General features: G+C 52.5%; 1 protein-coding gene and 1 long non-coding RNA gene across 3 annotated transcripts; both read left to right on the plus strand.

The window, feature by feature from the left end:
* Positions 1–317: 317 nt before the first annotated feature.
* Positions 318–31,594, plus strand: LOC133236323 (uncharacterized). 2 transcript variants are annotated; one of them, XR_009732838.1, is made up of 4 exons: positions 318–597; positions 14,646–14,724; positions 26,976–30,309; positions 31,119–31,594. It is a non-coding gene; the product is annotated as an uncharacterized LOC133236323 (long non-coding RNA). The 2 variants fall into 2 exon arrangements; XR_009732837.1 differs by lacking the exon at positions 31,119–31,594 and having other exon boundaries at positions 319–597; positions 26,976–30,802.
* Positions 31,595–31,879: 285 nt separating this feature from the next.
* VEGFA (vascular endothelial growth factor A) lies at positions 31,880–47,577 on the plus strand (the record flags this gene model as incomplete). Its single annotated transcript, XM_061398288.1, has 8 exons — positions 31,880–32,563; positions 35,562–35,610; positions 38,783–38,979; positions 39,790–39,866; positions 40,213–40,242; positions 42,132–42,203; positions 43,319–43,450; positions 45,606–47,577. Coding segments are annotated over 8 exons (1,263 nt in total), but the record flags the coding sequence as incomplete, so codon positions are not given.
* Positions 47,578–70,213: the final 22,636 nt, after the last annotated feature.

Raw genomic sequence — 70,213 nt, forward strand, 5'->3', positions numbered from 1 at the left:
GGCTCCCCTCCCCCACCCAGGCCAGGATGAAAGCCCCCCTCCCTAACCCCGGCAGTCCCTGGTCCTCATTAAAGACTCTAATCCTCCAGCCCTGCTGCAGATTCAGAGGCCTCCATCCCCAGGTCTGAAGGGAAGGGGACAAGCAGTGATTTCTCTTCCCTTCACCCACCCCCACCAACCAGGCTGGGCTTGGGCACCTGACCCGGCGGTCAATGGGCATCTGAGGGCCACCAGCATCCCGGGGATGGAGCTTCTGGGAAGTGGAGGACAGAGAAGATGGGCCTCTGAGGGGAGGAGTCCTGGGAAGAGAGGGAAAGAGGAGGAGGTGGTGGCACTGCTCTGACCAAGTGGGAGAGTCCCTGGCAAGAGATACTTCTCCCTTCCCCTCGCCCCTTGCCTCCCGGAGATCCCCCACTGAGGAGAGCCTGGAGGGCGGGCACAGGCACCAGTCAGCACCTTTGCTGGTGCAGAGCCAGGTTGGGGTCCCTGGGGCCTCGGTTTCCTCGGCTCTCCAACGGGGCTGGTCCCTTCCTCTCTTGCTTTCCCTCCGATCCAGCCTCAGGGCAGAGGGGAAGGCCAAGGAACACACTTTGGCAGGTAAGCAGAGCAAGGGCTGGAGGAGGCCGGGGCCAGCCTTTGCAATTGGCTCCTGGTTTGGATGGCCTGGTGCCGGCCTGCGTGGTTTCTAACGGCCCAGAGCTTCCTGGAGATGTGTGGGGCAATCTTGTTCCTTCCCTTTCACCTCCATTCCTTCAGGGATCTGCTGAGATCAGCTTTCTGGGGCTCTTCTTTCTATGCTGCCTAAAAAGGGTTTGGTTGGAAGGTCCAGGATTCTCTGTGCCCACTCATCATGCTCTGCCCCGCCATGTCTGAGGGGCCTCCCTAGCTGGGGGTGCTGGGCTGAGGGCTGCTGGGAGCTCTGGGGAGAAAAATCAGCCTGTCCTCAGGCAGCCCCCAGGCTGATGAGTCGAGACGAAAGCCCAGAAAGCAGACTTGGAAACCAAGAAACAGTGCTGATTCTCATTCGCTCTTGACTGAAAAGGGCAGGTGGTCAGTTATGTAGACCATGGACGTAATCAACTATATTTCATCAAAAGCAAGACAAACAAATTACGCACCGTTAAGAAGAAAAGAACACTGCTAATTAAACTCTGACACAGTGCCTTCTTGTTATTGATTGCAGGGCAATCCTGATTTCAGAGATGTTAAAATGTGAAAAATGTGTGTCAGAGAACCAAAAGAAATTTAAAAACATTTCTCTTGGACGCACATTTTTTCCTGCATCTAGTTGTGTTTACTTGCAAGGGTTGTTCCAAGGTTTACGAGGTCAGACACATAAAGCAACTGGCATGCAGTAAATGATCACTAAATGTTAATTATTATTGCTGTTATATGTACGCGAATTTTATATGTACATGGAAATCCTTTTTGCTAATTTTGTACTGTTGTAGAGGCTGATGTCTCTGAGTACAGGAGCCAGGAGAGTTGAGGAGGCCACCTGGAGGAGGCACTAACCCATGGGTGGAATTTGCAGGGTATTTATATAATCTCCACTGAGGCATTAGAAGGGGGCACTTGCCAGTCTCTCAGAAAAGCGCCACCCCTATCAATCAATCAGTGAATCAATCAGTGAATCAGTGCCTTCATTAAGACATTTATTGAGCACCTGCGCAATGACGGTCACGCTGCTAAGTCCCCCTCCTCCAGCAGCCCCCAGGAGGCCGGCCTGGCCCCTGCCTCTTAGAAGCATCCAGGCCTCAGTTATTCGAACTGGCACATCAAAGGCGGATTGGCCCTGATCCGTCATCAGGGGCTTTTTTTCCATGGATCAGCCCAGCTCCGCCCCCTCTCTCACCCGAAGCGGGTGGGGTGGGGGAATCTTCATTTCTCAGGCACTTCTAGGCCTTTGTAAAGGCTCTTCTCTCTGCCAGGACAGTCTCAGCCCTATTCTGTGTAAAGCCTCACTCTTTCTCCTTTGTCACAAAGAGGTTTGTTTCAAGCCCCTTCTTCGGGAAGCCTTCTCTGAGAATGCCTGACCCCTGGCTCAGCTTCCTTGCCCTGTTTCTTACTAGACTTAGGACAGAGTTGAACCCTCCTGGGGTCCCGGCTTCTCTTTTGCTTCTGTTTCCCAGCTCAGGTGGTTCGATGCCAGCTGTGCAAGGGCAGGGCACCTACTGCCCAAGTTCTCATCTCCCAAACCCGTGCGGGTGCTCACTGGTCCGCTCAGCCCACTGGGCTATGACAGCCTCCCCTGCCACCCTCCACATGTTTCCCACATCCTCAATCCCAGCCTTTTCCCGTGCCCCGCATCTGATTGGAGTCACCCCCTTGAGCAGGAATGGCTGCGTGATGAGCTCTTGCGGGGGGACCCTTATCTCTCCCCAGCCACAGAACACTGGCTAAGCTCTCTCCCCACCCGCTCTCCTACCCAAGCCGGCCCTTGGTTGTTTATCGTGCAAGTGTGGACCCCAGGGGCTGAGGCCTTTCCCACACCCAGGACTGAGCTGTCCCGTCCCCAGCTTTCCAAGAACGGACTCTGTAGAGTGCACACGTTGTGAAATGATCCTGCTGGGCCCTCCAAGGGATGAGGCCATTTATGGGCTGAGTGGGCTGCTGCTGGCTGCCAAGGGTCAGGCCTGGGACCTGCATGTGCCGGGAGCCAGTACTCAGGCCATGCAGCCTTGAGGGGTGGTGGGGGGGGTGGGGCCCGCCTCCTCCCTGCTAGCAGCCTTTAGGAGCTGGGAAGCAAGGCTCCAGGCAGCCATCCTGGCCTTCTCTCCCCTACTGAGGCTTCACCAGAGAAGACGGAGGGAAGGAAATAGACCTTCCAGGCTGAGGGGCAAGACCGGAAATATAATCTGTGGATCCAGTGAAAAGGAAAACACAGGTCCTTTGTTAGACACGGAGCACTGAGCTGAGCAGGAGGGCCCGACACACATCCTGCTGGAGGTGCCCTCGGGGTCCTGGGGCTGAGCTCCACCTCGTGTTGAGGAGGCGTCCGTGGCCTGAGAGGGGCAGAGCCTTGGCTGCTGCCCTCTGGAATGGAGCCTGGGACCCTGCTCCCTGTCCAAAGCCCGTTCTCAGGACCTCGGAAAGTCTTCTCTGTGTCCTGGGCCCTCCCGCTCCTCTTGTCGTCCTTGCTCGTTTCTGAGCCTCTGGAAATGTTTTCTGTCCCCCAGAATCTCTTCCTCCAGGAAGCCTTCCTTTGCTATTTAGACCAGTTTTTACCTGCTGATCTTTTCTGTGCTTCTTACCCTTCCTCAAAAGGCTCACTCACAGAGCTTTGCCCTTGAACTTCTGAGTCTTTATTTGTTTGTTGGTATATGTTAGTGAGAGCACAGCCTCCTCCCTAGAGTCTTGCGGGGAGTCTCCCTCATCGAACTTTGGGCTTCCTGAGGACAAGCATGACCTCTCTTCAGACTGGGGGGCCCCCCCAGAGTTGGAAGCCTCTCCTGGGGCTTCTTCCCTCAGGCTTGCTTCTGTACCCCAGAGGCTCTCCATACATTGCCCTCAAGAGGGGACTGTGCCCCATGAGATGGCCTGCTGTGTGTGCCTTGCAGGGGGTCTTCCTTCTCATCCTCCACCACCTTCGCTGTCCTTCCCTGACCAGGGGCAGCAGATTCTGTGAGTGGGGCCGGGTGGGGGAAATGGAGTCGGGGTTAAAGGGGGGGACTCTTTCTCCCTCCACCCTCCTCCTAGCAGGGCCCCAGAGGACAGTAGGCCATACAACGTCCTTCCTGTGGCCTCCCGCTTGGGTGTGCGGGAGGAGGGCTGGTCTTGAGTTGGGATCAGTGTCGGGAGCAGCCGCTCCGCGGAGGCAGGTCGCTTGGAGGCAGGGTTTGTGGCATTCGGCCGCAGGAGAAGGGAGGGAATGTGAGGAATATCCTGACTCAGCACTCGCCCCCCTTTGTCCGCCTCCCCCCCACCCTTCCCCCCCAGCCCGGGATAGGCGTTGGGGGAGGACTGATTTGATTGCTGAGAACATGCAGATGGTGGAGGCCTATCTTCCCCTCCCACCCTCATTCCCATTCTGAGCCCCCCTGAGCTGTGTTTGGAGAGGTGACTGGGGACAGAGTGAAGTCAGGAACACTGCCGCCCCCCCAAAGATACTGGGGAGGCAAAGAGGGCAGCTGAGGGAGGGGGACGTGGAGAGGGGTGCCTTTTGACATTGCCATTGCTGTGAATGTCAGTGACATGCCAAGGAATGTCCCATACATGGAGAGGTTTACTCCTCTGTGGGGACAAGCTGGGGGACAGGATGAGGGGAGGGCTTGGCTAGGGAGTAATGTGGGGGAGGGGCATTAAGAGTGAGCAGACAGTGGCCAGAGCCTGGGGGGCCAGCCAAGTGGGAGATGGAAGCTGCTTTAGTGGATTCTAGATCTTTCCATAACTTGATTATAGGCTTCATTAAGGCAGGGACCATCTCATAACATCTCTTAATCATCTGACAACCCCTCCTCAGGGCTGGACGCATAGTAGGCATTCTGCCCAAGCTTCATCTTGATCATGCTTACATGATTTTTAAAGTGGTCTCGTAATATCGGGTCCCCCAAATTAAACTCACACCCATAATCCTGGCTATTTACATTTCTCCCTGTGCCTTCCAGCGTCTTTATAGGTAAAAACTTACGTAAGGCTGACTTATGTAAACTCAGCCTGACTCAAGCTTTTCCAGCAGCTTTGGCAAGAGAGTGCTGGCTGATGGGGTGTAAACGCATGTGTCACGCTCTCTGCTCCTTCGTTCTGAAATAACCCTTGTTCACAGGCAAGGGGAGCTGTGACACCCTCACTGGGCAGGTTTCTGTCCTCCCCTGTGTTTACATTGCTGCCAGGCAGATACCTGCTTCGTTTATCTTCTGACTTGACGGGATTCTGACTTACATAAAAACGGACTTATGTAAGATTTGCCAGAACGGATGGAATACTAATGTGATCGGGGATTGCATGTGTTCGTTGACTTTGTGTGCAGATCCCCAGCCATCTTGAGCTGGAAAACCCAAATTTAACACCAAAAACCCCTTCAAAACACCCCAGAACTCTCGAGGACAGTTGTTGTAAGATGGGTATCCGCCATTTGAGGAAATCTGTGAAGGCAACAATCTATGATGAAGTTAGGAACAATTTGAAATGAAATCGCCTATCACTAATCTCCATAGTGGGCTTCCCTGGTGGCTCAGCAGTAAAGAATCTGTCTGCCAATGCAGGAGACGTGGGTTTGATCCCGGGTCAGGACGATCCCTTGGAGAAGGAAACAGCAACCCACTCTGGTATTCTTGCCTGGGAAATCCCATGGACAGAGGAGCCTAGCAGGCTACAATCCATGGGGTCGCGAGAGTCAGACACAACTTCAAGACTAAACCACCGCCACCATCTCCATAGTATCTACACAAGTTGGAAAGAATAATAGCAAATGTATTCAGGAATCGTATTCACTTCACTAGGTGAGCAGCAATGTTCATTGCAGCATTATTATTTAAAGTGAAAGAGCTAGGATCCACTGGGGGACGTTGTCTATAATCCGGGTAGATGATGCCACTATCTAACTGCACTGTGCAGAACGGTGGGGGCACTGTGGGTGAAAAATGGGAAGGGAAGACATTAGAACATCAGAATGTTCGCTTGTGAAAATCCAGTGGTCCTTGACAGGAGGAGGGGGAAGGGTGGGTGGCAGGAAGGAGCCAAATTGATGGTCTCATATCTAGGTGCTGGAATTCCATTCCGAGAGCAAATAAGTTAGTGTCTGGCCTTGAGATCTGCATGAGGGTGGTGGGGAGAGGAGGCAGGCAACAGGTAGAGCACGCAGACTCCCATGGGCGATGCTAAGCAGAAGCTTCTTATCCTTAGAGAGAAGATGCTTCTCTGGGTGCGATGTGAGAGAGAACTGGGAGGCTCTTCCCTTGTGCGAGTTGAGATCCTTCTTACAGTGGTTCCTGGTCCATCCTTTCTTTGTTTCTCTCTGGTTTAATTGCCCACTGAGCCCAGGGCAGCTGAGTCTAGATCTTCAAACTACAGTTCCAGGGACCCTAATTCCCAACCTCCAAATCTGGACCTGAGGTCTGACAAGTCCCAGAAGAGCTGTGGGGAGATACAATAATCAGGACCTCCAGGAAACAAGAGCCTGAGCAGAGAAGCTGGGGGCCCACTCTCCCCTCCCCTACTCACTGTGTCCTCCTGCCTCCCCCGCCTCAGGGAGCAGAGAGCCATCAGCCCAAGGCGTCCCTGGGTCTCCGTAGCGTCCTCCAGCTGGGTGCTTCTCCCAGAGCAACGTGCTGAGAAAGCACTTGTGAGGTTGGGGGCAGGGGTGGGGGCGGAGGTCAGGGTGCTTTTTAATTTCTCCTTAGCAATGACAGCTGTAGAACTCAAGCAATTAAGGAGGAAGACTCCTCCAGGATGCCAGAGGCCACCCCACCCCCCAAGCTGCGCACATCTTCCTCCCTTCCTCCTTTTCCATTACACCCCTCATCCTCCCCGGTCCTTCATCCTCCTGGGTCACCCTCACCCATCCCCACCCCCACCCTGTACATGCGCACATACATAGAGGCTTCCCCTCTCTAGGTCCGGGAAGCTGTGGACTGCAACTATGGGGAGGCAAGGACTGCACAGGGAACCATTTCTGTGGGCTTTAATAACGGGAACAGGACAGCTGGAGCAGGGAGAGTTTGATGGATCAGAAGATGACTTCTCCATCACTCACTCCTGGGGTGTGTTGGACTTAAACTGTCTTTGGAGTTGGTAATGAGGTTGGGTGCATGAAAATGACCAAGGTCATAGCAGCCTTTCCTGCACCTCTTGACTGAGTGACCAGCCCTCCAACCCAGTGTGACCTTTGGGGGTATTGGAGAAGGATCTCAGGTGGAGAGGATGGGAGGAGCTTTTCTTTTATTTGGTTAAGATCTCCGGACACTTGACATCTCACAGATTTCCTCTCCATCTTCTCATTGGGAACTTCTCCCAGCAGCCTGCTCTGGATCCTGCCCCTTTCCTAGACTCTAGTTCTATTCCCAGCTGTTGGGGGGAGGGTATGCGTGTTCAATACTTTTATTGACATCAGTCCTGCTGCACGGGCGAGGCTGTGTTTTTGGATGTGGTAGCAAAGCTCTATATCCCAGTCCAAAAGTCTCACTCCACCCACCAGCTGATAGTTGAAAGAAAGTGAAAGTGAAATTGATGTCGCTTAGTCGTGTCCGACTCTTTGTGATCCCATGGACTGTAGTCTACCAGGCTTCTCTGTCCATGACATTTGCTTATTTTAAGGGGCTATCTCTATGTCAAATTGCATACACCCTTGGGAAGGGAACCCCCTTATTGTGAACAAAAGATGTGACAGCTGATAATAGATAAAGGAACAACTGGGGTGGAGTTGCATGCTAGCCAGGATTCCAAGGCGCAGGGAGGGTTTGGGGATATAAGTTTATAGAGAAGGTAGACACACTTCATAGCTTTCCTCTGCTTCTGATTAAGTCTTTAGACTGTGGGAGAATGATAACCCAAACTGGTCTTCTCTGACCTAGAAGAAAAGGAAGCCTCCAAATGCTCATGGTCATGACCATTATCATCAATAGCCTCGTACAGACATGGCATATCAATGATCCTACAAAGAAACTTATCACATGGCTCTTGCCCTCAAGATGCTCACAGCTTGGTGTGGGGTACCCAGCTTACCTGAGTGACCAATGAAGAGCCTCTGAAAGTCTTATAGAAAAGGCTTACATTGCCAAGTGTTATCTTAGGGTTATTAGTCAGGTGGCAGGCCAAGGAGGATTTGAAGCAGGGAAGAGGGAATGGTTAAGTTCTCGGGGAGCCCTTGCCCTAAGGCAGGGGAGAGCAGAAGAGGCCTTAGTTATGCAGATAGTGGCGAGAACATCAAGTCTGGGACTTACAGAGGGGCATTTTGGAAAATGAATCTCCAGGACTCCAACTACAGTGTAGATGGGAGAGGCAGGAATTGAGTGTGAGTCTGAGGTTCAGGGCCTGGATACCTGGGTGATGGTGGTATTGCTGGCAGCAGAAGGGAAGGTGTGGAGGAGCTGTGTTTGGATGGAAGGTGAGTTCTGTTTTAGCCTGTTGCATTTGAGGATGTCATTTCCTGTGCTGCTAAGTCGCTTTAGTCGTGTCTGACTCTGTGCAACCCCAGAGACGACAGCCCACCAGGCTCCCCGGTCCCTGGGATTCTCCAGGCAAGAACACTGGAGTGGGTTGCCATTTCCTTCTCCAATGCATGAAAGTGAAAAGTGAAAGTGAAGTCGCTCAGTCGTGTCCAACTCCTAGCAACCCCATGAACTGCAGCCCACCAGGCCCCTCCGTCCATGGGATTTTCCAGGCCAAGAGTACTGGAGTGGGGTGCCATCGCCTTCTCCTGTCATTTCCCATAGGAGAGGACAAAACATACATACATAAAGTGCAACTTCTTCTTAAAGAACTTGCACATATATCAATCAGTCCTTCACTGTGGTAAATAAAAGAACCTAGACATTTTCCCCCCAAACTTGCCTTTGATCAAAATGTTTTAGCTATTTGTGGAATACTGCCTGGATGTCCACATGGCATCTGGCCCAGTCTTGTGGAGGGGCGTTGGGTTTACGTAGACTGTTGGGCTTATGCCTTCAGGGAGCTTACTATCTAACTGGGGTGACATAAAACTCATAAAAAGATTACCTGTACCTATGGCTTCTCCTCATACTGAGTGTATTTTTTGTCTATTGCTCTTTAATAAGCAACCACCGATTTAGTCTTAATACCTTAAAGCAACATCCAATTATTAGCTCACAGCTCTGTAAGTCAGGAGTCCAGCATGGCTGGCTGGGTTCTTTGCTTAGGGTATTGCAAGACTGAAATCAAGGTGTTGGCTGGACTGAGATTTTATCTGGAGGCTCTGGGGGAAAATCCACATTCAGTCTCATTCTTATTGTTGGCAGAATTTGGTTCTTTGTCACTGTAGGTCTGTGATTCCATTTCCTTGCTGGCTGTCAACCAGGGATGGTGCTTTGCTCCTAAAAGCTGCCTGTATTCCTTGCCATGTGGGCCCCTCCATATTGAAGCCAGCAATGGAACATTAACGCCTCATGCCTTAAATCTCTGACTTCTTTGACCAGCCAAAGAAAGCTCCACTTTTTTCCCCCATTTTTTTTTTTTTTAATCGTGGTAGATTACTTTCCTGGTGGCTCAGGTGGTAAAGCGTCTGTCTACAATGTGAGAGACCTGGGTTCAATCCCTGGGTTGGGAAGATTCCCTGGAGAAGGAAATGGCAACCCACTCCAGTACTCTTGCCTCGAAAATCCCATGGACCGAGGAGCTTGGTACAGGCTACTATCCATGGGGTCGCAAAGAGTCGGGCACAGCTGAGCAACTGCACTTCACTACACATAAAACTTACCATGTTAAGCATTTACAATTGTACAGTTCAGCTGTGTTAAATACATTCACAGTGTTGTGTAAACATCTTCACTGTATGCTTCCAGAATTCTTTCATCTTATAAAACCGAAACTGTATCCCCATTAAACAATAATTCCTGGTCCTCCCCTCCCCCTGGCCCTTGGCCACTACCATTCTACTTTTTGCTTTTATGATTAAAAAAATTTTTTTTTCACCACATCCCATGGCGTGTAGGACCTTAGTTCCCAACCAGGGATTGAACCTGCACCCCCTGCATTGTAGGCAGAGTCTTAACCCCTGGGCCCTCAGGGAAGTCCCTTGCCTGTATGATTTTGACTGCTCTAAGTCCTACATACACGTGGAATCATATAGTACTTGGCTTTTTGTGACTGGCTTATTTTACTAAGCATAATGTTCTCAAGGTACATTCATGTTGTAGCATATTAAAGGATTCTGATATCCTGAATGATAGTGCATTGTATGTTTATACCACATTTTGCTTATCCATTCATCTATGATGGACACATTGGTTACTTCTATGTTTTAGCTATTGTGAATAATGCTGCTATAAACACAGTATACAAATATCTCTTTGAGACCCTGCTTTCAATTCTTTTGGGTATATGCCCAGACATAGAATTTCTGGATCATATAATAATTCTGTTTTTAATCTCTTGAGGAATCTCCATACGGTGTTCCACAGTGGCTGTTATCGTTTTACGTTCCCCCCAACCGTGCATAAGCTTTCAATTTCTCTATGTCCTCATGAACACTTATTATTTTCTGTTTTTTTTTAATTAATTTATTTTTTTAATTGAAGCATAATTGCTTTACAGAATTGTGTTGGTTTCTGCCAAACATCAACATGAATCAGCTGTAGATATACAAATGTCCCCTCCCTCTAGAACCTCCCTCCCAACTTCTTATGAAGTAGCCATCCTAATGGATGTATAGTGGTATCTCACTGTAGTTTTGATTTACATTTCCCTAATGAATAGTGATGTTGAACACCTTTTCATATGCTCATAGGCCATTTGTATCGGAGAAGGCAATGGCCCCCCACTCCAGTACTCTTGCCTGGAAAATCCCATGGACGGAGGAGCCTGGTGGACTGCAGTCCATGGGGTCTCTAAGAGTCGGACATGACTGAGCGACTTCACTTTCACTTTTCACTTTCATGCATTGGAGAAGGAAATGGCAACCCACTCCAGTGTTCTTGCCTGGAGAATCCCAGGGACAGGGGAGCTTGGTGGGCTGCCGTCTATGGGGTCGCCCAGAGTCGGACATGACTGAAGCGACTTAGCAGCAGCAGGCCATTTGTATATCTTTGGAGAAATGTCTCTTCAAGTTTTTGCCCATTTTTGAATCGGGCTGTTGGTTTTTCATTGTTGAGAAAACTACTTTTAAAAGGTTCATGTTCAAACTGAGTGAAGTAAGTCAAAGACAAATATCATATGATAGCACTTATACATGGAATCTTAAAAAAATAGGTGCAAATGAACCTATTTACAAAACAGAAATAGAGTCACAGATGTAGGAAACATACTTATGGTTACCCAGGGGTGAGCGAGGGAGACATAAATTGGGAGATTGGGGCTAACATATAACGTATGTGTGTGCTAAGTTGCTGCAGTTGTGTCTGACTCTGCAACATTATGGAGCTCACCAGACTCCTCTGTCCATGGGATTCTCCAGGCAAGAATACAGGAGTGGGTTGCTGTACCCTCCTCCAGGGGATCATCCTGACCCAGGGGTCGAATCCACATCTCTTATGTCTCCTGCATTGACAGATGGGTTATTTACCACTAATGAAACTTGGGGAAGCCTGACTTATATACACTGTGTGTGTGCACTTAGTCGCTCAGTTGTGTCCTACTCTTTGCGACCCCATGGACTGTAGCCCGCCAGGCTCCTCTGTCCATGGGGATTCTCCAGGCAAGAATACTAAAGTGGATCGCCATGTCATCCTCCAGGCATATACACACTACTGATATATAAAATAGATAACTAATAAGAACCTACTGTATAGCACACAGAACTCTACTCAATACTCTGTAATGACCTGTGTGGGAAAGGATCTAAAAAACGAGTATATATATGTGTGTGTGTGTGTGTGTGTGTATACCTGATTCACTTTGCTGTAGAGCAAAAACTAACACAACACTGTAAATCAACTATACTCCAATAAAAATAAAATTTAGAAAAAGATTCATGTGACTAGGTCCGGCTCCCTGGGACAGCCTCTCATTTCAAGAGTCAGCCGTGCCATGTGATAGAACCTAATCGCAGGAGTGAGACCCGTCCTGTGATTGCACAGAGGGTGTGCACAGCAGGTGAGGAATCCTGGGAGGCTATCCCAGAGTTTTCCCTACCACACTCGGAATTAAATACGAAGTTTCTACAGCACCAATTAGACTTCACGTGCTCTGACCCCCTAGCTTCCTCTCTCCCCAGCCATTTAGACATTCTCACTTTCTCTCAAAAAGAAGCAAGTTCCAACTTCGGGTACTTCAGGCTTGCTGCTCTCTCAGAGATTCTGTGGCCTCCCGCACTTCCTCCATGTCTCTGTTCAAAGCTGGCTGTTTGCTGAGCCCGTTTGAAATAGAAATAGTTCCGTTCAGCCTGCTCAGTTTCTGTCCCCTGTCATCTTGTTTTATTTTTCTGCTCAGCATTTGTTACTGCCTGACATCTTATACATGTATCTGCCTACTTAGGCATCGCCTTGTGTCCTTCAACTAGAAGCCAGTTCACTGAGGGTGTTAACTTTGTTTTATTTGCTCTTCTATCTCCAGCAGCTAGAATAGTGTTCAACACTTTCAGGGACTCAATATTTGTTGTATGAATGATTGGATGTGTTTTCGTACCTCTTGAGAGCTTTTGAAATGGAAATTTTATTCCAGAGCACAAAACAGATGAAAACTTGTTCTTGTGTTATTTTTGTTTTAAACATTTTTTTAAATTAATTAATTAATTGATTTGGCAGTGCAGGCTCCTAGTTGCGGCACATGGGCGCTTCCATCTATATTGTAGCACGTGGAACCTTTCAGTTGCAGCATGCAAACTCTTAGTTGTAGTGTGTGTGGGATCTAGTTTCCTGACCAGGGAATCCAACCTGGGCTCCATGCATCGGGAGTATGGAGTCTTAGCCACTGGATTACCAAGGAAGTCCTTGTTTTACAGTTTAAAATTTTTAATGACTTTAAAAACTTTTATTTTACTTTTTTTCTGCATGTGCTTCACAGTTTCAGGATCTTAGTTCCCTGACCAGGGACTGAACCTGGGTGACGGCAGTGAAAGCATTAAGTCTAAACCTCTGGATGATCAGGGAATTCCCAAACTTAAAAAATTTTAACTAGAGCAGATTAAGCACAAAGTAGCAGAAGAAAGGAAATAATAAATATCAGAGAAAAATTAATGAAGCAGAAAACATTATAGAAGATTGGAGAAGATCAATGAAACCAAAAACCATTTTTAAGATCAATGAAATGAATAAACATCTAGTCAGATTGAGCAGAAAAAAAGAGAAAAGACATAGATTACCAGTATCAAGAATTAAAGGGGTTACTTCTATAGATTTTACAGACACTTAAAAGATAATAAGAAAATATTATAAATAGTTTTACTCTAATAATTTCCATAACTTAGATAAAGTAAATAAATTCCTTGAAGACACAAACTATAGAAGTTTACTCAAGAAGAAACAGATAATCCGAATAGACCTACATCAACTTTTTTAAAAATTGGATTTGTTGTTGAAACCTCTCCCACAAAAAAAGACTCCAGGCCCAGATGACTTTACTGATAAACTTTGCCAAACATTTAAGGAAGAAGAAAATATCAATTCTACACAAGTTTTCTAGAAAATTATAAAGGAGGGAAATCTCAACTCATTCTATGAAGCCAACATTACTCTGATATCAAAACCAGACAAAGATATTACAAGAATGCAAAGTTATAGACCAGTATCCCTCATGAGTGTTGATGCAGAAATTATTACCAAAACTTTTGTAAATCTAATTTAACTCTATCTTTCTAGATATGCTAACACATCATGACCAAGTGAGATTTATCCTAGGAATGAAGATTGGTAAAATTAAAAAAAAATTAATGTAATTCATTGTACTACCTAATTAAAAAAGAAAAAAAAATGACCATTTTAATATATGTAGAAAAAGCATTTGACAAGATTCAATAACCATTACTGATAAAAGAATTTCAGCAAACCAGGACTAGAAAAGAACTTCCACAACCTGATAAAGAGCCTGTACAGACAAAAACCTGTGACAGTGAAAGATTGAATGCTTTTTTCCTCTAAGATCAGTAATAAGACAAGTATGTTTACTCTTACTGCTTCTATTCCACATTGTACCAGAGGTTCTAACAGTACAATAAGCCAATAAAAATAAATACAAGGCATTCAGATGGGAAAGGATGAAGTAAAATTGTCATTATTTGCTGACAACATGATTATCCATGTAGAAACTCTGATGGAATATACAAAGAAGCTGCTAGAACTAATAAGTGGATTTGGTAAGGTTGCAAGATACGAGACAGATATACAAAATCAATTGTATTTCTATATATTAATAATGAACAATTGGAAATTGAAATTTGAAATAATACTTAAAAAAATGATTCTCCATTGCACTGGGATCTCAGAAGTTCTTCAGTTCTTTCTTAGAGCATGTCATTAATGATGTCTTGCCCTTAGTTTCTCTGTTTCTCCAGCTATTTGGTTGTTCTCCTGTTATTTGGTTATTATTGCCTGATCTTGTCCCCCAATTTTATTGCACAGTCATTCAAAATTTTCCATCCTTTTGTTATATTCCCTCCACCTTATACACATTTCCTTAGCTTTGTTTTCTAAACCTCTACTGAGTTTGTTTTTTATCTGCTATGACATGTTTGATTTTTAAAACCTCTCTCATGTTCTCTTTTTAGAAAACACTATTCTATTTTTGTTTCATTTTTGCAGTATTTTTTCCTTATCATGCTCAGGATATAATGATAATGTTATTTTTAAGCTTTCTTCTTGCTACATAGGCTCAGCTTCCTCCAAGTCATAGCTTTCCTCAGATGTGCCACAAGCCTTGGTTGTCTGCTTATTTTTAAATATAAGGGTCTGAAAAGCTGGTTGGAAGTTCTTCTGTGTGTATGTATGCATGACTGTGTGTGGCCTGTGGTCTGTGAGCCTCACACTAGGGTGATCTGGCTGGAATATTTCATTTTGAAGCCTCTGATGTTAGTATCCTTGGTCTCTTCTTCCTTTCAGGTTGTTCAGATTTCCCAGAGGTACACCCTTCAGGTTCCATCCTGGAGGACAATGGCCAGTGTTCTGGGAATTTCAGCGGGTAAGAGGACCCAGGTCTCAGCATCCACTGTGTGAACATTTTCAGTGAGGTACTCCTTCCTTCAGTGTTTCCTGGAATTTCCTTGTCAGAGACCTGTTTTCTCTCATCAGGCAACCGCTTCAATCCTTTGACTGGCTATATTCAGTAGGGAAAGAATCTGATTGTTTTAAATTAATTAATTAATTATTTCATTTATTATTTTAAAAAATATTTATTTGACTGTCCTGGGTCGGGTCTTAATTATGGCATGCAAACTCCTTAGTTGCGGCATCCTGGGTGTAGTTCCCACCAGGGATCAAACCTAGGTCCTCTGCATTGGGAGCTTGGAGTCTTAACCACTAGAGCACCAGGGAAGTCCCTCTGACTGCTTTTAAAAAACACATTCCCAGTCCTCGTTATTCACTCAATCCACTTCACGCTCACTTCTCCGGGTAACTGGTGTCACCAGTTCCTGCGCCTTTGGGAGATTCTGGGATACAGGTTAGGTGGTAATGGTTTTCATCACCACCTGTTTCATATTCTTTACTCTTCTTCCACCTGCTTTCTAGCTTCCAAAATTTTGTTGCTGTTCTCTCCCATCCTTCCTGTCCTTGTGGGTATATTCCTTAAGAAGCAAAATCATGAAAGAAAAGTTTAGAAAGCCTTTCACTTTGATTTAGTGGAGTTTCAGGAAAGAGCAAAAGTGGGTGCAGGTGTTCAGGCTGGCATCTTTTCCTAGAAGTTCCTTTAATTCATTATTAGAGGCTTTTTCATTATTACCAGTTCCACATAATCATAGGCCATGTATGTTCTGCTCAGGAGTTAACTTGTACATTCCAAGAGGACAGAAATTGTGTCAGTCTGTTTTACCATAGTATTTCATCCAGGGGTTGGCATGTAAGAAAGTATCAAGAAATATTTACTGAATTTATGTATCAGCAAATGAGGAAATGAAGTGGCTTCAGAACCTTTATTCCGTTCAAAATTTTCCTCGATGATATCAGGATTTCATCTTTGGGAACTGAATACTATGTGGAAATAGCCAAAAGTTATTTAATGCCAAGATGTGTGACCCAGAAGAGTGAGCAGACTGAACAGGTAATAACAACACCTTTTTTTTTTTTTTTGGTTCAAGACAAGGTGTGGCACCAAATTATGAGGTTGATTTCCTTGTTTGGTGTACAATGAAGTCTGAGGTCAATTCACAAAAAGAAATAGAGTCCACAGTGTTTTGAGCAAACTTGATTTTTTGGCCAAGGTGTGTAAAGCTCCATTTTGGGGATATATAGGATTTTGCAGGTAGTCTGGAAGCAAATGGTTTGCTGGAAGCAAATACGATTTGGGGCAAGCTGTGTAGGTGGCAGAAGGTTTTGCCTTCCAAGTCAGAAAAAACAAAGTTGGACAGGAAGAGGTCTCAGGGTTCAAAGATGATTCTAAGTCTTTGGGTGGCTGAGGTGTGACTGGCTGGCTAAGAGAGTGCAGAAGGCAGCTTTCCGGGAACACATCCTAGTAGACAGGAGGGAAGAAGCGCTGGGAGAAGCTGCTTCCCTGTGGCCAGAGTGGGGTTGGCAACCGGGAACCTCTACCCTGCTCAGAATGACACCACCATAGCCTGACATGTTTATAAGCACTCACTCCATGCCAACCCCTGTGCTTTATTTTTAAAAATATTTATTTATTTATTTGGCTGTATCAGGGCTTAGTTGTGGCACAGGCTCAGTAGTTGTGGAGCGAGGGCACAGTTGCTTTGTGGCACGTGGGATCTTAGTCTCCTGCACTGACAGGTGGATTCTTAACCCCTGGACCGCCAGGGAAGTCACCCCTGTGCTTTATGTATACATGCCACCTCATTAGGTTCTTGCCATAGTTCTGTGGAATTGGTAGTGTTATTGTCTCCATTTTCTTTTTTAAAATAGATTCTTTCTTTTTTTATTTTTGGCTGTGCTGGGTCTTCATTGCTGCGAGGGCTTTTCTCTAGTTTTGGAGAGCAGGGGCTACCCGCTGGCTGCCGGGCTCGGGCTTCTCACTGTGGTGCCTTCTCTTGCTGCCTAGCACAGGCTCCAGGCTGCATGGGCTTCAGTAGTTGCGGCTCCCAGGCCCTGGAGCACAGGCTCAGTAATTGCGGCGCAAGAGCAAGGGCCCAGCTGCTCTGTGGCATGTGGAATCCTCCTTGATCAGTGATGGAACCCATGTCTCCCGCATTGCCAGGTGGACTCTCCACCACCCTACTGCCAGGAAAGCCCTATCCCCATTTTCTAGGTAAGAAAACTGAGTCAGAAGGAGAGGAATGTAGCGTAGACATTCCAAGGTGTTCCAGCCCCGGAACGACAAAAGGAAGATGGCAAAAGAGAACAGAGCCATGACCAAATTTTACTATAACAGCTGGGGACCCATGGGGGTATGTGTGAAAACCAGTCAGTGAAAGGTTTTCTGGTGATTACTCCATGTAATATTTGCTGACTGGCCAATGTTGCCCATTTAATTATAAAAAAGGTGCTAAATTGATGATCAACAAAGGCAAAGTTAAGTTTCTCCTACAGACAAAATAGAACTAGGATCAACTTGAATATTCTGGTGATCAAGGTAAATGATTTTTCTGGGATGAATATTTTTTCAACTTCATTTGCTATTTTTTTTTTTCTTTCCTAGAACCATAGTGAGTAAGGCAACATCTGAGGTCTCTGGCCTCACTCTGAATGGTGTGGGATCAGGACCCCCCCACCCACTCCACTGGACTCTGGTTTGAAACCCTGAAAGCATTTGACTGAAGTTTTGATATCATTTTGCTTTCCTGTTATTTCCTTCTTAGAGTATGAAAAGGAAATTCTGGTTTTCAGTTCATTCTTTTATTCAAACCATAGTGGTTTGCACTCTTAAGAGTGCAGGTTTTGGGGCCAGACAGTTTAAATCCCAGTCCTGTTGTTTATTTGCGGTTTGACCTTGCGCAAGTTACTTAAACTCTCCAAACTGTAGTTTTACAGTGATAATTTACGGGGATTAATTAGCTCATGTAAGGCACGCAGTAGGAATGCAGTCAAAGGCAGTCTTTACCAGTATCATCGTCATCACTCACAAAGAGCCTACGCGTGGCTCCCTGCACCTACAGGCTTGTATTAGTCCTTGGGCTCGGGTCGGGGAGATACAGACCACTGTAGAGTGCAGCCCCTCCTGTATAAGTGTGCTTGGAGAGAGTTCATACTTACACACACACCCCAGAGAGCTAACTGCATTGAACAGCACAATGAGGCTGGCATGAGAGGCATAGACAGTTCATGCTGTAAGAGCTTTGGGGAGACCACGGAACAAAAGTGGTTCTGAAAGTCTTGTTTTAAGAGAAGCATTTTCAACTGATGGAGCATAGACCAGGAGGAAGAAACAAGCAATGTGTATGTTTGGGGCCATCAGAAGACTTGCTTGGCTGGAATGGGACCTATACACAGGGCGACAGTGGGAAATAAGGCTGCAACGTAAGCTGAAGCCACATACACAATAATGTCATTGACAAGGGGAGTAGTAATCACCATTCGTTTAGTGTCTACTGTGTGCAGGCCAGGTGCTTATGCTTCATCCTTTGCATATATTTTCTCATTCAGTTCTTACTATAACCCTGTGGCATGGGTATTATTATTACAAGTTTTCAAGGAAACAGAACTTTAGAGAAGTTGGGTAACTTGCCCAAGGACTCACAGCTAAAAATTGGCAGACCCACAATCCGGATGCACAAATATACATGCAGACAGTGACACAGACAGATAAACACAGGGACCTAGGCTCAGTTAACAAACAGCTGTGTTCGTCCTCATCCCCTCCCCTCTCGCTGAGTTGGGGGTTAGCTCTTTCCTTTGAGGGATCCAGTGTGAAAAAGGGACCCTTCTGCTTTCCCACCCCACTTCTGCCTCCCATATGCCTGTGGCTTTAGTCCCCAGGACAGTCAACCCAGAGGGCAGGGCTGGGGCTAAGATGAGGGGAACGAGGGTGCAGACTTTACGGGCAGGGCCGGCCCTGCACTTGACAATGAGCCCTCCTTAAACCGTGCCCTTGTTGCCTCACTCTAGTTCTGACCCTGGGGAGGGTGGGGGAGCTTTGCAGCTTTGCTCTGGGGGCCAAGAAGCCCCTCATTATTCCCACATCAGGGAATAACCAGAAATTCCCAGGGCCCAGGGCACAGCTCTCCTTTCCGTTCCCAGATGCATAGCAGAATAATCTCGGATTGGTCCCAGATAATCTTCCCTCTGATTATACTCATCCTTCTTCAGCAACCCCCACAGCCTGCTTGTGCCCGAGTCCTCTGAGCAGCGCCCCTCCCAGACCTGGCCCACACTCTCCTGCCCCTAGATGGCGAGTGTGGCTGCCCGGCCTTTAGCGTGGGCCCCTTTCCCCCAGGGGCAGGGGAGTGGGGACAGCTGGTTGGTCCCAGGGGCCTGTGCCAAGGGCCACCGGGGTATGCCCCAAGGGCGGGAAGTCCAGCGCTGCTCTCCCTCGCCCTCTAGAGGCTCAGGGTGGGTGAGGCACTCAGGAGGGGTTCTGGTTGAGGAGGGGGTCCTGGGTTTCCAAGGACGTCTGGAAGGTGTCCGCAGTCAGACCACAGCTTCATCTGAAGCCTGCTGCTGGAAGTACCCAGTGGGGTTTCGCTGCCGGCTCAGGTAGAAGGGGGTTCAGGGCCCCCCACTTCTGTCTGGGTCAGAGACAGCCAGAGATGGGGCTCCCTAGTCAGCACCCAGCCAGCTCATCAGGATAGCCCTGCTCCACTTCTCACCTTCCCCGTGGGCAGCTTCAATGAAGCTGGAGGCTGCCTCTGCCAGCCCTGGGGTGCATGGGGGACACCTGTGTCCCTGTTCTCTGGCAACCAGGAATCTCCAGAAGAGCCTTAGGCCAGGAGGGGAGGTGGGGTGAGGTCCACCAGGTGTGCGTGGTGTGTCCCCAGGTGACTTTGTAGGGAGAGACCTGGGAAGGTGGTGGTGGTGGGGGGAAATCTTCAACTCCTCCTGCTCGGGTGGAAGAGACAGAGAAGAAGGAGGACGGTGATGTGGAGAAAGCCTGGGAGGGTGGGGGTGGGCTGGACAGAGGTATGGAATTACTTTAATAAATCTTTCCAGGCTGGAAGATCAGGTGCTGGGGACCTGGACCTCCAGAGGGGGCTGGATGGCTGACCAGCCTCCTTGAAACACACATGCACTGCATCTGTGCTCATCTGCTCACCTGGCCACCATCCACATGCCCTGGCCTCACCTCGGATTGTTCATTATTTGGCTGAGGTATTTGCAGGGCCCGGCCGCGCAGCCTTGCTCAAACTTCTCCTTACCTGGCCCTCATTGCAGCAAAAAAAGAAAATGGATAGAGGGAAAAAATGGACTTCATGGGTGGTTTTTCAGCCTCCATCCCCTCAGGAGACCAGAGATGCCAGGTATGGGACAGAGACGGAGGGACTTTGGAATGAGTCTCAGAATTTTCCCACCTGCCCGAGGGCCGGGCCAGGAGGAGAGCAAGGGTAGATCTTCTCCTAGAGCCTGCCCAGCTGCCCCCAGGGGAGGGGTGGGCATGACGCCCAGAGAAAAGGCAGAGCCGGCCTGAGTGTCCTGCAGTCTCGGGGGAAGGAGGGCCCCTTGTGCTCAGTCTGCCCTGTGGACACCCCCAGCCTTTCCCTCCCTAGTACCTGGGCCCAGGCTGCACGGGTGTCACTCTGTTTCTCAAACAGTGGCTCTGGGCTCCCCTGCCCCAGCCGCAGTCACAGCGGAGGGGCAGGCTCTGCCCCAGTGAGATTCTGTGAGCCTGGAGTAAGGCTGGGGTGCCTGGGCAGGGAGCCCCGGGCTGAGGCTCCCTCTCACCCCCTCCCACCAGAGAAGGGGCTTTCTCTCTGTTTCCCACAAACACTTGCTTCGCCACTTGACAGCCTTGTCATTCCATTCCCTGCTGCCCTGTGCTCAGCTCCACCACACCCCTGACAAATTCCTTCCTCCACTTCAGCTCCAAGACCGGAGGCACGGGCACCCCACCCAGCTCCTCTCCTAAAAGGTTGGGAGGGGATGGGAGCTAACACCTTGTCTTCCTCTCCTCTTGTCTCTCCCCTTCTCTCCCACTTCCTGGCATTTCACCCAGGCTACCAATCAGTGAGAAGTCTCAAGATAGACCTCCTGAGGCTCTCATCCTAAATTCCCTCTAGAGAAGAGGAATTTGGTAGGCCCCAGCATGTCTAACTCAGATCCTTCTTGCTGCAGTCCCAGCTGTTCTGGTCAATGGCAACAGGCAAACCCAGGCTGTTGCTCAGATCGCAGACTGCAGAGTTGGCCCTTCGCTGTCTCCCACACATTATGTTCTTGTGATCTTCATGCGTGCATGCTCAGTTGTGTCCGACTCTTTGTGACCCCAGGGACTGTAGCCCACCAGGATCCTCTGTCCAGGGGATTTCTCAGGCAGGAATACTGGAGCGGGTTGCCATTTCCTATTCCAGGGGGTCTTCCTGACCCAGGAATTGAACCTGCGTCTCTTGCGTCTCCTTTGTTGGCAGGTGGGTTTCTTTCCCACTGCACCACCTGGGGAGCCCTTCTGTGACCTCTAAGAGGTGGTGCCGGAGTGGAGCTCCCTGGTTCTCCCTGCATCTCTTCCAGTCTGCCAGGCCACAGGCCTGAGTATCCATAGCTCTCACCCTGACCCCTTCTTCCGCCTCCCCTACACCCCTGGACTGGAAGCCCTAACAGGCGTCAGAAACCAGTCTGCATCTTCACTCTACAGAGAATACGTTGAAGTCAGAGGTGCGCTCCAGGTCACACAGCCAGACTGTGATAGTTTCTGGTTGTGAACTCAGGGGTCCGGACCCCCCGTCGCGGCCCCACACAGGCGTCTCTGAGGAGGTCTGCTCAGGAAGCAGCAGTGCGAACTGCAGGGCCTCAGAGACACTCTGTGTGAGGGACTTTCAAGGTAACTCCTGCGGCGGCCGTACTGAGGGGCCGCTCAGGGGACGCCCGGCCTCCCCGAAGCCCCTGTGGGAAGGGCGCCGTGACCCAGATCGGCTCGGCTCTGGAGCAGCTGCATTTCTGGGAACACTCCTCTCCTCTCTGTGGGGCCCTGTCATGGGCGGTGGTGGCGGTGTGTGTGTGTGTGTGTGCGTGTGTGTGCTGGAGTGCACACGTGGTTTTTCAGTCCCTTCAGCCTTCAGCCTGGAGATCTGAGGAGCGATGGAGAGGAAGAGACTGGCAGACGCGTGGTGGGGAGAGGGTCACGGAGTGGGGGGTGGGTCAGCTCCCCAGGGCAATGGTGAGGGGCTGGGGCAGGGCAGACTCACAGTGGCCACCCCTGTCCTCTCTGAAAGCACAGGTCACACTGAGCGCCTGGCGGAGGGGGTTTGGCCACCGTCTCTGTGCTTGTTCCTTTCTCTAGGATTGCCACCCCAACACCCCTGGTGCCTGGTGGGCAAGGGCACGTCCCATCTCCTCAGAGCTGTCCCTTCTACAGGTTGTCCCCTAGTCCCTGGAGGGCAGGGGGACATGTGAAGACCATCTTTTCCCCTAGCGAGTCCCCCACTGCCCTGCCTGCCCCCCACCCCCAACAGTGAGTGGGGAGTGGGGAGTGGTCACCTCCCCGGGGGATGGTCTCAGAGAAGCTGAGGTTTCTGACAGGCTGGAGGAGCACTTGGCCAACAGGATTGGTCAGGAAGTCCCCTGGGATGATGGGAGGCAGTAGAAAGAGGTGGGAGAGAAAGAGATGAGGTGGGGTGAGATAGTCAAGGGAAGAGAGACCAGAAGGGAAGGAAAATGCTCTGACTACTTGTAATCGTCCATGATCTGGGCACTTGGGAATCCTGGCTGGGGTACCTGCCCATTTTTCAACCATAGCTAGAACCTGTGAGCAGTGGGGTCTCTGCTACGTGGGCTACACTTGTTGATGGAGCGTGCGGGGAGTCGTGCCCTGGTCTTCCCGGGAGTGGAGGATATATGGAGGCATTCTCACCATGGCCCCAGACAGGCCTCCTCGGCTGGGAACTACACATTCCAGCCTAGGGTTGAGAGGGGACTGGGGCAGGGCAGACGTTCAGCTGGTACAGGCCGGCACGGCCACCTGATTGGTGAACAGCTGCTGTTCCAGCCCCTGAGATCCCCGTATGCCTCTCTGGCCACCCCAGTCCCTTCCTTCGTCCTCTGGACCTCCCCACCATCCAGAAACTGAGGGATTTACACTTGGCTCAGCACCTGCCCCCAGCTCCATGTAAGCTGTGCCTGGGCTGTCATGGGTGTTAGCTACTTTGGCAGTCAGCCTCAGTGGTGGGGGGGGTGCGGAAGGGGGTGAGGGCTGGTGCCCCAAAGCTGGAGCTGACCAGGGCCGGGTCTTGGGACTCGGGGAAGCTGGAGCGGGCATAGCAGCCTGCAGTGTACCCTGCTTCACTTTTCCTGATGCTTCCACCTGTGTTCTGGAAGGAGCTGAGTCTGAACGAGGGGGCTGGCAGATAGGGATGTGTGCAAAGAGCCATCTCTCCAGGGGACCCCAGTGGGGCATGGTTCACACAAGCAGCGCCCTCTGGAGGGCACTACCTGGAATGAGGGCGTGCTCAGCCTCTCTCTGTGGGGAGGGGGAGCTGACAATGAGCCCTAGGCCCAGAAGCTGACCTGCTCCAGATGCACACCTAGGGCCAGCACCCTTCCCGGGCATTGCCTGGCTCTCCAGGTGGCAGAAGTCCCATGCACCCCAAGGTGCCTGGCTCAGTGCTGGGTCCTGATGAAGTGTTCAAGTGGCCTGTGGAGAGGCGGCCGGGAGGCTGAGCTGTGAGTCAAGAGATGTGGATGACTTCATTCAGATGGCCTTGGGCCTCTTTCGGGTCCTCTGGCCAGTGAAGGGATTTTCATACTTCTTTAGCAGTGGAGCCTTTTTCAAACGAAATCCCAAGTGAAATTCCAATCAACGGGGCAGATGAAACTTGAGTGTGCTGTGTCTGCCCACTCCCACACCCGCCCCCAGCCCATCCCCACCCCCCGCACCCTCAGGCTTCCAGGAATCGGTCCCATGTCCTCCTGACACAGATACCCCTTGACTAATTGTCTGCTTCACTAATTATCTCGAGGATGTTAGGCCAGGCTGCTCCTGGAAGCTGAGGGGAAGTCTCCTCCACTCCCCATGGCCTGCCCTGCACTTCTGGGTCTGGGAAGGCAGGCAAGACGGTGGGGCGACTCCTCTTAGGGGGCCAGTCATTAACTGGCTTTATCTTTGTGAACATTCCTGGGGGGCCTGGGTCATGGGTCAGACTTCCAGTCCAGACCAGGGCGTCACTGGAGGAGGAGAGAAGGGACCCTTCTTGCAAAGAGGTCGGGGGCACTTGCTTCTTCTTTTTACCCCCCCTAGGATTTCCCTGAAGGAAACTACGTTACAGACAACTCAGTGACTGCCTGCTGACACAGTTGCTCCAAAGAGAGGCTAAAGCAGGAACTAAGCCCTAGTCATCTTTGGCAGGCATCGTGTGATTTCTTCCTTTTCTTTCTTTCCTTTCTTTGCTCCCTCCCCCAACAGAAGGATGGGATACATCCATTTCCCTATTCCTTTCTGTTTGACTTTAGCCAAATGATAGTATGTTTGCATTCTCCGAGGGTTTGCTCACACATGGCAGTAGGGACAGGAGAAAGGGAAGAGAAGTAACATTACATGAGATCTAATCTAGGCCGAGAGCCTTGCTCATATTCGCTGTCTCTGTACATCTCCCCATAACCCTGGAAGGTAAGCACGAGGACTCCCATTTTACCGATAGGGAAACTGCGGCTCAGACGGATGCAGTTGCTTGTCCTAAGTCTCATGGCTTGGACGTGGAGAATTAAGACTGAGCCCAGTCTCTCTGGCTTTTTCCACTGCATGTTACACGCGAGGAGGGTGTGGTTAGGGAGCCAGGGCCGGGGTGTTTCACAGTGAGGGTTCTCCAAGCTGGTGTGTCATTTCAAAAACGACAGAGGTCTTGGCCTGCCAGGTAAGAGCAGAAGCAGTTCTCTATCTGCTGGGATTCCAGGGGTTTCTTGCAATCACATCTCCCCTCTACCACTGGCGCTGTGCTCCAGATGTCACCATTCGTGCTAAATTTCTTGGAGTGAAGCCTTGCCCTCTCCAGGAAACTTTAGAAACACACAAATCCCTAGGATATGTGACATTTGTTTTTGTTTTTTTTTTTTTTTTGGCTGCGCTGGGTCTTCATTGCTGCATGTGGGCTTTTCTCTAGTTGGGACAAGTGGGGACTACTCTCTAGGTGCAGTGCCTAGACCACCCTTTCATTGCAGTGGCTTCTCTTGTTGCAGAGCACAGCCCCTACAGTGCAGGCTCAGTAGCTGTGGGGCATGGGCTTAGTTGCTCCATAGCAGGTGGAATCTTCCCGGGAGGGATTGAACCCAGGTCCCCTGCATTGGCAGGCGGATTCTTAACCCCTGTACCACTGGGGAAGTCCAAGATACGACGTTTTATATCAGTGATCTCAGTTGGAGTGTTTGATGGAGCTGTGACAGAACCTCAAAGCTTAGGGAGAGGCTTTCACCTAGAAGAAGCCTGAGGTCCAGAAGAGGGGGCTGACCTGGTGGAGGTCACACAGCATGCGGCCTATTTGAGTTTTTTGCCCAGTGCTGTTTCCAGTCTCCACATGTCTGTGGCAGGCAGATGGGAAGGCTCTAGGCACCAGGTGGGGATAGGAAGGGGACAGAACTGGAGGAAAGGTCTTTGTGCTTTGAGCTCCGCCCCAGCTGAGTAACCTGTGCTTGTCACAGGCTGGTGTCCTCTGCCCACCTCCTGTCGCCCCTGGGCAAACAACGGCAGCGCTTGATGTGCAAGCTGGACCTACCTCTAGCGTCTGCTTGTTTGGTTAAATACTGGGGCAGAGACATGCTGTCCCAGAGGGCTGGGGGAAACGAGTGTGGGGCTCACTTCCCCACCCCTCCAGGGAGCGGCATTGTCCCTATGTGCTTTGGCTGGGAATGTTTCAGAAGAAGCCCTAATCCTCTGCTCTGCAAAAGCTCTGTCACCCAGGGGAGAGCTGGGAGAGCTGAGGGAGCTGGCCGCATCCTCCAGATCTCTCTTTCCTGCCTATTCCCTATCCCCACTCCATTCAGCTGGCTAGACTCCTGCTCTTCGGTCAAGACTCTAGTGTCACCTCCTCCAGGAAGCCTTCTCCCACTCCCAGAGTACCCCTTTGGAGAGTTTCTATTTTCGGTGTACTCTTTTGTTCTCCTCCACACAAGAAGCCCCTTCTACATTGTTGTAGCCCCAGGGTCTGGACCGAAACAGGGCTCATAGGTTGAATTTAATATTTGAGAGTGAAAGCGTTAGTTGTTCAGTCTTTGCGACCACCAGGCTCTGTCCATAGGATTTTCTAAGCAAGAATACTGGAGTGGGTTTCCATGCCCTCCTCCAGCGATCTTCCCAACCCAGGGATCGAACCCAGGTCTCCTGCGTTGCAGGTAGATTCTTTACCATCTGAGCTACTAGGGAAGCCTCAATAATTCTTGTGGAATAAATGTTCTGAGCTTCTTCCCGCCCAAAGCCCTTCTTGATGCCCATTTTGGCTCTTCTGACCACCCTGTTTCAGCACCTTCCTAACTCTCTGTGCCTCTCTCAGGGCCTCTTTCCCATCCTACCTTCTTGGGTAGCTGTGGGCAGCTGTTGGTGGGCAGGAACTCCCCAAGGCAGGTGTTTCACTCCTGTTTGTTTATTTGTTTGTTTTTTCCAGAATTCTTATTTATTTATTTATTTTTTTACTTCACAATATTGTATTGGTTTTGCCATACATCAACATGCATCCGCCACGGGTATACACGTGTTCCCCATCCTGAACCCCCCTCCCACCTCCCTCCCCATACCATCCCTCTGGGTCATCCCAGTGCACCAGCCCCAAGCTTCCTGTATCCTGCATTGAACCTGGACTGGCGATTTGTTTCTTATATGATATTATACATGTTTTAATGCCATTCTCCCAAATCATTCCCCCCTCCCTCTCCCACAGAGTCCAAAAGACTGTTCTATACATCAGTGTCTCTTTTGCTGTCTCGTATACAGGGTTATTGTTACCATCTTTCTAAATTCCATATATATGCGTTAGCATACTGTATTGGTGTTTTTCTTTCTGGCTTACTTCACTCTGTATAATAGGCTCCAGTTTCATCCACCTCCTTAGAACTGATTCAAATGTATTCTTTTTAACGGCTGAGTAATACTCCATTGTGTGTATGTATCACAGCTTTCTTACCCATTCATCTGCTGATGGACATCTAGGTTGCTTCCATGTCCTGGCTATTATAAACAGTGCTGCTCTTGTTTTGCAGATGAGGATCCGAGAGGCTGAGTAACTTGCCTGAGGAAAAACAGTCAAAGAGTGGAAGTATCACTTGGCTGCATCTGGATCCAGAGTCCCTGCGCTTTCCACTGCCCTACTTAGATGGCCCTGGGTCTCCTATAATATCAGCACAGCCTGGTGCCCCCAAGGCTTTGAAAAAGTCCCACAGATTGGAACCCAGCTCAGCTCCCAGGCACCCCCCAGGTCGGGAGGGAGAATGCAGCTTTAGAACCTTAGCTGTCACCTCTGCCACCACCTTCTTCCTGGCAGAGGGACTCCCTCCAAGACTGGGTGAGGGTGTGAAAAAGGGGCAGCAGTGGGCAGGATGGGGGTCAGATGCCGAGGGGGTAGCAAAGATTGGAGCATCAGGAAGTGAACATGCCTGGGACTGTTGGGGAGCAGCGATCCAGGGAGAGAGCTTGGTGTTTGGGGATTCGACTGAGGCCTGTGAAGGAGAAGCAGATGGGGCCTGGGGCTCCCCCAGAGTGTGGCCCTTCCCTGTCCCTTCTGCTCCCTCTCCATCTTTAAAAAATTTTATTTTTATTATTACTATTTTTGGTTGTGCTGGGTCTTTGCTGTGGCAGGGGCTCTTCGTTGCTGTGGGCGGGTTTTCTGCAGTTAAGGCGAGAGGCTCTTCGTGGTGGTGCAGGGGCTTCTCATTGCGGTGGTTTCTCTTGTCGTGAAGCACAGGATCTAGGGCACAGGGGCTCAGTAGCTGGGGCACACGGGTTTGGTTGCCCTGCAGCACGTGGGATCTTAGTTCCCAGAGCAGGGATTGAATCCATGCCCCCTGCATCACAGGCAGATTCTTAACCATGGGACCCCCAGAGAAGTCCCAGTTCCCTCTCCCTCTCGCCTCCCCTTGCCCTGACTGGCTTCTGTTTTTGGGCTTTCTCTGCTCTAATCTTGTTTCCTAAGTGGCATCATTACCCTGAGTCAGACCTCCAGATCCAGATGGGAATACAACATTGGCACTGGGAAAAGAGGGCTCTCTTCCTTGCTTTTATCGTGAAGACAGAGAGAGAGAGGAGAGATAGAGAATTGAAGCAGACCAACCCAGTTCTTTCTCCAATTCAACATATTCTGTTCCTGCCCTTGTGGAGGATCAGCTCTGGGTCCTGCTAGGCGCCTGGGGCTTGGGGGATGGAGCGAGGGAGAAACCTTTCTTCCATCACAGAGGATCCAACTGAGAAATGTTTAGACAACAGTAAGGCTTACCGACTCTCTCCCCCACCTCCCTTTGGAGGGGCTTCGGAGGGGCTCTACCTCTTCATTCCTGCAGGGAAGCGCCCCCACCCACACGGGGAGAGTGACCCTGAACCTCAGAGGTGTCAGGATCAGCAGGACAAAGTACAACCATTGTGCCTTGGGCCCGATCACTACTCCCTTTGTCTGGGGCTCCTGCTGGCTCCTGGCCACCTTTCACACTCTTCTCCACCCACCCCTGCCTTTCTTTCCCCCTCCCCTGGAACACCTTCCTCTTCCTCTTTGGCTTCTTCTGAACTGCTTCAGAGCCACAGGCCGAGGCTGTCCTGGCCATGAGGTGGGGTCCTCGGAGTGGGGCTGAGGTCGCCCCTTGAGAGGGTCAGGCCTCACCTCTGTCTGGGCTGCTCTCTGCTCCATGCGCCCCCCACCCTCCTCCCTGCCATGCTTCTGGGTGACCTTGGGTCCCTCTGGGGTGACAGTCTGCCCTGATATTCCCGGGGTTGAAGCGGCCTGCCGAGGGAGGATCACTGGGATCAAGTTTGTTGGAGGGAGTTACGTCCATGGGAGGAGAAGAAGCTGTAGAGATGCGATTGGTCTTATGGTTGCTGACTTGTGTTCTTGTTCCGTGTGTTTCTGGTCCCCGTTCTTGAACATCCAGGTGCATGGGACTCTCAGTTTGGTGATAACCCATGGGGTTGAGTCCATGGCAGTGTATTATCGTGAAAGCTGGTGACACCACGCTGGGGGTGGTATCACTCCCCCTCCCCCGAGTCACCCCCAGGCTGTGGCTCTGAAATGAAGGATGGAGACAGGAGACCCCTCTTCACCCCAGTGAAGGGTGCTCAGGACCCTTCAGGCAAGGCTGCAGTTCTGTGGCCTCATTCCTCTGCTTTCCTTGGCAGAGACTACAGAGGTTGCTGTAACACAGTTTGCTGAATGGGGAATGGTTGACTCAGGTGGGGGAGAGACCTGTGGCTATTAAATGACAACTAATGGCCTTCCCTCCTCGGAACCCCTCCATCTTCCTCCCAACTTCAGCGTCCTTTATTAAGCCCTCTTTAGGCCTCTCCAGGGACCAAGGGAAGCTGGGATGAGAAGGGATGCAGAGGGGGGCCAGGGTGATCCCTGGTGGTAAAGCTGGGAGCCACTGTCCTGGGCTCTGCTGGCCCCAGGGCAGGAATAAGGCAGGAGATCCCTGGTAAGGTGTCTACATCTTGTGCTCTGAGGTTGCTAGACATGGACCAGTTTGGGCAAGGAGGAAGTTTAGTGACTTCGCTTCCATGACCCACGTGGCTTCTTGGAGCTTGGAGCTTTGGTGAGGAGGCCCTGAGCCAGCAAATAAACATTTACTAACTGTAAAAAGACCTTGTCCCTGCTGCTGGGGAGCCTGCCAGGTGGTGGAGACGGGACTGGAGGCATGAATGATGGAGGGGGTAAGATGGGGTAGAGGCTGAGCCAGGCCCTCTGCCCATAAGGGCCTCAGGACACCACTCTGGGGAACTGTGGCACTAAGTGGCTAACCCAGCACCCCCACCAAGCACAGCACCATGTGCTGAGACCAGGGGCTGGCTGAGTAGCCTCCTTGTATTGTTTGGGTCAACCTGAGGGAAGTCGTGCATTCTAGTCTCAGCCTAGTTCCCATTCTCAGCCCAGGCCTTCACAGAGGCTGCATCAGCCCCAGGCAGGCCCAGGCCAGATCCAGATGAATAATGAGACTGGTTAGTCCCTCTCTTCTCACAGGTATCACCCCCATGCACCCACCCTCCTCCCTGGGGGAGACTGGGAGCTGCTGGGTCCAAGCCCAACCAGGACTTTTTCCAGGCTGGTTCCTATATGCAAGGGTGGGGTGGGGGGTCTTGGGGGGCACTTAGGGAAGACTTGGGAGTTGGGGAAGAGGCGGGCTTTGAAGAAACAGAGGGGACTTGGGGAAAAGGGAGGAGAGGCTGCTAGCTGCAAGAAGTAGGCAGTGACTCCTGAAGGTCTGGGGGCTGCTGAGGAGAATGCCCCAGTTCTGTTCAGAAGATGAGCTGTGAGCCTGAACTGGGACTGATAGAAGCCTTGGCCTCCGGCCTGGTGGGAGCTCCGGGCAGCTGGCCTACAGACGTTCCTTAGTGCTGGTGAGTAGGTTTGAATCATCACTCGGGCACTGGCCTCCATCCGCCCCCACCAGCCCCCTGGCCTCAGTTCCCTGGCAACATCTGGGGGAGGGGGGTGGAGGAGCAGAAACAAGGGCCTCTGTCTGCCCAGCTGCCTCTCCCTTTGGGCTCTGCCAGACTCCACAGTGCATACGTGGGCTCCAACAGGTCCTCTTCTCTCTGGGCCACTGACTAAGCCCAGAACCACACGGCTTCTTGTTCTCAGCCCCACAAACGTAGTGCCAAATACTTCTCCCCAGGGGAGCCTCCCTGAACACTTCCCAAAGGACCCCAGTCACCCCGGCCTGTTGGCTGCAGCTAACTCTGATGTCAGCAGGCCAGACGAGGCCCGGAGATGAGCACAGAATCCAGATGGATACATCATGCCCTCTGTGCCCAGCACTGGGCTTTGTGCACGTGGGACCACTCGAGTCCCAGACGTTCCACTGTTTGAGAGGTCAGACACGGGGGCGGGGGTTGGAGGGGGGATGTCGGGGTAATCTCCCTCAACCCTCGTCTTGAGGCCTCTTGAACCTGAGATGGGGTGTGCATACGATAGTCACTAGGGGGCGCTCAGCCACCACAGGGAAGCTGGGTGAACTTGGGATGCAGCGTCTGCGTGAGAGTGAGGACGCTTGTGACTGTGTGTGTTGGAGGGGCGGGTAGTTGAGAGTGTTTGGGGGGGTGGAGAAGGCAGGGGTCACCCCAGGATTCCAACGGATCTGTGTGTCTCTCTTTCCACCCGTCCTTGTCCGACTCCCTCAAACCCCTGCCCCCTCCAATATTCCCAGCATAGAGGAAGAATAGCTCTGGAGCCCTGACCGCACATAACCTCACTTTCCTGTACCCTCCCCGCAAATACCGCGCGGGTGTGTGTGTCTCCCGGAAGAGGGCGGCCGATAGGTAATGTTCAGGCTGTGCGCCTTGGTGGGGATCGAGCACTCCCTTCTCTGGGGTGGGTGGGGGCCCGGGCTTCGGTCGGTGTCCCCAGGGGAAGGCAGTGGCCAGAGGCGCAGAGGGGACGGACCCAGGAGCTGAGGCTGGGCCTGGCCCCGCCCCCTGGGCGTGTCGGGGCGGGGCCATGCCTTCTTTTTAGTCGGCTCGTAGCGGTGAGGAGCGCAGAGGCTTGGGGCAGCCGGGCTGCGACGAGGCCGCGGCGTTGGGGGGCGAGTGGAGCCGGCGGCAGCGGCGCTCGGTCGGGAGACGCATCGAAGAGGCGGACGGACCGGCGGGGTCACCGGCCAGGGGTCTCCGCACTGGAATTTGATATTCATTTATCCAGGGTTTACCCTCCTCCTTTTTTCTGAAACATTTTTTTTCTTTTTAACCGTATTCTTTCCCGTTTTAATTTATTTTTGCTTCCCATTCCCCACTAAATCGGGCCGACCGTCTGGGGAGATTGCTCTTTTACTCCCCCCGAAAATCACTTCGGATTCTGGAAACAAGCAGAGAAAAAAGAGGGTAGCAAGAGCTCCAAAGAGAAGTGAAGGAAGAGAGACCGGTCAGAGAGCGCGCGCTGACGAGCGACACGAGAGGGACAGGGGCAAAGTGAGTGACCTGTTTTTTGGGGGTGACCGCCAGAGCGCAGCGTGAGCCCTCCCCCTCAGGATCCCGCGTCGGACCAGCAGCGCTGACGGACAGACAGACAGACACCGCCCCCTGCCCCAGCGCCCACCTCCTCCCCGGCCGGCGGCCGACGGTGGACGCGGCGGCGAGCCGCGGGCAGGAGCCGGAGCCCGCGCCCGGAGGCGGGGTGGAGGGGGTCGGGGCTCGCGACGTTGCCCTGAAACTTTTCGTCCAACTTCTGGGCTGTTCTCGTTCCGGAGGAGCCGTGGTCCGTGCCGGGGCTGCCGAGCCGAGTGGCACCGGGAGAAGTGCTCGCTCGGGCCGGGAGGAGCCGCAGTCGGAGGAGGGGGAGGAGGAAGAAGAGAAGGAAGAGGAGAAGGGGCCGCGGTGGCGACTCGGCTCTCGGAAGCCGGGCTCATGGACGGGTGAGGCAGCTGTGTGCACAGACAGTGCTCCAGCCGCGCGCGCGCCCCAGGCCCTGGCCCGGGCCTCGGCTCCGGGAGGAAGAGGAGCCCGCCTGGGCGCCGAGGAGAGCGGGCCGCCCCGCAGCCCGAGCCGGAGAGGGAGCGCGAGCCGCGCCGGCCCCGGCCGGGCCTCCGAAACCATGAACTTTCTGCTCTCTTGGGTACATTGGAGCCTTGCCTTGCTGCTCTACCTTCACCATGCCAAGGTAAGGGCTGGGGACGTGCGTGCGAGCGCGCGCGTGGGGGACTCCGTGCCCCACGCGGGTCCTTGGGCACCGGGCTCGCGGCTTCCCCTCTATCTTCGTAGGTGTAGGGGGAGGGGGCGCGCGCTAGGTGGGAGGGCACCGGGATAGAGTCTCACCGCCCACGCGGGCCCTGCCCACCCACCAGAGTCACCGCACGTACGATCTGGGCCGACCAGCGGAGGGCGGGAGCCGGAGGAGGCGGCTGAGGGGGCTGGGCTTGCGCTGCCGCCGGCGGCTGAAGTTTGCTCCCGGCCGCTGGTCCCCGACGAACTGGAAGTCTGGGCAGCTGGGGCGGGAGCTGGAGCCCTGGCGAGCGGGGGTGGGGGTGCTCGGACCTTGGACCGGGGGAGGGCAGAGAGCGTGGAGGGGGCAGGGGGCAGGCGAGAGATGGGGCTTGCTGTCACTGCCGCTCGATCTCTGCGGCCCTCGCCGCGAGTTGGGGAAAAGTTTTGGGGTGGATTGCTGCTTGGGACCCCCCCTCTCCGCCGGGCCACCTGCGCCGCACCAACCCCCGCCCGTCCCAGTTCGCGTCCCGCTCGGTGCCCGCCCTCCCCCGCCCGGCCGGGCGCGCGCGGCGCGGAGCCGATTACATCAGCCCGGGCCTGGCCGGCCGCGTGTTCCCGGAGCCGCGGCGGCCCGAGCGGGGAACCCGGGGCGGCGAGCCGCGCCCCTCCCCCCGCCGGCTCTCCGCGGGAAGGTGACCTCTCGAGGTAGCCCCATGCCGAGGACCCGGAGAACCACCCCTGTGCCTTCCCACTGTCCCCAGTCCTTAAACCCCTCCTAGGAGGCATTTCCTCACGCCCCTTCCCAGTTTCCTCGCCTGTTCGAATAGAAGCCCCCGCTACCCCTTTATTTTTAACTCTCCTCTGCTGAGAAGACCCACGTAACCTCTCTCCAGCCCCAGACTCCGAGGAAAGAAAGATGACTGTCAGGAGTCGGGCTACCCGGGCCCAGCCCGGTGCTTTGTCGAGACTCTACTTAAAGTCCCGACTCGGTGACAGTCTGCTTCCCTCCCCTCCCCCATACTTCCGAGTGAGCTGTGCTTTAGCTTTTTGGGGGCGACCGCAGGGAGGGTTTAAAGGGTGTCCTTATTCCACGTTGCACTTTTTGGGAAAATGATTTGAAATTTGCTGTGACATGGGCGGTGTGGGACTAGCCCTCCCCGAACCTTTGGAGGGAGCTCCTGCCAGCTTTGCAAACACACTTTGTTCTGGTGAAATGGGCGTTGGAGTAGGAGCAGGTGGTTTTTGGGAACTCTAAACTTGCCCACCCAGCTTGCTTTCCCAAACCACCTGAGGGGTCCTTTTCTGCTCAGAGCGCCGTTGGAGAGAGGCAGAAGGAAGGAAACGGGCTGGGGTCCCTGCTGCTACCAGGAGTTCCTCAGACCCTGGCACAAAGGCCTTGGCTCCAGGCCTCCAAGGGGGGGGGGGGGAGGGGGAGGAGAGGCTGCCTGGCCACAGTGTGACCTTCAGAGGCCCCCAGAGAAGGGCACCTGGCCCCTCCCCGCCCAGAACTGCCCCTCCCAGTGCCCCCAGCCTTGGAGGGGGTATGAAATTTCTGACCCCTTTGCTCTCTGGGGCCCAGGAGGAGTGGAGGGCATAGGAGGAATGTTAGCAGAGGGTAACAGGGGTGCCATGGAGATGGGTAAGGGGCTCAGGCAGAGACCCCTGGGCATGGGTGTCCCTGAGGGAGCTGCAGTGGCAGGCTGTCCATCTGGGATCCTGGAAACTGTTATCTGACCTTGGCCCTGGAGGCAAGGCTGGGGGTCTGGGGTGTATTGCAGCAGGGTGTGGGGAGAGAGGCAGACAGACTCTCTGTCTGCAGAGTATGCAGTTCTGTGTGCTAGAGTGCCACTCTGCTGCTCTGGATCTGCCCCAAAGAAGGGCAGGTGGGGTGGGCAGGTGGCCACGACTGGAGACTCTCTGGAAGGGCTGGGAGAAGGCTTCGCCTGTCTGGTGCTGTCAGGTCGGCCTGTCCGGTGCTGTCAGGTCGGCATGGTCGGACTAGTTGACCTTCACAGCTTCTGGGGAGGGGAGGAATGATCTAGTGGGGGTGGGGAGCAACCAGAAGCCTCAGGCTTAGGGAGTGTAGGGGGCCCCCTAGGGGCTGGGCAGTGCTAAGGCATTAAAGGCTTCCCTGGTTGCCTTTGAGGAAGGTGCCCAGCAGGTGAGAGGGACTCGGCGACCCCCTCAGTCTGGGAGGGAGAAGAAGCCAGAAAATGAGATGACAGTGCGAGCCTCGGGGCTTTGGAGATAGATTCAGGTTCTGGGGAGACTGGTTCATAGGAAAAAACAGGGCCCTCCCCTCCCCCAGGGTTTCCTCCCAGGTTTTACTCTTTAGGCAACCTGTGGCTTTACTAGGTATTCCTGAGAACAGAAGCGTTTGGGTGGGGGAGGGTGCTTGGCGCCCTGCGGTCCTCTGCACCACCCCCCGCCCCAGCACCAGCTCACCCTGGTATTTGTCATGTCAGCAGGGGAAGGTCCCCATGTTGCTTTTCTCACCCCCCAGTCCTTCCTTCCTGCCCCGTCCACGTTCGTCCTCCTGTTTGACCTTAAGACTTGCCCATGGCTTTGGACCCGGGAGTCAGGGGGGCTGAGAGACTTCACTTGTCCTAGCTCAGCAAGGGGCCGGTGAGAGCTGGGGAAGGGAAATGTCAGGGAGGGGCGGGGATCTGAACAGCATTGCCTTCTGGTGTTTTCTTCCTGTGTTCTGAGCCCCCCTCACCGCCAATATCTGGTCATTCATTATCTTCCCTGACTTCAGAATTGGAGCAGCTCGGAGAGGGGGTGCTTTGTGCTGTAGGGAGCCCCTGGAGGTGCCCTGCTCAGTTCGGAAGCCCGGGAGAAGCCAGAGGCTGCAGGCTGGGAGGGGTTCCAGGAGGGAGCAGGGGCGGGTTGGCTGGGCCTGCACACCCTTGCCCCTGCCGCTGCCCATTCTTCGCTCTTTGCTTTGTCCTCAGTGGTCCCAGGCTGCACCCATGGCAGAAGGAGGGCAGAAACCCCACGAAGGTAAGTGGCCCCCCACCCCGGCCCCCACCCCGCCTGCACGTGGATGGGGTTCCCTGATCCCTGATCCCCCAGCAGATGAGTGGGAAGGTCTGTTGGGGGGGATTGTGGGGCCGGTGATCTAGAAAAGATCTAGAAAGGGGATCTAGAAAGGAAAAGGGTGAGTGCCGAGAGGTTAACCCTTCAGTTCCGGGGACTCTGACCTACTTGGACCGCTGCTAGAAATAGAACTCGTGGTCTTTTTCTTCTGCTTTTTCCAGTAAAATTTATTTGGAGAGGGAGTCATGAGCACAGCCAGGAAGATAAATAGTATCCAGGGATCCCAGATGTCAAGGGCAGTGTCCCTTGTTCCCCTCTGCTCCCAGGGGAGGATGAATAGTCCATGACCCTTCCAACCCAGCCAGGTCCCACCTGTGGGGTCTGTGTGGTGGGGGCTGTGACCCTTGCTGTCCCGATTGCTGGCTGTGCATGAGCTGGAGATGCAGAGGGTGCAGCCTCATGGAACCCCCCTCCCCGCCGGTGTGCATTCCTCTGGGGGTAGAGAGAGAAAGCCGACAGCCTCCCCATGCCCTCCTGAGGAGCAGGTTTGGGTGCTTGTGAACTTCCCTCTCGGTCCAGCAGAGGGCTGGCTGTAGCTCCCGGGAGCCCCGCCCCTCTGCCCAGCCCGAGTCTGCCTGCCTTTTGTTCACTGTGGTTTGGAGTACGGATCCTCCCATTTCTCTAGGGACGCCCTGGCTCTCCCCAGTGCTGAATGTAGCCTCTACTCCTGTGCTCCGCCTCTGAGAAGGAAAGGCCCTGGGGTCTTCCTCCAGGCGAGTTTCCCAGACCCGAGTCAGGTGGCCCCGGTGGTGGCCAGGGCCAGTGTTTGCACTCCCCAGGCCGCTGGCGATGCCTGGCTGGTGTTGCCTCCTTCCTCACCTGGCAGGGAGGGGGTCCTTTCCTGGACTCAGGGCCTGGCTTCCTTGCTGAGCCACTGACACTGCCCCTTCCCAGGGTGCACCCAGCCCCCTCAGCTTCCAGTGGTCTCTCTCTGTGGTCTGGGAGAGGCGAGACAAATGGTCTTTGTCTGCTGGGGAAAAAGGTTGTCTTCGAGAAATAAGGAAAGCCACGAGTCTGAAGTTGGAGTGTATGTGTGCCCACGCCTGAGAAGAAAGCAGGACAGCTTTCCTTGGAGATAGTGGCTGGGGTGTGATGGGTGCGATGAGGTTTCCCTCTCTACCTCCTGGGGGGCCTCAGGGATCCCAGGGAGCTTTTCCAAGAAATTCCCAGCTTGGATCTTTTTATCCTCAGCTACCAACTCATGACCCAGGCCAGACCATTCTGCTGTCCTGTCCTTGTGGCCCCAAAGTCTTGGCCACCTCTGTTCCCAACCAGGGTGAAGTGTCAGGTCAAGAATTCTTGATTAGTCATCTTCTTCAATGTAGACTTGGCTTAGAAAAGGACTTCTTCAGGTCCCTGCTCTGGTTTATACTCTTTCTGATGATGCTTGATCCTAACCCTTTTAGCAGTGGAGAGTTCTGTGCCCATTGGATGGGGAAAGCAGAAACCTCAGACGAGTCTAGGAGCCTCTTTTATTCTCTTTCCTGTTTTCACACTTGTAGCCTCCCCTTCTTCCCCTCAGCTCCTCGCATTATCCTTAATCCACTGTATACCCCCACCACCCCCAGGCTCATGTTCCTTCACCCCTCTGGCGAGAGGAGTGAGGGGAGACTTAGCTATGGCCTCTGACTGGGAGGCAGCTGGGAGTATGCACTTCAGATGCTGTGGTGGGGTTCCAACCTTGTATCTCCTGGGCTGAGAAAAGGGCACATGTTCTTGGGGCTGGAGTTGGAAGGCAAAACCCTCTACTTCAGCCTCTTGTTTCGGTGTCTTTAGCGATCCGCCCAGCCCACTTACACAGATGTGCAGAGCCTCACGCCCAGAGAGGGAGGAACTGGCCCAAGGTCACACCGAGTCCTGGCCAGGGCCCAGGCTTCCTCGCTAGCTGGGTGCTGCTTCTTCCCTTCTGTATAGGGGAAATTCATTTCAGGGACAGGATTGCTCCGTGGTGGTGATGGAGGGGTGACATGGAGCAGCAGGCCAGGCCGCAATTTGAGGCAGCCATTCGGAGTCCTGACTTCATGTGTTCTCAAGGGCCCCGCCCCTGTGGCCCAGAATCACCCCTTCATGCTCTGGTGCACCCCAGGCTCCACAGCCAGCCTGGGAAGTTGTCTTTACCCTGGTCTCCCTCCAGATCAGCTTCTAGAAGCTCTCTGTGACTGCAGTGGCAGCGCCGTTTTTTCCATGATGCAAGCAGTTTGCCCTCCTGGGTGGGGTTATCGGTGGCTGGCAGGGCCAGCGCAGTGTGCCCGCCCACAGCCACCTGCTGATTCCAGGCGGACCCAGCCCCTGGGCCGATGCCCACTGCCTCCTCAGCCCGTATCTGGGGAGGGGGTCTGGCAGGTGGCAAAGTGCCCCCCAAGGCTGCCCTTCTGTTTCACAGGACATTGGCTTGGGGAGGCTTTGATGTTCAGAGCCAACTTTAACTGTGTGGCTTAATGGCAGTGTGGCCTTGGAGCCAGTTACTCAGCCTCTCTAAGCCTCTAGTTCCCCATTTGTAAAGCCAGGGGGAGGGTGGGTCCTACCAGAACCTTGCAGTACCGTGGGGGGAGAATTGTCTGGGATAACATCACGGACTCCTGTACACAGCACCAGAGCACACAAGAAGTGCTCTTTGAGTGGCTGTCAGCTAATGGTGCGGTGGCTGCTGCGGGGAGGTGGGAGGGAAATGGAGAGCAAGCAGGTTTGCCAAGCTGGCTGTCCTTTCACGGGAAGCTTAGAGACCCCCAGCAGATATACACATACTCAGACTGCCCTCTGGCCTCACAGTTGACCTAGGAATCGGCTTGGCTGTCATGGTGAGGCAAGGGGACCAGATATGGCAGGGTGACTCCCTTGGGATCTGACAACACCATGTAATCTTTAGAATAAACACAGGTCTTCATCAGTGTTGGCGGTGGAAAGCTAGGGAAGGACTTCAACCACGGCCCGAGACACTTAAGTTATGTTTGGAAGGCCTTTCCCGTGGTGGTTACCTCTCACAGAAAGGAGAGGCCTTGCAGAGCTGGGTGGAGAGAGGGGCCGGCCGTCTCTTCTGTGACCTGCTGGGCTCACGTGTCACCCCCTTCCCACACAGTGGTGAAGTTCATGGATGTCTACCAGCGCAGCTTCTGCCGTCCCATCGAGACCCTGGTGGACATCTTCCAGGAGTACCCAGATGAGATTGAGTTCATTTTCAAGCCGTCCTGTGTGCCCCTGATGCGGTGCGGGGGCTGCTGTAATGACGAAAGTCTGGAGTGTGTGCCCACTGAGGAGTTCAACATCACCATGCAGGTGGGCATCGGCAGGGAGCTGGGGTGGGGCTGGGGGTGGGCCCTCAGGCTTTGGCCACAGGTGTTCCCCAGCCCTTTCCTGGCAGCTCTTAAAGGGAGGAGCTAGGCTTGCCTTGCCCAGCTCCTGCCGCGGAGTCAGTCAAGGGGAGATGCGGGCGTCTGACCCTCTTTGGAGAAAAAGATGCTTGCCTTTCTGAGCCCAGGTTTCCAACAACCCCTGATCACTTCCTCCTCCTTCTTGACCTCTGCCCGCTGGGCTCAGGAGAGGGCTGACACCTGTGACAGGAGCCCCTCCCTTCCTCTCTTGGAGGAAGACAGCCCTGCCTCCCTGGGGCTCTGTTTGGGAAGCTGGATGAGTCTGGTCTGTGGGGAGTTTAAAAAGCCAGTCCTTTGCTGCTGCCTGGTCACAGGGCGTGTCTCAGCCTGGATGGGGCTGGAGGGAGCTCTGAGACCCCAGGGAGGAGTGGGTGGCTCTTGGGTGGCTCCTGGGGGTTGGGTGAGGCCTGGAGGGGATAACAGGAGGGGAGGGAGGGGGAGAGGCAAGAACCCAGGACCTGAATTCCCAGCCTGGCCAACCCTGCAGACATGTCTGCCCTCAAGAGAAGCAGGGGCTCCTTGAGGTCAGCAGGGTGGGAGGAGTTGGAGTGGGCCTGAGGCTCTTTCTGATAGAGCCCTTGGTCCCCCACACTTCTACCACCCTTTTCTGCTCTGTAGAACCCCTGGGTGCTAAGTGGCAGGAGCCATGGGGTTTCCCACCTGGGTATGGCTGGCTGGGTCACTAACCTCTGTGATCTGCTTCCTTTCCCTTCAGATTATGCGGATCAAACCTCACCAAAGCCAGCACATAGGAGAGATGAGCTTCCTACAGCATAACAAATGTGAATGCAGGTGAGGATGGAGTCTTGGAGTCATTCATTCAGTGAACAGCTTCAGGGGGCTTGCTCTGGACCAGAGTTAAGCGTGTTCCAGAGTTAAGCATGTTAGCTCATTTTCACCCTCCAGCTGTATAACTGTGGGCATTTAGGTTTTATTTTAATGTGCCTCAGTTTCCACATCTGTGAAATGGGCACAATAATAGTATTACATACTGCCTAGCATTGTTACAAGGATTAAGTGAGTTGTTATATGTCAAGAGATTAAAACTGTACTGATATATCATAAATACCGTTATTGTTATTATCACCATCTGAACGCCTCTCTGTTTTGTTCTTTTCTCTTTCTCTACCTACTGCAGACCAAAGAAAGATAAAGCAAGGCAAGAAAAGTAAGTGGCCACGATTTTCGCCCTTCTCCCTCTCCGTGACCAATTGTCTTGGTTTGGGGCTCTTGGCTTCCTCTCTCAGGGGGTGGGGGTCTGACGGGGGGTCAGTTGGGTCTGAGAGTTGGTTTCACGGGGCCTCGTGGTAGCAGCAGTGGGATGGAGCAAGCCCTAGGATGACAGCTCTAGAATGACTGACAAAATGCGGCCTGGTGCCTGGAGCTTCCTTTGGAAGAGACGATGCGTCTCCGGGCCATTCCTGGCCGGGATTTGCGTGTGGGGCCAGCATGGACGCTGGCTCCTGGGCCTGCTCTAGCGTCCCATCACCCATGGCAGGGAGAGGGAGTGGGTGGCAGGGAGGCCAGCTTTTGTGTGTTAGAGGAAGTGGCCTCTTTCAGTGGCTGCAGCGGTGGTGCAGTTGGACTGGGGGGCCAGCTGGGGTGTTTTCTTGATGCGTGCCCTCCTGTGGGAGTGAGACAGGCCAGAGCCGCTCAGCCCCGTTGGCCAGGGAGAAAGAGGTGAATGTTGGCTATCTTCTGAGGCTTCCCGTTGCTCAGTGTGGAGGGTCAGGTCAGGGTAGAGCAGGTGGGAAGAGGTCTGGGGGCCATGAGCCTTCAGGATAGGGTGAGCAGCTGGCACGGGAGAGAGCCTGCAGGGGAAGAGACTGAGAGAGAGTACCTCCACCCTCCTCCCACCCACCATCCCGTCTGCCCCCCAACGCTCTGGTGACACTGAAGCCCCAGTGGCCTCGACCCCTTGCCTCTTCCCTAAGCCCCCAGCTCCCAGTATTGCTGTGGCTATAGAGCAGTGAGTGGGGAGAGCAGGTGCGCAGAGAGAATGTGCGAGTGAGTGCAGACCCTCCTCTTCCAGTATTTTCTCCCTCTCCTCCATCCCTTCCCCCCTCACTCTCCCCTGTGGCTGTCCTCCTGAGGGGTATTCTTGGTGGGGGTGTGGGGGGGTGGTGTGGGCAGGTGTAGAGAGTGCTGGTTCCCTTGAGGGGGACAGGCTTCAGCCTGCCCCCCCCACCCCGCCTGCCCATTCCCCAAATCCCTGCCTTGCCCACAGGGAGAGTAGGGGGCTCGCCTGGGCCCGGAAGAGAGTCTGGTGAGATGGTGTAGCAGGCTTTGACAGGCTGGGGAGAGGACCTGCTGCCAAGTGCCGCCCAGGCCCCTCCTCCCCACGCCTCCCTAACTCCCACCCCACCCTGCCGCCTGCCCGGGGCTCCCAGGGCACCCAGCCCCGCCTCTCGGCCCAGGTTATGGCTGGGCTAGCTGGTGCCTTTCATGTGCCGCCCTTGGTTTTGTGCCAGCTCCAAGATAGCTGCTCCCCCACAACCGGGGTTTACAGAGGCAGGGCCCCTTGGAGGGACCCCTCGCTGTTGTACTTGGATGTGAAGGCAGAAGGTGCCTGGAGCCCACGCCTGCACACGCCCTCCCTTGCCCCTCATCCAGTCAGGTCTCTGATTTCCTCCCCAAATCCTGGCCTGCCTTCCAGAGCCCCTGACCTTCAGGGTCAGACCTATACAGGGCTGCTGGGCACAGAGCTGGCTCTCTAAGCTTTGTCCGCCACCCCAGCCTGGGACCAGGAGACACCACAAGTGTGGAGGCCTGTAGGTCCAGTGTCCTCCGCCCAGCCTCTGGTTCCCACTCACAGCCTTGCTCAGGTGTGGCTAAAGTGGGTGAACCCACCGCCCCCCCCCCGCCCCCGCACCCCAAGAGTGGCTGAAGTGCCTTCAAAGTGCCCGCCACCCCATCCCCGTCCCGCCTGTGTGCCCGTGTGCAAGCTCTCCCGTGTGCCCCGGTGTGTGTCCTGCGTCCTGCGCCCCTCACTGCTTCCTTTCCTCTCCCCTTCCCCCTCGCTTTCTCTCTGTCTGTCTCTGTTTTTTTATTTTCCAGAAAATCAGTTCGAGGAAAGGGCAAAGGGCAAAAAAGAAAGCGCAAGAAATCCCGGTATAAATCCTGGAGCGCGTACGTGGTGCCGCTGCCGTCTCATTCCCCCCACCGGAGCCTTCCTGGCCCCCAGTCAAACTCCCACCTGCAGGACCCCAGAGCTCCGCCCTCCTCCCCCCTCCCCCGTCCCCTTCTCTGGCTCCCAGCCTCCCTCCTCCCAGTGTCTCTCTCTCACTCTCACTCCACTAATTGGCACCGAGGGGGTAGACATGGTGGTGGCATTACCGTCCAGGGTTGGAGGTGGGAGGGTGGGCAGAGTGGGCCTGCAGGGTTCAGGGAGGGGGTCTCTGGCTTGGCTGGGGCACCGCCTTTTCCCTCACCCACTGGGCATTGGTGGCGGGCCCATGTTGGCACGGGTGTCAGGCACGGATGCCTGCTCACCCAACTGGTTTCCACCGCTCTAGGCTTCCGCACTTCTCTGGAAGCTGGGGGGTGGGGTAGGGAGGGCAGATGTGGTGTGAGGAAGGGGCGCAGATGACAGGAGGCAGCTTGTTGTTGGCTGAAGGAGGACGTGGGGTCAAACACCCCTGTGGCCCTCCTTGCGGACTTGGGGCCTCCAGAGGGGAGCCCCGTATTCCAGCCCAACCTATGGCACTCCCAGAAGCCTTCCCCCAGGGTGGCCTCTTCCTCTGGGTTTGAGGTGGTGGGGGCCCTCTGGCCACCAGTGGCCTGGCCCGTGGACCCTGCCTCTGGCCCTAGCCTGCCATCACTCCCTGCCTCAGCCCTTTGGTCGGGGGGCCGGGGCGTGAGCCCTCACACAGGGAGAAGTTGGCCCCAATGGGCATCCCCAGCAGGTCGGAGAGTCAAGGTGTGCTTTCTCAGGGGTGGTAGCCGTTGGGCCCCGTGGCCTGAGACTTGCACTTGTGCCCGTGGGATAGCCCAGCCCGCTCCTCGCACTCTGCCCGGCCACATCGCCGCTTCCTGCGGGCCGGCTTCTAGTTATTGCTGCCTCTTTTTCCGCCGCTCTCTCTTGTCTTCCGCTGTGGCATCGGAGCCTTCCAGGGTGTGGACGGGCGTGGGGGCCCGCAAGCCGGGTGGGGCGCAGCTGCGGGCGTGGTGGGGGTGTTGCACGGATTTTTTCTCTCTCTCTGCTGACGCTCTAGCTTAGATGTCTTTCCTTTTGCCTTTTGCAGTCCCTGTGGGCCTTGCTCAGAGCGGAGAAAGCATTTGTTTGTACAAGATCCGCAGACGTGTAAATGTTCCTGCAAAAACACAGACTCGCGTTGCAAGGCGAGGCAGCTTGAGTTAAACGAACGTACTTGCAGGTTGGTTCCCAGAGGGCGAGCAAGTCAGAGAGGGGCTTTGCTCAGAGATGGGGAGAGAGAGAGAGAGAGAGAGAAAGAGAGAGAGAGAGTGAGCGAGCGCGCACTTGAGAGTTGCCAGCTGCTTGCTCTGCTTCTAGCTGCCTGCCTGGTGACTGCCGCCTTCTCTGCTCGTGGGGGGCCCCTGTGCTGGGCGGCAGGCGCTGGCCAGCCTGGCGGGGCCCGTTCAGAGCTTGCCCTGGTTGCCTGAGTGGGCAGGCCTGCGTGGCTTCCTGTGGTGGTGTGGACGCAAGCTGAGTGTTGTGTCCTGTGGTCCTGCTCCTGGTGGCGGTTGGTCCTGATGTTATGATGACTGCCTTTGCTACTAATAGGGAGGGCCCGTCCGGGCATGGGGGAACATGCTGCCTCTACAAAGTGCAGACAGCTGGGGGACTTTGGCACCGCCTCTGAGGTCTGCACCACTGGGTTTCTCATCCCCTCAGTGTCTCTCCATGGGGACAGGGGTTGAGTGCATCCTCAGACTGGGGGCCTGGAGCGCATGGGCCCTGGCTGTTGGTTTAGGGCAGAGAGGAGATTACCATCAGGGCACAACTGATACCGCAATACTGTCATCATGGCAGCAACCAGAACAGCCCACCTGTTATTTCCTCAGGATGGGTGGATGGAAGGAGCCACACCCATCCTCCTGACACTGGATTGTGAGTCCCTCACGCCTGGGTTTTATTCATCTGTGTGACCCCCAGCTGTCTGTTCTTCTGTCCCTTGTGCACACCGGGGGCCAGGGAAGTGTCAGGCGGTGAGCGAGTACATGCGCGATTTCAGGGGTGAGGACAGGAACAGGAGCCCGTGACTGGTGGCTGGCAGTCTTTTGATGCCTTTGATGGCGTTTTGACCGTCTGGCCTGTGCTCAAAGGCAGGGAGCCCTCTGGGCCAACGCAAGTTTCACCCTGGGATGAGAGGCTTTTATGGGGATTCCCAGGCAGGGCCAGGGCCACCCCCCAACCCCAACCGCCCCCTCTAGCTAGTCCAGATGCCTCATTAATTAACAAGGTCCTTCGAATGTGGCTGTCTCCCCCATCCCCCATGTTCCTGTGGCTTGTGAGTGTCAGGGGAGGCTGGGACCAGGCCGTGGGGCGTTGCTGTGGGTTCTGTCTGTCTTGGCAGTATGTGAAGACCAAAATGTACACTCTGCTGGAGGGGTGGGGGCTCTGACTTACCCCGGGGCTAGATGAGGGGGTCTCTGCATCTCCCAGGGGCCTCAGAGAAGATAAGGGACTCGCTGTCTTAGGGTTACCATGGTGATGATTCTGGAGAGATGGACTGGGGGATGTGTACAGTGACCTGGGGGCCAAGTGAAGTTATCTGAACCCCTCCTCTGATCTGGCTGTATGGGGGAATGTCCATCCTCAGATTAGAAGCTTAGATACCCATTTCTAGGTTCTCAGAAGGGAAGGTCTGCTCTGGTCCGGCCTCACATGGGGAGGGTAAAAGGTGAGCTGCCCCAGGCCTGACGCATGATGGGAGAATTCCAGGAGTCCCCTTTGCTTCCCCCACCCTAAGTTAAATAGCACATTGAAAAGGAAAGGCAGTCTGGTGCCCGGGGCCTGATGCAGAGGCACAGACAGAGAGGGGAGGTGTGTCCCTCACCTTCCCTGGGTTCCCAAGCCCTGCCGAATCCCCGTCCCTCAGGAGCCTCCCTTGCCCAGCCCGCTGGCCTGCTTGGCCTCTGCACAGGCCCATCCTTCACTCTCCCCCACTCACTCCCCCAAACCAGCCCCATAGGCCGCCCTGAAACATCTCGGGCAGGGATGCTTTGCTGATTGACTCGGTCCAACTTTGCTCACCCGTCAGCTCTTAAATGTCACGCAGGGACCGTTCTCGGCGTGTTCATTTGTTGCTTGTGATGAGATGTCATCCTGTCTTTGTCTTGTCGCAGCTGGGCTGTAGAGTCCAGAGGGCAGCCTGGGAGCCCCGGGCTTAGCTCCTGCTCAGGCGGTGGTGGAGGGGGCCCTTGGCCAGGGGCTCCCGGAGGCTAGGGCTGTGCTTTCTCTTCTTCTTCACCGCCGCCTCAGGCTGCAGAAAGGGGGGGCTGCAGCCTCCCCACCAGAGCCCCTCCCCTGGCCCTGACCCCCAGCCTTTGTCTCCCCTGTCCCCGCAGATGTGACAAGCCGAGGCGGTGAGCCGGGCTGGAGGAAGGAGCCTCCCTCAGGGTTTCGGGAACCAGACGTCTCACCAGGAAAGACTGACACAGAACTACCCATAGCCGCCGCCACCACCACCACACCACCACCACCACCACCACCATCGACAGAACAATCCTGAATCCAGAAACCTGACATGAAGGAAGAGGAGGCTGTGCGCAGAGCACTTTGGGTCCGGAGCGTGAGGCTCCGGCAGAAGCATTCATGGGCGGGTGACCCAGCACGGTTCCTCTTGGAATTGGATTGCCATTTTATTTCTCTTGCTGCTAAATCACCGAGCCCGGAAGATTAGAGAGTTTTATTTCTGGGATTCCTGTAGACACACCCACCCACATACATACATACATTTATATATATATATATATTATATATATAAAAATAAATATATATATTTTATATATATATAAAATATATATATTCTTTTTAAAAAATTAACATTGCTAATGTTATTGGTGTCTTCACTGGATGTATTTGACTGCTGTGGACTTGAGTTGGGAGGAGAATGTCCCCGCCCAGATCCCGACAAGGAGGAGGACGGAAGGAGAGAGTCTGGCATCGTCTTTTTATCCCTCTTACGGCAGCCAGGGTCCCCTCCCCTGTCTGGGAATGCGCAAGGCCAGGGCACGGGGGCAAATTTGGTCTGCTTTTGGGAAGCCCGACAAACCCAGCCCTGGCCCCGAGCCTCTTTCCCGAGTCAAATGGACAGAAAGACAGCTGACAGGTACAGGGGGACAAGGACGCTGGCCCTGACCAGGAGTTTGGGGGAGACTCGGGACACTGCTGTGCTTTGGAGACACCCTCCGTGCGCATCTTGCCCCCCGCCCAGGGGCACTGCCTGGAAGACTCAGGAGCCTGGGCAGCCTTCACCTCCTCACCCGCTTCCAAGATGCCCAGGAGGCCACCGACATGTCTCAGCGAAGAGAAGAGACGTTGGTGGAGGAAGGGCCACCCCGGTGACAGCTGGTCCTCCGAGGGAAGGGCCTCTGCCTTGGCCCTCTCCCAGCTTCGCTCCCCGGGTGCAGCCCAGGAGGGCCCGATGTCCTCAGACCATTGAAACCACTAGTTCTGTCCCCTCCAGGAGACCTGGCTGTGTGTGTGTGAGTGGTTAACCCACCTCCGTCCCCCAACCCACCCGACCCCACCCGACCCAACCCTTCCCGCGGCGCAGAGAGACAGGGCAGGATCCCCGTGCCCACCCTGGAGGCAGAGAAAAGAGAAGTGTTTTATATACGGTACTTATTTAATATCCCTTTTTAATTAGAAATTAAAACAGTTAATTTAATTAAAGAGTAGGGTTTTTTTCAGTATTCTTGGTTAATATTTAATTTCAACTATTTATGAGATGTATTTCTTGCTCTCTCGCTCTCTCTTGTTTGTACTGGTCTTTGTGTAGAAAACTCCTGTTTCCAATCTCTCTCTCTGATCGGTGACAGTCACTAGCTTGTCCTGAACAGATATTTAATTTTGCTAACACTCAACTCTGCCCTCCCCATCCCCTGGCTCCCCACCACACATTCCTTTGAAATAAGGTTTCAATATACATCTACATACTATATATATATTTGGTAACTTGTGTTTGTATATATATATATATATATATATATATATATGTTTATGTATATATGTGATTCTGATAAAATAGACATTGCTATTCTGTTTTTTATATGTAAAAACAAAACAAGAAAAAATAGAGAATTCTACATACTAAATCTCTCTCCTTTTTTAATTTTAATATTTGTTATCATTTATTTATTGGTGCTACTGTTTATCCATAATAATTGTGGGGAAAAAGATATTAACATCACATCTTTGTCTCTAGTGCAGTTTTTCGAGATATTCCGTAGTACATATTTATTTTTAAACAACAACGAAGGAATACAGATATATCTTAAAGAAAAAAACATTTTGTATTAAAGAATTTAATTCTGATCTCAAAGCTCCTCCTGGTTTCTCCTTCTCCATTGAATCTTTGTTCCAGACTTTCTCCTGCACCCCCCTTCCCTCCTCCCATGGGAAACATGGTTTTTGCCTGAGGTCTGGGAAAGGGGTTCCAGGTGTATAGGCTATGGGGTGACCCACTTCATTGTGCTGGGGCTAGAGTCCTTCCATTCTGGCTGGACCGGTCCCAGGGGAGCTCATCTATTCTTTGCCATCTACAGAAACTGGGGAGAGAGAGACAGCTCCGTTGGAGCCAAGGTCCCTGCAGTGAGTAGTGCTGCCTTCAGGTGCTGTGTGATCCAGGTGGTGTCCCATGTCTGGGACAAAACTAGCTATGTGTCTGGGCTTGTTCCCACCGGACACTAAGGGTCTGGGTTTGGTGCTGGAGCCTTGGCTGCAACAGGCTGGGAGTGGGAAGAAGCACTCATGTGGGTCCTGTGACCCCAGGGTGTAATTGAGTTTTACATGGTGGTTTTCCAGTTCCTTGAACCTCTGGAAGCTGGGCCCAAGTTCTGCTTGCCCCTAAGTGGACTCCCTGCCTTGCCTTGCTGCTCAGGCCTGTCTTGCGTGCAGTCCCGGGGAAGGTGGAAGCTGTTTGGGACTTTGGCATTTATGAGCAATGCTTCCAAGTCCACTTCTCTAGCTTCTTTTATTTATTGGGCCACCAGCCATGGTGCCAGAGCTTGGGATGCTGTTATGAATGAGACACAATTCCAACCCCCATACGTCTGGTGAGGGTGGGTGAAGAGACACAGAATTATAAATTCACAAATAGAAAAACACGTAAAAGATGATGGGGTCATTTTTTTGGCCATGTGGCAGGTGGGATCTTAGTTCCCTGACTAGACCAGGGATCAAACCTGTGCCCCCTGTAGCGGAAGCATGGAGTTCTAATCACTGGACCTCTAGGGAGCATTTAGGGTCTGGGGGATATCTGATCCAGCTTGGAGTGGGAAAGGATGGCGGGTGGTAGAGTCTAGGGGGTCTGCTTATGACACTACCCTTAGGTAACGGTGGGTGGGAAGGAGACGACAGAACGGGGAGGGGAGGGCGGAGGGTTGAAATGGACATCCCAGGCAGATGGGGGGTGTGAGCAAACGCAGAGTAGGGGCTCAGAAAGGGAGTGGGTACGGGGTCAAAGGTGAGAAAGAAAGGCAGGAATAGCCCTGCCTGCAGTGCCCATGGTGCCAGGAGCCTAGACCTGGGGATGAGCAGCAGTTGAGGGGTTTTAAAGAGGAAGCATACCAGCAGGGAGGCCACAGGAGGCTGTTGTAATCCTCCCAGGGGAGATGCCCTGAGAGGGGTAGAAGTGACTTCAGTGGCTGATCCGGGAGGGCACCCCCTGCCTCTTCTGGCCACACTGGGGGCGGAGGGGGCGGGGGAACAGGAGGTGAGGTCCCTGCCCTCAGGCAGCTTTGGATCTAGTTAAGTGCTCATTTTCCAAGCACTTGCCACCAGCAGCTCTTCTGCTGGTTAACAATCCACACAACGGCCCTGTGAGGTCAGGTTCCTGACATCCCAAGTGGATACTTGCCTGAGCCTCCACCTGGCCTCCCAGGTTCTTCTCTTGCCTGCACTCTAGTTAGCCAGAGTGAGCCTGTTAAAATGTGAGCTGAATCATATCACCTTTTGGCTCGAAACCCTGCAGACTCTGTTTTATTTGGAGAGAAAAGCCAAAGTCCATGCAATGGCCTTAAAAGGCCCTGCATCATCTGTGTTGCCTCCATCTCCCTGACTCAATGACCTCTGACCCCACTTTGGCCACTGGGCTCCAGCCACACTGGTTTCTCTGTTCCCGGGACCGTGGGAGCACTCCCACCTCAGGGCCTTTGCACATGTTCTGCCCTCTTCCTGGAGTTCTCTTCCCCCAGACATGACATGCGGGGCTCTCTCACTTCTCAAGTTTTGTTACCTTCTCAGCAAGGCCACCTTAACCAATGCATTTACAGTCAACATCTCTTCTTCCCTCTGCACTTGGGGTCCTCTTTTCATCATCCCTCTTTTTTTTTCCATGGCACATGTGATCACCAATGTACTCCAGAACAGGACTGTTCAACAAAACTATGATGTGAACCACATATGTAATTTAAAATGTTCTTTGAGCCAGATTTTAAAAGGTAAGAAGAAACAAGTGACATTTCATTTAATCATACATTTAACTTAATCCCCACATATCTAAAATATCATCCCAACATCGAATCAACATAAGAATGATTAATCAGATATTTTACATTTTTCACTACTGCGTTTTTGAATCTGATATGTATTTTGCTTTCATCAAACATCTCGGGTGTAGCTACATTTCAAGTGCTCAATATACACGTGAGGCTGTGACTACCATTTTGGACAGTGTAGCTTTAAAATTTACCCTCCCCCCATCTCCCCAACTACTAGAAAGCAAGCAACGTCAGCGCCAAGATTTTTATCTGTTTTGTTCAGTGTTGTATCTACAGCTCCTAGAACGGGCCTGGGATGTAGAACATGCTCAATAAACATTTGTAATCTGACTGACATTGTTGACACTGAGGCCGGGTGACGGAGGGTTTACTTCATCCCAGGACTGTGGATGGTAGGTGATGGCTGGCCCTGGCTGGAGTGGTGGGTAGAGGGGCTTGTTAACAAGTGGAGACTTGAGCAGGGCTGGGTGAGGGGATTAGAAGGGTTCTTCTCTGTGCCAGGCCCTGGCTCCTCCTTTTAGCCACCCTGGAGATGGGGCTCATTATTTTTCCTTGGCAGATGAGGCTCAGAGAGACTAAATAACTTGCCTGAATTGACGCCCAGCCAGTAAATGGCCAAACCAGAATTTAAACCAGCTTTTCTGACTCCAATTCCAGTGCTCTTCCCACCTCACCACAGCTGCCCCAGGCTAGGGCAGAGCATCCACAAATAAAAACGAATTGTCTAGACCGAATACAAACAGGCCCAAGAAAAGTGGGACAGGGGGAGGATGTGGTGGTGGCCAACCCCACGGCTGAAAGCCAAATTCCCCCAAGTGTGGTAAGGCAAGGCAAGAGATTTCTCTAGGGGCTGGAGCTCATCAGTAGAAGATCCGAAATCTAAGCACGAAAGGGATTGCAACACGCGGCCTCGGAAAAGAGAAACAGTCTTTAAATAGACTTGGAAGGAAAGAAGGATAAAATGTATGTACTGCACCCCCCAGTTGTAGCAGACCTGCTCATGCACCCCCAGCAGCCTTCCCCAAGGACCTTCCAAGGCCCAGCGCCGAGCTGTCCCAGCTTTTCTCCCCACTGTGGGACTCACACTCTCCCCTCTGGTCTGGTACTGTCTCCCCAGAGATCCAGAGCTCCTTCTCGTCTCTGCTCTGCCCACCCTGAGCCCTTTGCCCTTTTTCCCTAAGGGGCAACCTACCCAGCTCACAGCCCCAAAAGGCCTCAGAAACACTTGCTTTTCTCAGGAACCTGCCAGCCTACTCTTTCCCTCCTGCAAGGAAGCTGGATAGATCCACACAGAACTTGGTGATTCTGGATCGGTTTCATGTATTAGGCCTGCTGTGGCGGCCTGGATCCAAATATGGCTGCCAGCAGCTCTTCCCACTCCTAGGCTTGAGTGCTGCAAGAAGCATCTATTTCTCCTCTGTTGTACCTGGGACTGGCTGTGACTAAGAGGATGTAGCAGAATAAGATGTTCAGGACTTTTAGGCCTCAGTCTTAAGGGGCATTGCAGTTTCCATCTGTCCCCCCACGTTAGAAGGCAGCTGCCATGCTGTAAGGAAGTTCAGCTACCCCACTGGAGAGAGAGGCCATGTAGAGAGAAAGAGAGGGACTCAGACAGCCCCCAACTGTTCCAACCACCCCAAGCTGAAGCCCCAGACATGTGAGAGAGATCATTTTGGATTCTCTAGCCCCAAGTGAGCCACTTTTGCAATGACACATAAAGGAGAGAAGCCATCTTCTTCCCAAATGTACAAAGTTGTGAGTAAATATATAGCTGTTGTCGCAAACTGTGAAGTGTTGGTGTAATTGCTACCCACCGATCATATCTGAACCACCTGAAGGGTCATTTCTTTGGGTCTAGGACTTTAGTCCCTTCCCATCCATAAGGCTCTAGTATACGCATGATGGTCTCAGGGTATAGAAGGAGGTTCAAGGAAGAAAGGATATTTATTTGTTTAAAATATCTGTTTGGCTGCGTTGGGTCTTTCTGTGTCATGCAAGATCTTTCAGTTTCACATGAACTCCCTAGTTGTGGTGTGCTGGCTTTGGTAGCTGTGGCTCACGGGCTCCGGAACACGCAGGCTCAGTACTTGCTCTACAACATGTGGGATCTTAGTTCCCCAACCAGGGATCAAATGCACATCTTCTGCATTGCAAGGCGGATTCTTAGCCACTGGACCACCAGGGAAGTCCCAGGAAGGACATTTATGAACAAATCAAGAGTCCAGTAGCAGTCTGCCCTGGTGGGAAGACTCAGGGCAAGGGCTGACTCAAGCAGGACAAAGTATTGTCCAGATCTCTAGAATGAGGAGAGTGACTCAGTTTTATTGAAGTCTCACTAAGAGAAAGTGCGCCTCACTTACAGCATGAGGGAGAGAGGCTAGAGGCTGAGGACTGGCAGAGAGAGAAGTGCAAGAGATTTGGGGGAAAGGGCTATGGGGTCTTCTCTTTCCTTTCCTTCCTTTTGTCCATATGGACTCAGTTCAGTTCAGTTCAGTCGCTCAATTGTGTCCGACTCTTTGCGACCCTATGAATCGCAGCATGCCAGGCCTCCCTGTCCATCACCAACTCCCAGAGTTCACTCAGACTCACATCCATCGAGTCAGTGATGCCATCCAGCCATCTCATCCTCTGTCGTCCCCTTCTCCTCCTTCCCCCAATCCCTCCCAGCATCAGAGTCTTTTCCAATGAGTCAACTCTTCACATGAGGTGGCCAAAGTACTGGAGTTTCAGCTTTAGCATCATTCCTTCCAAAGAAATCCCAGGGCTGATCTCCTTCAGAATGGACTGGTTGGATCTCCTTGCAGTCCAAGGGACTCTCAAGAGTCTTCTCCAACACCACAGTTCAAAAGCATCAATTCTTCAGCACTCAGCTTTCTTCACAGTCCAACTCTCACATCCATACATGACCACAGGAAAAACCATAGCCTTGACTAGACGGACCTTTGTTGGCAAAGTAATGTCTCTGCTTTTCAATATGCTATCTAGGTTGGTCTTAACTTTCCTTCCAAGGAGTAAGCGTCTTTTAATTTCATGGCTGCAGTCACCATCTGCAGTGATTTTGGAGCCCAGAAAAATAAAGTCTGAGGCTGTTTCCACTGTTTCCCCATCTATTTCCCATGAAGTGGTGGGACTGGATGCCATGATCTTAGTTTTCTGAATGTTGAGCTTGAAGCCAACTTTTTCACTCTCCACTTTCACTTTCATCAAGAGGCTTTTTAGTTCCTCTTCACTTTCTGCCATAAGGGTGGTATCATCTGCATATCTGAGGTTATTGATATTTCTCCCAGCAATCTTGATTCCAGCTTGTGCTTCTTCCAGTCCAGTGTTTCTCATGATGTACTCTGCATATAAGTTAAATAAGCAGGGTGACAATATACAGCCTTGACGTACTCCTTTTCCTATTTGGAACCAGTCTGTTGTTCCATGTCCAGTTCTAACTGTTGCTTCCTGACCTGCATACAGATTTCTCAAGCGGCAGGTCAGGTGGTCTGGTATTCCCATCTCTTTCAGAATTTTCCACAGTTTATTGTGATCCACACAGTCAAAGACTTTGGCATAGTCAATAAAGCAGAAATAGATGTTTTTCTGGAACTCTCTTGCTTTTTCCATGATCCAGTGGATGTTGGCAATTTGATCTCTGGTTCCTCTGCCTTTTCTAAAGCCAGCTTGAACATCTGGAAATTCACGGTTCACGTATTGCTGAAGCCTGGCTTGGAGAATTTTGAGCATTACTTTACTAGCGTGTGAGATGAGTGCAATTGTGCGGTAGTTTGAGCATTCTTTGGCATTGCCTTTCTTTGGGATTGGAATGAAAACTGACCTTTTCCAGTCCTGTGGCCACTGCTGGGTTTTCCAAATTTGCTGGCATATTGAGTGCAGCACTTTCACAGCATCATCTTTCAGGATTTGAAATAGCTCAATTGGAATTCCATCACCTCCACTAGCTTTGTTCATAGTGATGCTTTCTAAGGCCCACTTGACTTCACATTCCAGGATATCTGGCTCTAGGTGAGTGATCACACCATCGTAATTATCTTGGTTGTGAAGATCTTTTTTGTATAGTTCTTCTGTGTATTCTTGCCACCTCTTCTTAATATCTTCTGCTTCTGTTAGGTCCATACCATTTCTGTCCTTTATCGAGCCCATCTTTGCATGAAATGTTCCCTTGGTATCTCTAATTTTCTTGACGAGATCTCTAGTCTTTCCCATTCTGTTGTTTTCCTCTATTTCTTTGCATTGATCGCTGAGGAAGGCTTTCTTATCTCTTCTTGCTATTCTTTGGAACTCTGCATTCAGATGCTTATATCTTTCCTTTTCTCCTTTGCTTTTCACTTCTCTTCTTTTCACAGCTACTTGTAAGGCCTCCCCAGACAGCCATTTTGCTTTTTTGCATTTCTTTTCCATGGGGATGGTCTTGATCCCTGTCTCCTGTACAATGTCACTCATTTGATAGTTCATCGGGCACTCTATCAGATCTAGGCCCTTAAATCTATTTCTGGCTTCCACTGTATAATCATAAGGGATTTGATTTAGGTCATACCTGAATGGTCTAGTGGTTTTCCCTACTTTCTTCAATTTAAGTCTGAATTTGGTAATAAGGAGTTCATGATCTGAGCCACAGTCAGCTCCCGGTCTTGTTTTTGTTGACTGTATAGAGCTTCTCCATCTTTGGCTGCAAAGAACATAATCAATCTGATTTCGGTGTTGACCATCTGGTGATGTCCATGTGTAGAGTCTTCTCTTGTGTTGTTGGAAGAGGGTGTTTACTATGACCAGTGCATTTTCTTGGCAAAACTCTATTAGTCTTTGCCCTGCTTCATTCCGTATTCCAAGGCCAAATTTGCCTGTTACTCCAGGTGTTTCTTGACTTCCTACTTTTGCATTCCAGTCCCCTATAATGAAAAGGACATCTTTTTTGGGTGTTAGTTCTAGCAACCATATATTTTATGCCCTGTTGCAGAATGGACTTTCACTTACTAGGACCAGTTTTAGCGTGTACCAGCCTAAAGATAGAGCCAGATGAGATGACCTTTGGGAGCCTCCACCACATTGGCTTCAGGGTTCTTGGGAGGAAGATAATTCAGCTACATGCACAGGACATTATCCATCAGGACATGGGGAATGGGGGAGGGCAAGGAAGGAATCAGTAAATATGTATAATCTGCCTGGAAAGGGAAAATGCAAGGCAAAGATAGGGCCTCGCTGAGCATCTGCAGAGGAGGGGATGGGAGTCATTCAGAAGGGGGATGAGCTAGAACCAAGGGGAGCAGGGAGTCAAAAGAAAAGGCCCCGTTGGGCATAGGTGCCTATGGGAGGAATACTGGGCCTGGTCTATTCAGGATCATGAGATCTGAAACAGGTGTTAAAGGTTGCATTTGCCTTTGGGTAGTCAGTCTGTCAGAGAAGGCAATGGCACCCCACTCCAGTACTCTTGCCTGGAAAATCCCATGGACGGAGGATCCTGGTAGGCTGCAGTCCATGGGGTCGCTAAGAGTCGAACACGACTGAGCGACTTCACTTTTACTTTTCACTTTCATGCATTGGAGAAGGAAATGGCAACCCACTCCAGTGTTCTTGCCTGGAGAATCCCAGGGACGGGGGAGCCTGGTGGGCTGCCGTCTATGGCGTCACACAGAGTCGGACACGACTGAAGTGACTTAGCAGCAGCAGCAGCAGTCAGTCTGTTAGGGGAGCTCCCAGTCTGAGAGGGGGTGACATGGTCCTTGCCTTCAGGTTGCTCCCTGCCCTCCTAGAGTTTCTAGTCTCGGGAAGAAGACAAAACCCCTGCTGTCAGACATTTATTTATTTCATTTAAAAATTTATTTATTTTTGACTGTTCTGGGTCTTCGTTGATGGCGGCAGGTTTTCTCTGCTTGCAGCAAGCTGGGGCCACTCTCTAGTTGCGATGCGTGGACTTCTCACTGCCGTGGCTCCTCTTGTTGCAGAGTGCAGGCTCTAGAGTGAGCGAGCCTAAGCGGTTGTGGCCCATGGGCTTTGTTGACCCCATGCATGTGCAACCTCCCCAGACTAGGGATTGAATCCATGTCCCCCACACTGGCAGGCTGATTCTCAACCACTGGACCACCAGGGAAGTCCAGACATTTCTTTATTGATAAAGATGGAAAGCATTCTTAGGAAGGCACCCCCCACCTTCCTTTGGCTGCGATCGATATTCGGAATCATGGGATACTGGTGCCTGAGGAGTCCTTTCAGGGCCTGCAGCCTTCCCCGCCTCCCAGCACGTGTGTACTGTCCCCACAGGACTTCTCTCTGTACTGTTTTTGAGCCAACAATGGCTGGGCCCTGATGTTTCCCCACACATCTCCTGATGCTCCCTAGGTCTGGCTCCAAGTCGGGCAGATGCCAACATATACCTCCCTCCTGGGGCCCTGCCTGACCCCTCTGAAAACCCCATTTTGTTACCTCCTAGGACTCTGTGCAGGGAGACCGTGTCCCCACTTTCCACCCCATTTGCAGCTGATGCAGTCATACTGAGGCTGGAAGTCCTCTGGAGGTGCGGTGATGGCCTTTGAGGCCAGCCCGAAGCGGTTTTTCCTCACATGCCCTGCCTGCTGCCTCAGCAGAGCCCAATGCAGGCAGCCCGAAGCCCTGCCAGGACTTCTGATGGGTCTAGATTGGAATTCTGGGTTGGCCACTGGCTGAATTACCTCCCTGGGCCTCAACTTTCTCATCTCCAAAATGGGAACAATCCTGCCTGCACTTAACTTGAGGGGAAGAAGTGATGTTGATGTGCTAAAATACCCGTACAGTGCCCAGTACGTAGGATGTGCTCTCAATGGTCTTTATAATTATGCTGTTGTTTCTAGTACTCACGTCAATGCCTTTTTCTTCTCCTACTTTAGTACAATTTGGTTGTTTTTTCCCGCCTTGTTTTTTAATTTTTAAACCAAAATACCATGGCTGGGTTTTATACCCATTTTTGCAAGTGTTCATCCCTTCTCCCCTGCTGAGGAGTGAGGCAAGCCAGGCCCACAGGAGTGTACATCTCAGAAGCCCTCCCAGGAAGACTCCAGGATCTTTGGGGGAAAGGTGTGTGGTACCGGTGGGGGTGGGGCTCGGTATGGTGGGGAGAAGTATGCTTTCCTAGAGAGTTGGTGAGCTGGGAGCTGGCGTCTCTTGGGGCAGCAGCAGGAAGATGACTTCTGGGGAAATAATTCAGAGAGGGCGTTGGTGTACCTGTTTGCTTTTGCCTTCTAGAAGAATCTCCACCTCCCCACCCTACCCCAGGTCTCTCTGCTTCATTCCCCAGGGTTTTCTTCCCAGCTGCTCCATTCTTGCTCTTCTCTGTCCGGCTGGAGAAAGAGACAGGATGGCTGGGCCTGGATTCGGGGCCTGCTGGGCCCTGCAGCTGGGAAACGTGGGGCAGATGACCCCTGACAGTTGCTGCATCCTCTCACCCGGAGCAATACGCCAGGTCACAGGTCTCCTTCCGCACAGCTCGCACACTCTCAAGTGTGACAGGGGTCAGCACTCGCAGTCACAGGGCGATGGCCTGGTTGGGTAAGGGTTCCCAGGGCGGGGGCTGTGGGGCCCAGCTGAGGGATCTGGCTCCTTAGGACGATCTCCCGGGGGCTGGGGGGTGGGGGGCTGACCTGGCTGGAGTCCCATGACCCTGCTCTCCCTTCTGGGAGCTGCTGACTGTTCAGCAATAGTAAACACCTCACAGCTATTAATAACCTGCTGTCTGGCAGCTGCAGAAATGTTAGCACTGGGTCCCTTCTGGTCCAGCCTGGCCTGATAGCCTGGGTTCAAATCCCGATGGAGAATTCTGGGCCCATGATGTCCAAAACCCAAGCCCTAAACATAGGCCCAACCCTGACAGCTTCTAAATGTGTCTTCGGGCAAAACTGTCTTTTTGAAACTCAGCTGTCTCTAACAGGTACCATGATACATGAGACCTGGGGAAACCTGGATGGACCGAGGGTGGTGACTGGCATGTAGTAAGTGCCCCAAAGGGTTAGCTATTGTTGCTGTTGTGACTGGGCGTGGAGTAGTAGGAAAAGAGGATTTTTTTTTTAATTACTTTTGGCTGTGTTGGGTCTTCGTTGTTGCACGGGCTTTCTCTAGTTGGGGCAAGTGGGGGCTACTCTTTGTAGCGGTGCACCGGCTTCTCATTGCGGTGGTTTCTGTTGTGGAGCACAGGCTCTAGGCACATGGACTCAGCAGTTGCGGCTCATGAGCTCAGTAGCTGTGGGGCATGAGTTTAGCTGCTCTGTGGCATGTGGGATCTTCCCAGACCAGGAATGGAACTTGTGTCACCTTCACTGACAGGCAGAGTCCCACCCACTGGACCACTAGGGAAGTCTGGAAAAGACGATTTGGAATTACACAGTTAGGGGCTGTACTCGAAGAAGGCAATGGCACCCCACTCCAGTACTCTTGCCTGGAAAATCCCATGGACGGAGAAGCCTGGTAGGCTGCAGTCCATGGGGTCGCTAAGAGTTGGGCACGACTGAGCAACTTCACTTTCACTTTTTACTTTCATGTATTGGAGAAGGAAATGGCAACTCACTCCAGTATTCTTGCCTGGAGAATCCCAGGCACGGGGGAGCCTAATGGGCTGCCATCTATGGGTTCTCACAGAGTTGGACACAACTGAAGCGACTTAGCAGCAGCAGCAGGGGCTGTACTTCTGACATCATTAGTATTTTCTGGCTTTGTGATCCTGGGCAAGTTGCTTGACCTGTCTGGGCCTCATCGTCATGATCTTTCATATGGGCTTGAGGACACCTATCACCCAGGTGTTAATGTGGATTAAATTAGGTAATGAATATAAAGTGACTTCCACTTACGAGGGCTCAATGAAGAGAGTACTTGTTGAATGAACGAATGAGTGGACATTAGTCACATCACTTTGCCAGGGTCCCCAAGGACCAGTATGGATTCTCTCTCATCAGCCTGGGTACTCCCTGAGGATGAGGGTGTAAACTTGGAGCTTCCTCTTGGAGGCTGATCTATAGTATTCAAAGAAGGCTGAGCAGTTTAGGTGGTTTATTCCCTTGGTTGGTGTGGAATGTGGAAACAGCCAGTGTAGAAACCCACAGGGAAATAGAAACTACTTTCTTTTCCCCTGAGTCATGAGGTGCAGGCAGGCCCTGGGACCCAGCACCGAGCTCCCCTCCTGGGTCTGGGGAAGGGGACGTCTTTAGCCATAAAGGCTATGAAAACTCAGGCCAGTGGGATTGCCCCCTTTCCTTCTGGCTGTGGCCACCATAGCCACACCCTTGGCACTGCCCGACTCCAGCAGCCACACTAAAAGCCAAAACTGTGGGGGTGTGTGTTGGGGGCTGCAGGGAGGAAGGAGGGCAGAAGAGACGTGAGGGTGGGGGAGAGCTTGACTCAATGCTGGTAAAACCCTCCCCCCACCCCCGGCCCCATCATTTCAGAGAAACGGCCTCCAGATGCCGGTGGTGTGCCAGGCCCAGCCGTTGGCGTTTGCCTAACAGGAAGTCTCCCTGAAGACCATCTTATCTCGACTGGCCCAGTGGGGCTGCAGAGAAGGGTCAGAGGAAGCTGTTGGTCCCCCTGCCGACCACCACATGCCCACTCCAGAGGCCGTCCCTGGCCTTCCCCATCCCAGCTACATTTGTGGGGTGGGGTGGGGTGGGGTGGAGGCAGCTTCTCAAGCTGGGAGTGGCTGTGGGTCTGAGGACTGCCTCCTGAGGGCTGACAGCGTCCCCCTCCTCAGCACTGGGTACCTGGGTCCCTGCGTTTCTCCTGCTGTTAGTCTCAGGTGGGCCCCATGGTCCCTGTCAGCCCGACCTGCTGGGTCTGACAAGGGCCTGTCCTGGAGGCATTTTGCCAAATATAGTAGATGAAAATACAGGATGGCCAGTTAACATTTCATTTTCATAGTGAATCTGAAATTCACAGTAACTGAGTATCCTCTAGTTAGGCAGTGCTGCCTGAAGGGAATGGCTGGCCCTTGCACTCAGGTGATTCAATGCTTCTCTCCCCTCCACCCTTCTCATTGCTCTGCCAGTGAGGTTCCCAATGCAGATGTGGAATTTGGGCCCTCATTCTGGATATGTTTTCCATTTCTGCCCACAGCAGAGATAGGGTCTCCCTCCTCAGATGGGGGCTCCCTGAGGGAGGGGAGCCTCCCTTTTACCTCTCTCTCATCACTGGGTGTTTTCTGGAGGCTGAGCCTCACCCCGCCCCGCAGTCATCAGGTTCAATACGGCTGACCTCACCACAGGTTCAATATGGCTTTAAGAACTGTGACCTGGGGGAGGCCTAGGAGCGCCTGCTTGTTAACAACCTCCATTTCATCTCTTCTGACCATCTGCCAGCGGGAATCCTCATCCCCAGCCTTGTTTTTGCAGGCAGCTATCTCAAGAAGTCCCCCAGGCTCTGGAAACTTCCAGTGGAAAATTTTCCCTGGGAGTTACCTGAGCTCTGGCTGGAACTCTGTCACTGATGAGCCCAGTGACCTTGGGAAGGCTTCGGTGCCCCCTCTTGGACTCAGCGTCCTCATCTGTGCAATGGTGATGGATCTAGCTTGGTGAGCTTGCAGAAGTGTTTTCCAAACTGCAAATTATCATTTATCAATGTGTCAGGAGGTCAGATGAGTGGTTTGCCACCAACCAGATGCTTTTTCTAAAATATGAAGGAGAACAGGGTCGAAAATATTCAGAGAAGCTCAAACATAGTAAGGGTAAGTATTGTTTCTTGAAACTCTTGGGGTATGTGTGTGTGCATGGATGTTCAGGGAGTCCTGGGAAGGGTGTATGTTTTTTCACATGGGTTATGGTAAAGCATAAATGTCAGGAAGGGCTTACCATGGTGGCTCGGTGGTAAAGAATCCCCTTGCCAACGCAGGGGGACACCGGTTTGATCCCTGGTGTGGGACAATCCCATATATGCCTCAGGACAACTAAGCCAGTGGGCAGCAACTACTGAGCCCATGAACTGCAACTATTGAAGCCTGAGCACTCTAGAACCCAAGCTCTGCAACAAGAGGAACCACTGCAATGAGAAGCCTGCCCACCGCAACTGGAGAGTAGCCCCTGTGCGCAGCAACAAAGACCAGAACGGCCAAAAATAAATCAAGAAGTCTTTAAAAAATTTGCTTCTTAAAAAAATGTCAGGAGGGTGATATCTTAGAAGCTGAGACAGAAGGGTGGTAGGGACAGTTGGAGACCCAGGAGAGGGTGTCTGTTCCTTCTCCACCTCGTGGGTGCCAGGCCCCCATGCTGGCAAACTCCTCTCTAGGGCTCTTTTTTTTTTTTTTTAATTATATTTATTTATTTTTAATTGGAGGATAATTCCTTGACATTATTGTGTTGATTTCTGCCTTACATCAACACGAATCGGTTCTTCTCTCTAAGTACTAGCCTCACCTGGGCCTGGGCCCACATTCCCAGAGGCCAGACCCCTCCAGGCCAAGCACCTTCAGGGGCTAGTCATGTTCCATGGCCACTCAAACAGGAGAGAGTGCCGGGATCTGTAACTGGTAGTGCCCAGCCTGCCCAGCTCTGGTCTTGGCCCCCCAGTAACACTGGATTAGGAAACCGACGTGCCCGCCAAGTGGAGAAACGCTGACCCTCCCTAGCTTTCCCAACCACCTTCCACCCTGCGAGGAGGCCTCGTGCTCATTAACCCTTCCTTGGGGTGGGGGAGGTGGCCCTCAGCAGGAGTGGTGGGGTCTTGGGGGGTGGAGTGCAACAGATAGAGGGTGAGGAGCTAGGGACCCCCTGCTGTGTGGCCTGGCAAATACCTGGCTTTCTGAAACCCTGCCCTGTTTCTCCTCTAGGGAATGCGATCTAGGTGTGACCCACATTCCTGGGATGGTTTGAGGTAAAACAGGTGGAAGATGCGAATAGCATCTCAGGTCTGTTCATCTCTGTCCCTGTGGGTGTCAGCACCCTGGCATCCAAGTCACTTCTCATGAAACAAGCAGAAAGGGGAGAGGGGTCAGACGCATGCAAGAAGGGGGGAGATTTAATTTAAAATAAAAAGGAGGAACTAAAAACTCTTGACCTGTGGGGCTTTCAAACTGAAGGTTACACAGCTTTGCTTGCTTCAGAGAGCCCCAGTCTGAGGGGAGACACAGCCCTGCCTCAGGGAGCCCCCGTCTGAGGGGAGACACAGCCCTGCCCTCAGGGAGCCCCAGTCTGAGGGGAGACACAGCCCTGCCTCAGGGAGCCCCAGTCTGAGGGGAGACACAGCCCTGCCCTCAGGGAGCCCCAGTCTGAGGGGAGACACAGCCCTGCCCTCAGGGAGCCCCAGTCTGAGGGGAGACACAGCCCTGCCCTCAGGGAGCCCCAGTCTGAGGGGAAACACAACCCTGCCCTCAGGGAGCCCCAGGCTGAGGGGAGGTCTGTGGAAGTCCACCTTCTGGGCCTTTCCCCTAGGGATGGTGGCTGCAGAAGGGCCCTGGAGGTTCTCAGTCAGCTGGTTTGGGAAGAGTCCTCCGGGGCATTATCACCTCTTCCGCTGCTAGCCTGTAGCCTTAGGTGGGATCAGGAAGGTACCAGGAAGGAGTCCCCACCTTTGCCGCGGCCCCCATCACCCTCCCGGCTCCCGCTTTGCTGACTGACCACAGGTCTGAAATCACTTCATGGAATTCACCTCTTAGATTATGTACTAGAAGGGATCTTGGAGACTGGAGAGTCCCAGAATCAGAGGAGGCAACTGAGGCCCAGCAAGGGGATGAATCCTTCCTGTGGTCACACAGGGAATAACAGCAGAACCCAACTCTCATACCCCGGCTCTGAGTCTGAGGGAGACTCTGGAGGATGTAGGGCCAACCCACGTGCAAGTGCTTGTGAGTGTGCGTGTGTGTGTCTGAAAGAGAGAGATGAGCCACTCTGGGTCCTCTGTGAGCAGACGTGTATTCACACAATATCCTCAGCGTGTGGTCTGGTTCTTCCTGTGTCTGTAACAGGGTGGAGGCAAGGGGAGGGACAGGCTGGACCAGGGATACCAGACAGGTCTCACCATCCCTATGCCAAGTCCACCTGGCCCAGCCCTCTTGAGACCAAGGGCAGAGGGCAATGAGTCACAGATGACTCAGGTGCTGGAGGCTGCTGCCACGCGTGGCACGTGACAGCCAAGAAGAGCCGGACCTGTTCTCGGACAGACAGATGACCCAGGAGGCTGACCTTGGGAGTTTCCTTCCTGGGAGAACAGGGGTCTCTCATTTGGGCCTCCAGACTGGGTCCCTGGGGTGGGGCTGACAAGAGGGCTGTTGGTTTCCCCATCCTCCCCAGCCTTGAACGCACTGGCTGGCTGAGTGGGGTGGGAGCAGGTGGGGACGAGCCTTCGCTGACCTCCCAGAGCTGTGGGGTTAAGGCCAGTCTCCAAGGGAGAGAGTTTTCCTGGCCGTGTGGAACTGGTGTCCTGCAGTGCGCCCCCCTTGCCTGCCCTTAGAGCCCACTGTCTGCCCACGATAGCCCTGCCTTCTTTGTCTGAGACTAGGAATGCCAAAGCCTCGACTGGCTCCTTGAGACCAAAGCCTGGGCCACAGGATGAGACAGTCTGGGCTGTGGACAGCATCCTGGGGTCAACTCTGATCACGTGACCTGGAGCTGTACAATTTTTTTCTTGAGGCTTCTGCCCCACCCTCTGTACTATGAGGGGCTGTGTTTGAAAGCTTGGCGGTTCCTCTTAGCTTATCCCTTATCAGGGCTTGAAGGCTGGGCTGAGGCCAGGACCCAAAAGATGCCCCCTCCCACCTCCCCTGTGCTTGAGGTGGGGGCTTGGGGAGGGGCTGGCTGCGGCAGGGGAGTCCTGGCCCAGCAGGCCCATGCCCCAGGGTCTCTGTCCACTCGAGACACACTGATGATTACAGGGTGAGCGACCAGCACCAGACACTGTAATCTGCTGCCCTCCCTCCTGCCAAGGGCCTGCTGCGGGGTTTCCTTCTGCTTTTTACAACTGTTTTCTAAGAATCCTGGGAAGGGAGAGGCCCTTATCTCCATGGGGTGAAGCTAAAAACAAAAATAGGTGAGGGGGAGGAGGGAGCCGGGGACAGAGGGAGGGTCAGCAAAGGGGTGGGAGAGGATAGGGAGGGAGGGAAAGAGGATGAGGGGGTGGGAAGGAAAGAGATGGGTAGCTGGACAGCAGAAGGCTTTTCCCTGGTTGACAGACTGAGGAAGAGGAGGGACGCAAGGGTAGGAGTGTCCACACTCTACCCCTCAGTCCCTAGCTAAGACGTGCCTCCTCAGAGAAACCTTCCTGACTTCATTAGCCAATAAATAAAGCACCCCTCCCCATCACTTTCCATCAATCACACCATTTCCTGTGTATGTGCTCAATCATGTCTGACTCTTTGTGACCCCATGGACTGTAGCCCACTAGGCTCCTCCGTCCATGGAATTCTCCAGGCAAGAATACTGGAGCGGGTTGCCGTTTCCTTCTCCAAAGAATCTTCCCCACCCAGAGACTAAATCTGCATCTTCTGCATTGCAGGCAGAGTCTTTACCACTTGAGCCACCTGGTAAACCCCAGGTGGAAATGTGGAAAGGGAGGGTCAAATTCCTGCAATGGCACCCCATTTTCTTTCTTTCTTCTTTTTTAAAAAAAAAACCTCTATGATTCCCATGCGAAAACCTGCACAGAGATACCAGCTTAATTCATAACTGCCAGAACCTGGAAACAACCAGGATGTCCTTTGCTGCTGCTGCTGCTGCTGCTAAGTAGCTTCAGTCGTGTCCGACTCTGTGTGACCCCATAGATGGCAGCCCACCAGACTTCCCCGCCCCTGGGATTCTCCAGGCAAGAACACTGGAGTGGGTTGCCATTTCCTTCTCCAAGGATGTCCTTTATTAGGTGAATAAATAAATAAACTGTGGTACATCTAGAATGGCTCCCCATTTTCCTCAGAGTAAAAACCAAGGTCCTCACAATGGCCTTCAAGGTCCCACATGATCCCTTTTAAATTTGGTTGCCTCCCTCAATCCACCTTCAGCTCCTCTCCTCCTAACTGTGTTAATCCCACCAGCCTTCTTGCTGTTCTTCAAACATATCAGGCCTGCTCCTGCCCCAGGGTCTTTGCACAGTCTTTCTCCTCTTCCTGGACTATTTATTCTTTCTCTAGAAATCTACAGGATTCTCTACGTCATCTTCTTCAAGTTTTTGTTCAAAAATCACCTTCTCAAGAAAGCCTCCCCTGAGTGTCCTGTTCAAAATGGCAACATGCTTCCCACACCCTGTCTCTCTTACCTGACTGTGTTTTCTAAGCACTGACCACTAACAGTCTTGTATTATAAAATGCAGTTATTTGTTATGTGTGCTGTGTACTGTCGCTCTCCCCAGCTAGGACTTAAGTTCCATAAGGACAGGTATCTTTGTTTTGTTTGGCTGTGTCCTGTGGCCTGTGGAATTTTAGTTCTCTGATCAGGGATTGAACCTGGGCCCTCGGCAGTTAGCGTATGGAGTCCTAACCACTGGGCTGCCAGGGAATTCTCTCTTTGTTTTGTGGCTATACCACACAATATGTAGGATCTACAACCAGGGATCAAGTGCCTGCCCCCCTGCAATGAAAGAACTGAATCTTAACCACTGGACCACCAGTGAGGTCCCGCTCTTTGTCTGATTGCTGCTGTATCTTAAGTCCCTGGAACAGCACCCAACACATCATAGGTATTCAATGTGTCAAGTGAGTGAACAGACTGCATCCCTGTTAGAGAGATCTTGACTCTCTCCATCTCTACTCTTACCTTCTCTCCACTCCCCTGTCCACCTCCTTTTTTATAATTTGACCCCCCCACCCAGAATGCCAGTTTCATGGGAGCTGGGGCCTACATCTAGCTGGATGTTGGTGGTATCAGACTTAACCCCTGGGGCTTTCTGGAGTAGGCGGCCTGGTGGTAGACCAGCCAGGAGGGAAAACATCTGATGCTTCCAGTCAGAAGGAAAAGACCATGTGTCGGCAGGGTGCTGGCGTGGGGGAGAAAGACAAAGGATGTGGCTGAGGTCAGCAGAAGCCCAGGAGAGAGACCAAGCTGAGCCTGGGCCTGAGGCCGTGGCTGGTTAAGATTGTGGGTTTGAGGCACGGGGGGCTTTGCAGGATACACATTTGGAGGAAGAGGCTGAGTTTCTCAACTAGAATCCCTGGAGGAAGGAATTTTCTGGGTCTTCCTCTGGGGTTTGCAGTGACAGGCACAGGGGCGGTGTCATCCTGTAATCCAGAAGGCTTCCAGTGGGAGCTCTGGCTGCAGGATCCATGCCCACATTTCCTGCAGAACATGGCACCTAGAGTGTGATTTTTTTAAGTTTAAAAAATATATATATATTTATTTATTTGGCTGTGTTGGGTCTTACGGAGAAGACAATGGCACCCCACTCCAGTACTCTTGCCTGGAAAATCTCATGGACGGAGGAGCCTGGTGGGCTGCAGTCCATGGGGTCGCTAGGAGTCGGACATGACTGAGTGACTTCACTTTCACTTTTCACTGTCATGCATTGGAGAAGGAAATGGCAACCCACTCCAGTGTTCTTGCCTGGAGAATCCCAGGGATGGCAGAGCCTGGTGGGCTGCCGTCTATGGGGTTGCACAGAATCGGACACGACTGAAGTGACTTAGCATGTTGGGTCTTAGTTGCAGCACCTGGGATGTTCGTTGCTTCGTGTGGAATCTTCTGTGTTGGGGCATGGATTCTTTAGTTGGGGCATGTGGGCCTAGTTGCCCCGAGGCATGTGGGATCTTAGTTCCCTGACTAGGGATCAAACCCATGTCCCCTGCATTGCAAGGCGGATTATTAACTAGTGGACCACCAGGGAAGTCCCAGAGTGCTGGTTTTGTATTTGATTCCAGCTGATATATATATATATATATATATATATGTATATATATATATATTTTTTTCCAATAGGAAGGAACTCTTATTTTTAAAAAATCAAAATCTAATAATTACTATTCCCATAACACAGAGATGGAATGAGAGAGTGAGCAAGAGTTAAAGAACCACACACAGTAGGCACGAGGTCTCCCTGCCAGCCCGCTGTCCCTGACCGCTCTCCTTTGGCCCCAGGGGAGAGGCCTGGCCGTCTGCCTTACGGTGTGGAAAACCCAGAAGGAAAGCGGTTTTGAAATTCTACTCATGACTGATACCTTTCTGGACATTTTTGGCCATTGTCAGAGCCTGGCCTCTGCTTCCCCCATCTGTCACAACCTCCTTTGAATTCTTTAAAAGGCTCTATCTTTTGTTGTCATATGGATGCACTATTATATAGCACATTCAAACGGGACAGATTTTGTGAGCAAAGAACGTTGAGCTTTTCCCTGATCTACAAGTCGTAACCCTTGGTTCCCTAGGAACCGCTTACTCTCCTGAACCTGTGAATGGTGCCTCCATCACCACCGTGGCTTGGGCCTGAAGCCTGGTGTTCATATTTGATCATCGCTTTTGCTTTATCTCCCATATCCAACTCTATCAGCAACCCTGGGGCCTGTTCTGTCTCAAAAATATTTCCATCCCTTGCTCCCCCTTTCCCACTCTTTGGCCTGGGCTCCGTGGCTTTCTTGGTTGCCCCCTCCAGCCCCTCCAATTCTTGCCCCTCCCAGCAGCCAGGATGAGCTTTGACAGCACACACACAGCGTCCTGCCGTCTGCTTAAACCCTCCCTGTGTACTGGAAAGCCAGCCTTCCTCATCTGCCTCCTGGCAACCCCTTCCATCTCCCCAAGGGGGCCCCTCACCCCCTGCACACACTGACCTCTCCATTCCTGGACATATCAGTTTCATGTCTGCCTAAGGGACTTTGCTCTCCTTCCTCCTGGAAGGAACACTCTGGCTCCACACCTTTGCATGGATGCCTTCTCCTCACCTTTCAGGACTCAGATCAATGTCACCTCCTCCAAGAGGCCTTCCTTGAACACCACCCCTCAACAATGTAAATTAGATCACTGAGCTATTCAATGATTACCCTATTGACTTTCTTTATAGCATTTATCCCTAGTTGAATTAATCTGATGTGTTTACTTGTTTATTGTCTTACTCTCTCTCTCTCTCTTGGAGTCCAGGAAAGCAGGGAACTTGTCCAGGTGAGTTATCACTGTATGCCCGTGTCCAGTGTTTGGGGTTTAATACATATTTGTCAAATGGATGAAGGCTCCAATTCTGCCTTTGCTGAACTTCTAGCGATTTTGCAAGCTCTCTTACACAATCAGAAGGTTGGTAACCTGTTTGCACTCTCATTCCAAGGATTTTAGGCCTGCTTGGCCAATCAAGTTACAGCTCATCCATTCTTGGCGGCCCCACCCGTGCCAGCAGGACACAGGACCCACAGGAGGTCCTTGGCGCCTGCTTGCGGGATTGAGTTGGTTAATGCCTGGCCCCTGTACTGATTATCTGGGCGACTTCAAGCGAGTCAGTATACGTTTTGTTGTCTCCATTCTTCACCTGGAAAGATAGCAAGGTTTGTACAGATAGTCTCACATTTCACAAGGGTTGCGCACGTTAAGACCTCTGGGGTTCCCACTGGCCAGTCCGGGTGAGGAGAATGAAGAGAAGAGAGAAGAGGTGGACGTGGTCAGGCCTGGTGGGAACCTTCGGACCTGAAGTGAACCCAGAAGGCCTCCTGGAGGAGGAACTGAGCTGTGGAGTGGGGAAGGGGAGGAATGCCGAGGCAGCCCAAAGCACCCCTTCTGGTGGGTTCTCAGGTATTTATGGCCTCTTCGGCTGGTCGGAATGCAGGTGTGGATTTGCTCTCGGACTTCGGGCTCTGCTGCAGGCCTCAGGCTGGGGAGACTTTTAGGAATGTGCCCCTTGCTTTCCAGAGCCACCTTTGGCCTTACCTGCTGTTTACCATCCTCTTCCTCCCCCTCTGTCCCCCTTGGCAGCCTGAGCCAGTGCCAGGAAATTGTTGGTCAAAGGTGAGGTCACCAAGGACCCAGAGAAACAGCAGGTCCTCATTAACCTTGTTTACCGGCCAGATACCTGTGGCCTTACAAGGTTCTTCCTGCCCCTTCTCATCACCCGTGTCTCCTGCTCCTTTAGAAGTTCAGATCCACTGGGCAGATTTTGGTGGGGATTTCTTCATAACTGATCTTCCCAAGAGGCTCCCCATCTCTCCAGCTTCTGGTACATAGTGTATATCTCAGGTCACATCTCAGACCATGTGGTTATCTGGGTTTAGATGCTGGCTTCCCAGTAAGGCTGTAAGATCCTTGAGGTAAGGACTGTGCTCATTTGCCATTGTACCCCCAGAGCCTGGCTTTTAACAATATCTTTTTCAACAGTTGGATGAATGAGACTAATGTTATGTAGTGCAAACCTCACCTCCTCTGGGCAGCCTCCTGGGATTACTTCCATCCAGGTCTATTTCCCTCCCATTCCTAACTTTGGTCTGCCTATCCCATCCTGATTTCTCCTTGCAGTTGCTCTCATATTATTTCAGAGGGCTGCATTTGACCTCCAGTGAGCTCTGCAAAGGCAGAGACTATGTCTTCTGATTCTCCCATCTTGCCCCTAATGGATGCTCACCAACTAACTGGCCTGTGGGATATGGGCCAAAGTGGGACCAGGAAGGTCAGATTATTAATCAAGTTCACCTATCTTTTTTTTGGACCGTGCTTGGTCTCTGCTGCTGCTGTGTGGGCTTTCTCTCACCGCAGTGAGTGGGGGCTAACTCTCTACTTGTGGCGCTTGGGTTTCTCGCTGTGTGGCTTCCCTTGGTGCCTAGCACAGGCTCTAGAGCGCATGGGCTTCAGTAGTTGTGGCAGGCAGGCTTGGTTGCTCCGTGACATGTGGAATTTTCCTGGACTAGGGATCGAATTAGTGTCCCCTGCATTGGCAGGCGGATTCTTAACCACTGGTCTACTATGGAAGTTTTCATCTATCTTTTTGATGAAAGAGCTTGGTCTTGTCCTGGCCCAACCTGCACATCATCACTCAGATCTGGGGTTCCCTTCTATGTACAGTGCTGTTTTAAAACCATTGACATTTATTCATTTATTCACTCAAAAAACATTTGCCTGGGGCCTTGCATGTGCCAGGCACTGGGCTTGCTCTGACTCTGAGTCGGAGGTGATTCAGTTTTCAGTCCCCAGGAGTACAAAGCATTCAGAGAGGTGAGATGTTTACCAGCACAGTGCCTCAGCTTTGCGGCCAAATGCTGGGGCTGTCAGAGAAATCTTCCCTGAGGAAGTCTCAAAGATCCTTACTCAGCCATTCATCTGGTGTAAGCAGTTTAAGAAAGCTTTTGCCCATCTTGGTCAGCTTAAGAGATGCTTGTAACCCATCTGTGATCCTGGTTCACAGGGAGGAGGAGGAAGGTGGAGGCCATGCCCTGCATCAGCACCCCCTACCCAATCATTGCCCCCCGAGGGATGAGAGGCAAAGACACTGGCTGGCAAAGAGAAGACCCATCGCCGACAGGCAGACACGCTGGGCTCAGAGATGGGCAGAGACATTCCCGAGGCCCCGGATGACTCCAGGCCGAGCTGGGTTCAGAACTCAAGTGTCCTGACTTCCACCCACTA

Source organism: Bos javanicus, chromosome 23, assembly GCF_032452875.1.
Source record: "Bos javanicus breed banteng chromosome 23, ARS-OSU_banteng_1.0, whole genome shotgun sequence".
Classification (NCBI taxonomy): domain Eukaryota; kingdom Metazoa; phylum Chordata; class Mammalia; order Artiodactyla; family Bovidae; genus Bos; species Bos javanicus.